The sequence below is a fragment of the Strigops habroptila genome, chromosome 11 (assembly GCF_004027225.2).
Source record: "Strigops habroptila isolate Jane chromosome 11, bStrHab1.2.pri, whole genome shotgun sequence".
In the NCBI taxonomy this organism is placed as follows: domain Eukaryota; kingdom Metazoa; phylum Chordata; class Aves; order Psittaciformes; family Psittacidae; genus Strigops; species Strigops habroptila.
In genome coordinates, this window is record NC_046360.1 from 31,179,134 (window position 1) to 31,232,142 (window position 53,009).

At 43.8% G+C, this 53,009-nt stretch overlaps 2 protein-coding genes across 2 annotated transcripts; one reads left to right on the forward strand and one right to left on the reverse strand.

Annotated features, from left to right (window-relative positions):
• Nucleotides 1–1,073: 1,073 nt before the first annotated feature.
• Nucleotides 1,074–39,175, reverse strand: LOC115614836. The gene is made up of 11 exons (XM_030502223.1): nt 39,163–39,175; nt 31,099–31,258; nt 29,347–29,438; nt 28,103–28,335; nt 20,776–21,012; nt 19,495–19,572; nt 18,047–18,263; nt 13,184–13,392; nt 12,592–12,664; nt 7,447–7,564; nt 1,074–1,269 (listed from the first exon to the last, which is right to left on the reverse strand). The coding sequence occupies exons 1-11, from the start codon at nt 39,173–39,175 to the stop codon at nt 1,074–1,076; spliced, it is 1,626 nt and encodes a 541-aa protein (XP_030358083.1).
• LOC115614837 (2-epi-5-epi-valiolone synthase-like) lies at nt 39,174–45,468 on the forward strand. Its single transcript, XM_030502224.1, has 5 exons — nt 39,174–39,328; nt 41,438–42,071; nt 43,594–43,827; nt 44,440–44,692; nt 45,368–45,468. Exons 1-5 carry the CDS (start codon nt 39,174–39,176, stop codon nt 45,466–45,468), a joined length of 1,377 nt encoding a protein of 458 aa, XP_030358084.1.
• The last annotated feature ends 7,541 nt before the right edge of the window (nt 45,469–53,009 follow it).

Genomic DNA, 53,009 nt, shown 5'->3' on the forward strand with positions numbered 1-53,009 from the left:
CTTGTAGCACTTAATCAAAGTAATGACATTCATCCACAATTATTTATGTTATGGTAACAAAGAGCTGCCAAATGCAAAACAAATGACATGAGAATTTGCAAGTGAATTCCTTCCCGTAAATTCTCCTTAGGTTACGCTTAAAGGCCCTCAGGATGGAAGTCTGTATAAATTCAGTGTGTTATCAAAACGGTGGTGTTATTGTGCCATGTTTTACTGCCTGTAAGCAATGAACCCACTGCTATTGCTGAAATGAGCTCTTCAGCCAACAGAACTGTATTGATATCATTCGAGCTGGCCCCGATTTATGCCTGAGAGCTGTCTTCAGAATTTTACAGGAGGAAGAAAAAAATGTGGAAGACAACATTTGCTTACGTCTACCTATCAAGGAAAACAAAGACCTGGTTGTATCAACACTTATACATGCATTTAACTTAAAGTATATGAGCAGTCCCCACTTACCTCAACGGGCTTTGGATTAGAGCCATTATAATCACCAACCATGACTCTCTATTAAGTGCAAGACTTTCCTTTCAGGGCCGTTTATGTGGATGTTTGTATAAAAACACTGTCAAAAACTAAGAACACCAGTAAATATAAAATGGCAACATTCAGGTTCAAATGCAATGAATTAATTTATTTTTTTTTAACACTACATCCAACTGTTTTTCACCACTCACAGATGTCACTGGAACAACTTGAATACAAAGAAATTGCTTAAGAACAATATACTGCACAGACCAGCTAATATTGATTGTTATAAAAATGCCCCCTGTTAAACTAAATAATGGCCAAATCTCACGGCAGTGAATGTGCCTTTATATCATTAAATACTAATTTAACAGAAATCTGAATGCATAGTGAAAAATGTGAAAATGTTGGAAATGAAAGATTGCTTTCTTTTCCTTTCCTTTTTATTCATTATGCAAGTCTCCAAACCAACACCTGAAAGAAGAAAACAATTATATCATATTAACTAGCCACTAGCTCAGACCAAAACTAGGACTTGGCTAAACTCTAATACGCACATTCCAAAGTGACCCATGAGCCTGCGAGGGGAGGCTGGAGGATGCCCCTCACCACAGGCTCTGGCCACCCTCAATGACCAGATTATGGCCCGTCATGTAGTCTGAGGCTTCGGAGGCCAAATAGACGACAGCAGCCTGCAGGTCAGTAGCCTGTGCCAGCCTCCCGGCGGGGATGTCCGATAGCCAGCCCCGCACCAGTGGCTGCAGGTCCTTGGAGTGGATGAGTGGCGTGTCGACGATGCCCCTGCAATGAGCACACCCCCGGATAGTTTAGATCAGGTTTGGCCCAGAAGGAAAGGCAGCATTTATAGGTGTTCAAGATGTTAATTCAGAAGGAAAACTGTGGAATGGCACAGAGGGGATGCACAAGTCAGACCTGCTCTGCCTCTGCTGGAAGCCACAATGTAAACTTCTTTCCAAATGTCTTTCGTGGCCAATGGGCAGGCTTGGAGGTTTTCTTTAAACACATACTATCTTCTTAGCTAACAGCAGTACTCCCTTGGTTTTAGGTTACTGATTCTAATCACCAGTTTATTCTTTTTTTTTTTTTTAACAGAAAACAAGCATGGCACTGGAACCAAATGCACCTTGAACCTGGTCTGTCATGTCTCTTGGGAACTGTCATCCTTCTACTGATGTCTCTTCTCATCGCTTTGCAGCATAATGTCACACAGAGTGTTTGTGTACAGCCCAGAAACTGAAAACAGCCTGACTTTCCATATGCCAAAAAAAGGGGGAAAAAAAAGCCAGCGCCCTTCAGGGGACCAGAGCCTTTCCACACAGAAAAAGAGACAAAGATAAGCATAGCACATCCAGCACAATTCCTCTTAAACCAACACCCCAACAAATCTCACTGCATTTACCTGTCTTGCCTCTTTTACAGTAATGAGTGACTACACCATTTATTAAAACTCTGCTAAGTTCATTTTCTTCAGGTGCCCTAAAAATGAGCGATGCTCCAGAAAGCACAATGCAGGGTGAGCATTTGGCTGGCTTTTATGACTTTAACTGCGACTGATTTGTCATACTCCTCCTTAACAACATATTTGTATTTTGCAAAATGTATAATTTTTTCAGCCCCTGAACAAATATATTTACATAACTGTGTCTAACGAGAAATTACATTTAACTTCTCAGAAATGACAATAACTAAAACCTGAACTGCCAATTCCACTTCATTAGTGTGGTAGAAATGCATTCCAAATGTTAATAAAAATTCCAACATGCTGATAAATTAGCGCTTCTAAGGAGCATGTGACACCTTGGTTAACATATTCAACCTCAATTATATTTCTCTTCAGCACCCTGTTATCTGGAACCTTTGCTGGCAATCAGAGGTGCTGTTTTTCAGCGGCCAATTTTCTAGATAATGTAGCTTATCAACACTGTGGGTAAACTTGCCAATGAAATCAGGCTGCACTGAACCACACACACGCTAATTGCATCTCTTTTTTATGCATATTTACAGACTGTCACTTCAAAGAAATCAGTGGCCCATTGAGGCAGCCAGTTAGCTGGAAGAATTGCCTCTTGCAAATGAAAATTAGCAAACAAGCTAGTGATAAATATGAAATGAACAAAGTATAAAAATACCCGTTTTGTTCTGAAACTTCATCGGCATCCCAATTTATACTTCCAAGGAAATAATTTCTTGAGACACACTGGATTCTGGGTATGAGATTTACCTTTTGTTTCAAATGAATGTTGAAAACTGCTATTTACTCAGTTACGAAGTGGAACTAATTCAGACTTTCCCCCAAACATTTCTGTTTTCACTAATCTAGCAGGATTTAAATATCGGCTTAATTTTTTATTGTAATCACCAATAAACACCAGAGAGGTTCAGAAACCGAGCGATGCAACTCTGGCAACGTAATAAAATCAAACACATTCCAGTATAGGACTGCAGACCGTTTACTTATTTCCCCCAAGCACAGTCCCCCACTCTCCCCCCTCATTCTCTCAAACTCCTCGAGAACTGGTTTTCTTCAGAGAGAAACGTGCTTTGAGCAGCAGACATGGAATATATTGGACTCCTTTCCCTTACGTGCCTCTCACAGTGCTCACAAAGCCATCAACATAATCATTCTGGCTTTACACTATCAGAGACCAGAATAAGATCCATATGATTTTGTTGGTTTTTTTTTTTAATTTACATATATGTTTTAACCCCAAGGGAATGCAGATTAGGGAACACGACACATAGTTCTCCAGCACAACAGATTTTGCCAAAAGGGGGACATTTTTCAAGCTGTTCAGAAAAAAAAATTATCTTTGGTCTGATCACTGCAACCTGTAAAACACAGCAGTGTGCCTCTCGCTGGACCTTTCCTCAGATTCACTTCAAGTAGCAAAAATTTAGATGTGTAACAAAACTTAATTACAAATTTTTGTTATATAAATGAGGAAGGAATATAGCGCAAAACTTAAAAGTTGCAAACACACATACTGATGGCACTATAAATATTAGGCATGTCATTGATACTACACATCTTCTGGGAAAGCTTTGGTGCCAAGTTGGGCAATTTAATGTTGTCGAACCCTTTTAGGCAGATTTTAGTTGGCTTCTAACCAGTTCCAGCAAAGACAACTGCCAATGCATTAATTCCCTACCTCATCTTGTATGCAGTGCTGAGCCTATCAGTACTTTCTGTTGCATGTCAATGTAATATCAAACTGCTGGTTTCTTAATGTTAGATATGAGCATCAATATTTCATTATTGATACACAGGACAATTTGAGACATTAGGGGAAAAAAAAAAAAAAAATCAACAAAACCCAACAGGAAAAAAACAATTGCCTAAAACATTTCCACTTCAAGAGACACATTAGGAAAAATATCACTTACCAGATACTTAACTGGAATTGTTACGTGTGCTCAATCCCCAAATGAGAGCAAAAAAAAAAAAGATTCCATCTGTGTGTAACTTGATTTCTTTCAGATGAGTTATTAATTTGAATGAGTTAAGTACACTCCACTTAATCAGGAAATGTTTAATCACGAGATCCACTTAATTGGGACATCTCCCAAGGAATTAAGATTTAAGTCCAAAGATACTCACCAGCAACGACTGCTGCTTAATGGGGATAGTAATGCTGCTTAATTGGGATGCCTTCAGGTGATGCTGGGGTCCTGCTTCTACTGCCAGCTCCACCTCTCCTTCCCCCATGATGGGGTACACACAAAACCTGTGGTGATCTTGCTGTACCTGCTTTCTTATTTCTTGTATCCACTGGGCTAAAAGCCTGGTACAGCACTGCACAGTTGCCTCTGTACTGTCCGAGGGGAGCAAGGTGGGCATGCAGGGGACAAAGCCTCTGCCTATCGCAGCCCAAACCCAAATCCCTGCAGCCCAGCAGTAGGGAACATGATTCAGCCCCCAGGACTGCTGAGTTTCACTGGGTCTCTAACAAACTGGCCTGGCTGCAGCAGTAGATTGAGCTGAAGATCAACTTCCAGCTGCCCATCCCAAAGGTCATTACATTATGGCATTTCATGCCTTGCAAATCAAGCAGGGAGATGCAATTAGCCCCCAAAAAGGACATTGATTCAGTGCAATGGCTGCAAAAATGAAGTGTTCCAATGCTGCATGTGCCACAAACTAGAGACCCCCAAAAGCCCACTGCTCCATTGCACCCAGTACACTTCACATGTGCAGGGATCAGCAAAGGGTCTAAAACACACCATAGGCAGCCAGGCATCAGCAACCTGTCAGTGCTCTATGCCCCTGTATCTATTTTTTATATATACATATAAAATAAATGCCCCTATTCACACCCAGGTCCGCCCTTCAGCCCAACCCCCAGATCTCTTTCAGAAAGACTTCAGCACCTTCTTAATTATGCACAGCCTCAGCTGTGCATCAATTGCACTAAATGGTGGCAGAAGGGCTAAACACAGTTTCCATGATACACAGAGATGCTTCGCTCTGCATGGAGCAACAGGCTAAGCCAGCCAAAGCACCCAGGAGCTCTTGGCCACCTCCTCTCCATGGGCATGAGGCTTGCCTGACCAACAAGAGAAACCTAAGTCTTCAATTTTATAAATGCAATAAATTATCCTAAGGAATCTGCCATAACATTTTATGCATTGATAACTTTTATGCATTGCTCTGCAGAAGTTTTATGCACTCATTAAGAAATTAACTTGATAAAAAGTGACCAGATAGGAAAAGGGAAAAAGGCCAGAAGGTATGCATGGTGAAATAATATTTAAGACCAGACCGGAGTGTTGGGAGCTACAGAGGTACACTGACAGTGCCTGAAAGCATTAATGTAACTGTGAGTACAAGGGGGGAAAGTACTTCAGGACATACTTACAATTTTACTTATTCAGAGATCATCTTGGTTACCATCATGTCTTATATCTACCTCTGTGCTCCTCAAAATCCCCTTCCCTTAAGATAACTACATGCCAGGTTGGGCATCTGTGCTCAGAAAGACTTGTGCATTTGGGACATTTTTCAACCCTGCCTAGTACTCTGATGGCACTGAGGCTACTGCCTGGTAGAAAGGAAGATGCCCCTATGCCTTGGTGAGTCATGTCAAGAGACATGACAATGAGACCGGTGGGGTATGTAGTTCTGGGGATGGGTCCAAATCTGCACTGAAAAGCAGGTTCGCATCTCATACAGGCAAAAGTAAACGTGAATGTTTATTCACTCTCAAGCGTATGTAGCTTTTGCTTGTGGTGAGGAGGGATCAGAGCTATATGAAGACTCCTTCCTCTGAACACTACTCAGAGCTCCCTGGGTGGCCCCGGCACAAGGGGCTCAGCCAACGCTTTGAAATGCTAGGGAGGAAATCTCTGACTGGCTCCCAGAGCATTTCGGTTCAGGTTCTACCTGTGTCAGGGGGAACTGCCCCATCCAGAACCAGGGACCTTAAAGACAGCAAAACACTTGTCCTCTATGCATCCTTTCTGCCTATTCCTGCACACAACTCCCCCCCTTCCTGTAGTAGGACTTTGAGCTCAGAGCTGCAGTAGGGATGATCAAAATGCAACCCTGTTTTGGCATGAAAAGTGGAAAAAGAGAAGCGTGGCTATTTTTTCTCCATGCTTTGACAACTGCCTCCGGAAACGTAACTTCTTCAGATGTGAATGTATTCTTCCAACTTATACAAAACAATGAGTTTTGATCATTCAGTGGATACTTTTTAAATTGATGTAAGCCCCTAGAAATGGGTAATTCCTCATCTAAGAGCCTTCTCATCTGTGATTGCTGTGAATGTGTCACTACTATCCCACCTCTGTTGGTACAGATTACCTGTGTGTATTCAGACACAATTCCTGTCAGGTCCTGCTGAGCTTCCCTAATTCCCTTCATCTTCCCTGGCTCCCAAAAGCTGGTGTAAATTCACTGGCACTAGTTGTGGGAACACTATTGCAGTCCTGCTAGCATTCGCATGGGGAAAATCCCATATGAAGATGCTGTTTAAAGAATCTGTGGATCACATAGAGTGACGGCTAGAGCCCCTGGTATAATTAGTAATAAATAATAATAAGGAAGACAGCTAGCACAAGCAAGTGGAGAGCAGACCGACAGTAAAAACAGGGGCATTTGCCATTGAGCTCTGTGATTATTTTTTTTACTCCACTTTGTGGATTTAAATATGTCATTCATTTTTCTTCATTTGATGTACATTTTATCTTCTTTGTTACACTTTAACTCCTAGGTTAAAATCCTGCCCTTCTTTTTTACTCTGTTTTACTTCAATGGTCTACAGTATCTGACCACTTCCAATTAACACTGTCCACTTGGGTTTCTGCTTAGCACTACCATGCACTGTTAATTGTTTTATAAAATGACTGTGTTGGGTATGTGTGTGAGAAACAGGGAGTGAAAAAGTGCATGTGGTGAGAAAACTTTTCTTTGTGAATAAATGCCATAAAATAAAACATACAGCTTTAAGCATCTAAAAATAAGGAAAATGTAATTTGTAATAAATATATATATATATTTACAAAATTACACCTGGCCTCCCGTGATTGTCAGAGCTGAACAGTAGCTCAATTACAGCAGTACAATGTGGCTTTTAAAGTGCCTGTATATTTGTCTCAAGTAAAAAGGGGAAAGAAGTATTGTCTATTAAGTGTCAAAAGCCTTTTCTTTAACCGCAGAAGGCTTGGACAGACTAAGGAAATATTTCATCTGGAAGAGAAATGCTAAAAACTACCCTTCACATTATTGGAAAACCTATTATCAAATGCTAAAACCTCTTCTTAAATCCCTGAGTATACACAGCAACAGAGCAGGCTTGGTTCTAAGTATTTAAACCTTTGTTAAGGAAAAGACAACATAAAAAGGGATGCAATCCACCTGCTAATTAGAAACTTTATTTGCTGAGATACTGTTCATTTGAGCTTTTTAGAACATTTCATTCTCTTTGTACTTTCAAAACGAGACTACATTTTACTTACGGGGAAATGCAGTTGACTTTTACTCCTCTGTCAATCCACTCGGTTCCTAATGTCTGTGTTAATTTTACGACCCCGGCTTTTGAGGTGTTGTATGCCACCTGCTTCTGTGGGTGTGGGACTAGAAGGGATTCAGAAATAGAAAATGATTTATTCTCCACAAATTCAGATAGCTGAAGCACTACATGGGCAAGTCCCTGCACTGAGATGAACCATTTTCCCTGATACCAGGCAGGGAGCAACAAGAATTTAGCCACCCACAACACAAAACTCTAAATCTGTATTTTGCCATCTAACACTTTTGCCTCAGCAGCTGGGCTAGTGGGGAAAAAAATATGAGAAAAAAAAAAAGAGAGAGAGAAAGAAAGAAAGAAATTTAATAGGTACCATGTTTGGGCAAAGCCAAAACCAATGTATTAAAAATACATCTGCGATATTTGACTATTCCCAAGCAAGATAAATAATTATATACACACACGCACATTCATATATTATACACATATATACGTTTATATACGAAATACTTGTACACTGTAACACCAATAAAATATAATGTAGCACAATGGTATGATGTAAGCGCATAATAGATTTTATATAATATATTATATGATATTATATAAAGCTTTTTGGAACAAATTATTCTCCATAATTTTTAACTTATCCATCGTCTGAAGCAAACACATCACATTATCTAATCAGTGTTTGTGTGGATGTGAGCACAGGTGCGCCCCAAAAATGCAGAACACCCACCACTTTCAAAATGTGAGGCTTTTGAAAGTGTTTCAGAGATGTCACATGTCAGTCAGAAAGGGAAAATGATCGGCTTGCTAATTACAATGTTCAAGCTTGTTAGTGCTGCGTGCTCAGGTGGCTCTGCCCCTCCACCAGCTCTCACACTTGCAGCGTTCCCGGGAAAGCTACTTAAGGACAAATCCCCAGGGGGTGTAAAGTGCTTTAAACCCACGGGAGTCGGGCTGGTTGGGCTGCTGGGATTTACACCCACAAAGCGTCTCTCTTTGGACTTTTCTGGCTGTCATTAGGACGTCATTAAACAAATCCAGTGCAAAGCACTGATCCATAATTAGTACTGTATCAGTACTGACTCTTTCATGGAGGGAGAGTGGGGAAAATCAGTGCTAAATATCAGTAATCACAAAGGCAAGCAATTGTAGCCTGCAGGGTTAGGTAACGCTGAACCCTCGAAGAAAGTGAATCGTTGCCTTTGTGTAAGGTAAAGCAGACAAACCCCACTGCATTTTGATAGAAGCAGGTAAGCAGCATTGGTAGATGGCATTAAATTGGTCTTAATTTATTAAGTTAAACTGGTGCATCAGTTCTAGATCACTACCATCTATGGTATACCAACACATCCACTATTGCTTTTATTGACTAAAACTATTGGGTTTGAGTATGTCAATTTAAAGGGTGAAAAGAAGATGATAACAAATTGATTAATCCAAATTCTGAAAGAGCCAAAAGCCCTGCTGCAAATTACTGAGCCTGTGAACAAAGAGCTTTGCCTGGAACATAAATGTTTGTGAATAAATTTACAGCACACGCATGATGGAAGCAACTCTTAGTGTTTCTTTTTACTGCGTGAGCTGAAGGTTTGCTCAGAATTTGGAGGACTTTTGCTTGCTACAGGAGAGCATTTTACACCATGGCCCCCCTCTGCCAGCATTTATTCTGCGCTCATCTTTTGTGCAATATGAAATAATTCCCATTTTGACCAGCAGAACCACTTTGCCCTCTGCGTGTGCCCGTTGCCCCCCAACGCAGCGCGCTGTGTGTGCTCTCAAAAAGATGTAGAACATAATTTCTTGATTAATTGCCATGCATCAGCTCCAAGTTACATACAACTTCGGTAGTTAACCTTGTAACCTCCCAAAAGCAGTTCTTTGCTAAACTTTCTAAACATGTCTGTCTGTGATAAATCATTCGCCGTTTGCTAAGAGGATAAGAGTTTTGGCACCTGCTCTGCACCTCCAGAGCACATTGGTGAGAACAGCAAGTTGCTGCAAGCTATCAAAATTGGCTTTCCAGTCTGGGGTGGGTGCTGAGACTGGGTTGTCAAGAGTCCTTCCGCGTAAATGCTTTTGTCTTCAGAAGACTATCTAAGGAAGGTAATGCAGAAGATGGAATTTCCCCATCCTGAGACACTTAGACCCTCTCAATTGGAAGAGCTCAAGAAGAAGCCAATGGGCGCTGCAAAGGTCTGGCACTGGGTGGGTTTTCTGAGGCCGAACACACCACACCACCTCCTCATCCCTTACCTGAGGTGGTCTCTTATAGACAGAAGAACAAATCTGCAAACCCTCAAACTCATACAAAACAATCTGAACTTATAAGGCTTCTGGGAAGTGAGGGGACACACTCCTGTTTCAGACAGAGAAGATGGGAGAAAAGCAGACAAAAATGCTGCCAACATCAGCTGAGTTACATTTTAAACACCTGTGACATGGTTTTGGCTGGGACAGAGTTAATTTTCTTCCTAGTAGCTGGTGCAGTGTCGTGTTTTGGATTTAGGATGAGAGTCATGTTGATAACACTGATGTTTTTAGCTCTTCCTGAGCAGTGCTTACACTAAGTCAAGGACTTTCCAGCTTCTTATGCTGCCCTGCCAGCCAGGAGGCTGCGGGTGAGCACAAGAAGCTGAGAGGGAACACGGATGGACAGCTGACTCAAGGGATATTCCATAACATATGATGTCATGATGAACAATAAAACTAAGGGGAATTGGCTGGGGAGGGCTGACTGATGCTTAAGGACAGGCTGGGCATCGGTCAGCGGGTGGTGGACAATCGCATTGTGCATCACTTGGTTTGTATATTCTTTTACCATTCTTATTATTATTTCCCTTTCCTTTTTTGTCCTAGTAAACAGCTTTTATCTCAACCCATAAGTTTTACCTGTTTTCCCATTCTCTCCCTCATCCCTCTGGGGGAAGTGAGCGAATGGCTGCGTGGTGTTTAGCTGCCTGCCAGGTTAAACCACAACAACCTGACACTGTGCTTTTGCAACGTTCTTCAGCGCATAAGGCTTCTAGCCTGACCTTGAAGCAGGCATGTAATGTTAATGAGAGGTGCAGAGAGATAGAGAAGACCAGACCACTTACCACTAAAGATATGCACTGTAAAGATTACAGATCTGAGTTACACCTGTGCAAACCGCAGAGCCGCAGCAGCCTTGTCTCTGCTGCTGAAGAATACGTCTGGAATAACTCCAGTGAAATACCAGAATCAAAATGCGCATATGCAAAATGTATGCGGCTCATCTTCAATTAATTAAAACTGATTCTGAGCAATGTATCTGGGAAAAAAAATCACAAACAAAACCCTCCCTACCCTGCTAAGTGTCTCCTCATTTCCCTGTATCTCTGAGGAAGGACTCAACCTACAACAACAACAAAAAAAATATCCCTTAACTATTTCTAGAAACATTTCATACTATGCCAGTTGGCCAACATACTTAAATAACCAACCAACCAACATATTTATTTAACATTCAGCAGATGGACATGATATGAACATCGTGGTTTTCAGTCGTAGTTTTATAACTACTAGATTTTTTCAATGCCAAGATTCAAACAGGTTCAGAAGGTAAAAACATCTCTTCATCTCTTAACTTCTGGCCTAGCATACATTAACTTTCAATGACATTTAAACACATCTTGCAATGACCCTTCCAGGCTGCTCTCAGGGCTGCTTTCCAGTGTTTGTTCCTGCCCCAGGACCAATACTGCCCTCAAGCATAACCCCATGTGGGTCTCAGTGGTCTTGGCATGCCAACCAAGGAGGTGCAGCTGGGGTTGGGATGGATGCTGTGGTGGAATGGCATCGCCTGCTGGCTCAGCAGAGCTGTACCAGGGCCCGATGGAGTAGTTGGGAAATGCCTCTCCTTGAGCCACAGAGAGAACTTCTGGACTGCAAGAGGAAGGGTGGGAGCTGTGTGCCAAACCAGCAGACCCCCAGCTGGTGCCAGTTGCCAGAGCTTCATAACTTTCTCTGGGGTGGAATACCTCCCAGAGGTATTTTTGTTTTGTGACAACGATGTGGATGGTCACAGCTCAAGCCCAGACTAGAGCCCTGCTGTGCAGAGCAGAGCATGAAAGGTCTGGGGCATTTGAAATTTAAAGCTCTAAATTCTTTTCAAAACTAGTTCTCTTTGGGAGATTTTGTAGCTACACAAAGCCGGGGCGGAGGGATGGTGCCTGTGTTTAAGTGTAAGTAAAACAGCTGGTAAAGACACTTGAAAAAAAGAAGAAAAGATTAACAACAACATTATAAATGCAGTTTTTAAGAAACATTTAAAGTTACTGTGCAATAAACTGAGCAGAATGTCACAGAATGTCAAACTGGGCACAGTAAAAATAAATGTTATTCTGAAGGAAAATAAAAAGACTGCATATTTATATAACATTCAGCAGATGGACATGGTATTAATACAGGGGTTTTCGGTTGTACTTTTATAGCTACTAGATTTTCTTGCCTAACTTGGCAACCCAAGGCACCATTTGATTTTTGGATTTGGACAATACTGCAACAGATGTCCAGACCAATAAAATAAATTCCTAAAGGGCTATGCTTAATTTGTGTAATTGATCAATTTTTGTTACATGGGCTTCAGTTCACCAGCATGTAACTGCCTTCCAGATTAGCTCAGCAGTAGGGATTTCATTCCATATGTTACAATGGTTTATTGGCGCTTTTGACGATGCTGCTGATTCAGCAGCGTTGGTGGAGACACCTGTTGGCAAGGATAATGACATAAAACTCCGGGTACCAGGGAGAAAACCAGTGCAAAAAGCTTTTGGGTGGCTTGTAAACACCATTGGGGCGCAGCTTCCTGCACTCAACCGCGTCTGCCTGAAATCACAGGGGAGTGCATCAGCATCTCTCCTGTGCCGTCAGTGCCTCAGAGTCAGGGAAGGTGACTCCACCTCTTCTATAAAAAGTAATAAGTGCTCTAAAACATAGAGGACAGGCAAATGTTGAAAAATGATATCAATAAAAATTTTGTAGTACATTTCCTCTAATACAAAATGTCAGTGATTTACTCCTTCCCAATACAGGTTTAATTGATTCAAATAGCATCAGTAGTAATTAAAATATGGATTCTGAAGCACAACTGTTAGCTCTCATCACTCACCTATTAAACTTGCCATAGATGCTGTGTTAATTATCTTCCCATATCCTTGATTCAGCATAATGCGGCCTGCAGCCTGTGACAGAAATTAAAGGAAAGACCAGTGACCCTTTCTGTGATTGTGCTAATAATGACATGATAATAAATTAGTCTTCACTTTTCAGAAGAGTTTATGTGCTAACACGTTTTTTCGAAGCACTTGATATAAAAACTTGGTATAAAAATGGCTGATGCAGGAAAAATCCCATTGCCATTTGAGACCCTCTTCACTGTGGGCAGTATTTTTTCAAAGTAATCACCAATGTTGGGGATGGCCCCCAAAGCTTTTTGGTTTCAGGACATGTCAAATAACCCTCCCAAAAATTTGGCCATACTTAAATGCTTGGCCTTGGGCAGCCACTAAGTACCAACTACTTTTGAAAATATTGACCAAAATCCGTAATCGATATAAAGCAAATCTCTCTAACTCCAGCAAACCTAGGACCGATTTTATTGTGATTATTAATAGTAAAGTGTTAATAACTGTTGGTAAAGTATGTGCTTAGGAACTGATTACCCATTTGCAAAACAAATCAGTACAGCATTTCACACTTACTTGGCAGCACAAAAACAATCCTCGTAAATTAACATTAAAAGTTTTGTCCCATTCTTCTAGGGAAGTATCTTCGCTTGCAGAGTTCATATTGATTCCTGCATTGTTGCACGCAATGTGAACTGTGCCCCAGCGAGCTACGATCGTATCCACAATCCTTTGCACATCCTCGGGTTTGCTTACATCTGCTGCGATGGCAATGCTTTTAATCCCTGTGTTAATATAGGAGTGAAGTCAGTACAGGAATTCACAGAGAAAGAAAAGTATTCTGGTTTATGATTATTTATTCATTCATATATGTATTATTTATATGCCACTTTAATTTATTGCTCCACAAATTATAGCAAAATGTGAGTTTGTTATTGTAATACTGCTATTATAAAGTTGCTCACTGGTGCGAGGTTTGCGTGTTGGAGGCCAACACAAAACCCAGGTGTGGGAGCGGAGTGCGCCACTCCATCAGGACGAAGCTTTGAACACTGCACCATCTTCTGTCCAAACCCTCAACTGCAGCTTCCCCATCCCTGAGCAGCTCCAGAGAGCATCATTCGGGAGTGCATAGTAAACCCCTCAGCAGCAAGAGAAAGCCAAGAACTCTTTCATTTTCTCAAATTTAGATGTTTTTTTATGCCAGTTTCCCCCAGGATGTTGCAGAAATCAAACCAATTTGTTCAAAAAGTGCTCTTTGGTTGAACTACAGCATCCAGACACAGCTGGGAACATCAGGGAAAACCAAACCAGTTTTAGGCGGGAACTAACTGGGCATACCTGCAGGTTCACAGGTACAGTGGTCATGGTGTCTGGCCTTATTTATTGCAAATCACACTACCAGAATAACACAAACATTCAGAAATTAAGACATTTACTGGATTTGAAACATGCAAAAGCTGTGGGGTTTTTCCTAGAAAACTCCAGGAGTTGACTTTTACAACAGTGCTGATCTGTAAATAGTTTAATTTAACTTACTATCAAAATCAGCTTTAAATACCATGATTATTAAACAAAATAAGCACCTTTTGCCAATGGGATTATACCCATCCCAAAAGTTAAATAAGGCTGTGGTGAAGCGGGCCTTCACTCACAAGGAGGGAGGCAGCCACCGGGGATGGACCATAGATCAGCAGTCTGCAAGCAGAAAGTGCAGAGGGAGGAAGTTACAGCTGTTAAAGTAAGATTTTTCTACTTCTATTTAAACAGAGAATTTATTACCCACCGGTCACTCTTTCAGATCATTCTAATAAAATATTTAAAAGAAGCCTTAAACCTATCCTAGGAAAAAAGGAGAAGACTCTCCCATAATAAGCTTTGAGATGGAGGCTTCCATGAAAGCAAGGCAAAGTAATAATTGCCCAGTGATGTTTGAAGAGAACAACAAGAAAGAGTCTTTTGTATGGAAAAGCTCCTCTGTATCTTCAGTGCCTCCAGGAGCTTGCCAGAGAGCTCGCCCTGAGATGATGCTCGTCTGGAATGGTACCCATGCCAGGCCATGGGAGCTAACATCCCCTCTGGCCTTCAGCTATGGTCCAAGGCAGAGAAAAGGGCAGACCCATAATACAGTCACCTATAAAAATGGATGTACATTCTGTCACAAAACAAGACCTGTTATTTTATAGCAGGTTTTATGCTAAATATCCTGAAAGAATAAGAATAGCCAGACAGCTCCCATTGCTCCTCCTAGTTGTTATCAAGACATGCAATGTACAGGGAACTGCTGCAATCTTTCTTATTCAATTTACAGACAAAACGGGTGCAAGTGTGTTACTAATGGTAACAGAATGAGGCTCTTCACCTGCCCTCCAACTCTCCCCCCATTTATGGATTCATCTTATATGATAGTTCATAAAAACAAGACAGAAGGTGCCACGTGTGAGTGTCTAGTGAAGAAGCAGTGAAGGCACGCTCAATTCAAACCAGAGTCCCATACTTGAACTTAATCAATTCAGCTGATATCCCTGCACTCTGAGAGAGGGGGAAAAAACCACTTTCTGTCTCTCCACAGTCCCCCCAAAACCATTTGTTAAAAATAATAAATAAACTATGGAAAAATGGCTTAAAATCCCTAGTCCTGACCAGAGGTAAGAAACCCAATACATGGTCGCACTGTTACATGCATGATGGTGTCAGTGCATCTCCGCAGTACTCAGTTTAGCTTTGTGATGAGAGGGGCAGGAGAGGAGCCCAGTGGCTCCATGCTGGAGAGACATCAATGTGCTGAATCTGCCCGAGGTGTCCTTCTGCAGGGGACATGCACACAGCCCCTGTCGCAGGCTTCATCTCTGGTCTCTCAGTATAAGTGGAAGTAATACATTGCATATAGACAAGAAGATCAAAAGTGACATTGTGTGGAAGGCATTTGCATAGTTTACAGTGAAAATGCACATTTTAAAAATCCCTTCAGACTAATTCTTCCCTTAAGGTAGAGGCAGTGATTCCCCCTGAAGAGAGGGACGTATGTAGTGGAAGGTAACCCTTAGGATTTTTTGGTTACGTTTCATCATTTTTGGTTCTTCTGTCAGGATCCATTAGCAACTGTTCAAAAAGGTATTCACGCAGGATCTAAAAACAAAGACCCCAGTAGCCAAGGGACATACACCCGAGCTGTCTAACAAAGCTGAAACTGAGATCACAGAGGTTCTGATCATCATGAAATGATGGCACCATCCCAAAAGGCAGTAAAGGGCTCCTTGGTATAAGCAGCAAAGCAGGTTTAAGCAAGCTGAGCAAAATGTTTTGGAAAAGTATCAGTATGGGAATGACTTGGGGCACTGTGTTTCCAACTTTGAGCTAGAGATCCACAACCAAGGTGGGGGGAAGGGGGAATCACAGCTCCTTTATGTGTATTATAACAGGAAAAATACGTATTAATACTACGATTGCTTCAATTTACTCATGTGAATATTTTGAGAGTAAGGCTAGCTGAACCTTTCTGTCAAAATTTATTTCCAACAGAGTGTGTTACTTCTTTGAAGCCAAAATGTTTCATGGAAACATATTGATTTCAACAAAAGTTTTCAAGGGAAAGCTTCTGAGGTCCAGGCTAGACACTCTAGTTACCTCTGGAAAGAAAGAGATTGAAAACCTGGCCTTTTCAGATCCTTTCCAAAAATGGGCATTTGGATATAATTCCTTTTCACAAAAGCATTACAAAGTTTGGGTTTTGTTCCAACAGGGAATGACAATAAATTTGAAACCTCAAAACCCGTCATGAGATGGAATAGCTGTGCCCTGACCAGCTGCACTGGTCAAGTTGATAGAGAGTATTTGACCTCAAAGGATAAAGATGTATAAAGACTGAGAAGTGAGATTTTCTTTACTTTAGACTGCAATAATATTTGCTGTGCTTCATGACCTCTCTGACTGCACTTTTGTTTCACTCCCCCACCTCCTCTGGGCTTGCAGCCCACTGGTGAAGGAGCAGAGATGTAGGGCAGCCATTGAAGGATGGATGATCAAACTTCTACTGAAAATGCCCTGGAGATAAGTTAAGTTAGTTTTCAAATAGGCTGTTGGCATCCACAGTCTCATGGCTCTATCAAGTAGCCCATTTCTATCTGAATAGCCCTACTTGATATGCAGGATCTCACTGTGAAAAAATGTCCAAAAGGCAAGTTAACTTGTAGGGCACAGCTTTGTGCCAAGACCATATGGCTTCACTGCATAAGAAAATGAAAAGCTTCAGGGAAGGAGGGACTGGATGACTTAAGAATTTGTAATAGGAGCTGGGCATTTTCTATTCTAGGTTGTTATTTGGGATCAGACCAGCAATGAAAGCTTGAACCAGTAAAACCAAAGCTTTAACACTGATACTCAGTGTAAAGTGTCTCTGCTTACTAAATCTGGGATCATATAGGCTGAGACTTTTTGTTTAAGATATTCTCTGGGGAAGATAACGATGGTATCACAACCAGAACTGAACCATTCCTGAACTGAACCATCTGCAGGGGACGATTTTGCTGGAGGTTATGGTTAACAATGGCCCAATCCCTTTCTGAGGTCAGAATGGAAACAAATACTGGTGACTTTATCCAAATGGGAATGTGAAAATTTCCTGGATAAATCTCTGCCTTTAGAGGCAATGAAGTATTGAACTTCGAAGAAGGCTCGCTTGTAATCTCACAAAAGGAATTATAAAATGAGAAACACTTCCTTTCTTTACTTATTAAAATTGTATTTCCAGTTTTCTTTTTCCCCTTTACAATTGCATTTAGCACAACTTTAGGGGGAAATTCAGTTTTATGTTACATTTTCTGTTTTTACTGCTAAAATAGAAGTGCCTCGTAGAGATTTTACCTCTTCGGGGGGATTTTAGTTATTATGTCTATTAGTATTTTGTTCCTATGTCTGACCTTGTATGCATGTTTGAAAGAACTATAGCTGAGGGTTTCAAAAATGACTTTGTTTCAGTTTGAGGGCACAATGAGAGCTTTAGGCTGATAATGCCTCTAACTTGTTTTGGTGTTTTGGCTCATGGTATGGAAGAGATGCCAGGGAGGGGGTATGTGCGAATGAGTTGGTAGGCAATAGCTGTCACCAGTCCTTAGGGAAGCCTGAGGTACCTTGGCTGCTGCATGGTTTACTCTGAGGATCACCATCTCTATTCGATGCAAGTTATACAGATGTCTTTGGGAAGAGGCGGCCCTTCTTTGTCCCTGTCAGTCATGTCTCACTGCTGTGTTTCCTTTGGGCACTCTTGGCAAGGAGTTTTGGCTTTGCCTCTCTGAATTCACACTGATAACTAACTCACAGATGATGTGGTATCGATGACTGTTTGCTGCAACAATGCAATCCAGAGACTATGACATCCACCCTGTGCAGGAGAAGCTTAGTGACCATACAGTAGGACCTGCAGGTCAGTCCCTTGCTTACCTTTGAGGCTGAGCTCACACACCACTTCTTCTGCCTTTGCAAGGACGAGATCCACAACAGCCACTTTAGCACCGGCTTCCCCCAGTGCATGGGCAAAGGCTCTTCCAATTCCCTGCCCTCCGCCTGTGACATAGGCCACTTTGTCATCCAAACGCAGCCGGTCAAGGATGCGGTGCCTGTTATAACCCCAGAAGACATCATCCCTCACCACTTCTTTCTATAAGAAAAACATATATACATTGCACAATAAGGTGTGAAGCTCGATAAGTGAGAACTATGAAGGACTCTGCCTGTGAGAATAAGGTGCGAGCACGAAGAGGGATCCATGGCTTGTTGTCCCACTATTTCATACAAAAGGTATGACTAATTCAAGCCAAAAAGCACCTTTATACCTCCAGATACTAGCCTCAGAAGGAGCACTAATGCGCAAGACAAAGCAGCAGAAAGGCTGTGCTTTGGGGAGGTGCAACGACTGCTCCCATCACATGAGGGTAAGATATGGTATTTCCTGATTCAGGTTCCCATGGGAGATAGGTCAGGTACAATGTCTCAGAAAATAACTGATTAAGCCTTCCAGTTATTTCACCCCCAGGGCCCAATCCTGCCCCGAAGCTCAGTTGGCTCCAGGAAGGCACGGAAGCTAAGAACAAGTTTCCAAAGGCAAGATTTGTCTCAAATGGAGTGCAATCAAAATATCTTCACAAGGCTGGTGCGCAAATAAAGATATCAGCCAATAACTTAAACCAAGCTGTCATCTGATCAGCTGCCATGGATCATTTCCCCCTGACTAGAATCAAAATGGAAAATACAAGATGTTTAAAATATTGAGTTTGAAATGCCAGGAATTACCAGTGGGTGTAGCTTTGGGAGCACTCAGAAACTACAAAACAATCAGGATGTTTGGGTCTGGATTTACTGAGTTAGGCCATTATGATTCCAGATGGGAATTTCATTATAGCTGAATGATGCCCGCTATATAAAATGGAGAAAGATAAAAGCACCATCTTTTCTATGAGGCAAACAAAATCCAAGGCCATGAAAATATTCAGTTCAGAGACCATAGGACGGCATCATGTGCTGCCTTTAGGCAGAAACGGAGCTACTACAGAAATAGTGCAATAGGTTCATTACAGCTGGCCCCCACCTCCATCTGCCCACACTCCCCTGTACGGGAAGGACTGGAGAGCACTGGGCATGGGTACCCAGTGAGCAGCTTGCCAGCACAGCTGAGCCAAAAGTCTTTGCAAGGAATCAGCATTTAATAGCCTTAGCGTAACCCCGGACTAGTGAGGCTAATATTTGCCAAGGCCTAAGCTGGTAAGTCCATGCTGCACAGCACCATGGCACAACAGTACAGGAGTTTGGGCTCTTGACACCGAACCCCTGGAAATCATTTTGTCATTGACCTCAGCTTCCCTCAGAAGTGCTCACAGAAAAGAAATACACACCTTGGATTTGATCACTGCATCTGGAGGTGCAGGGATCCTTCGAATGATGCTCAGTCCACTCTGCACAGGTAAAATTATCTGCAGATGGAATACATACATACACAATTGTCAACTGCTTTGTACTTGGCTTTCTATCACCCAAATTCCACTGATATGAAGGACAGTCTCTCCTTCCTTAGGCCACAGTAGCTTTTCTCCTACTTCTATGCTTTAGCTGGAATTCCTTCCAACACAAATATGTCAGGCATTTGTACTCACTCACGTTCCTCTTCCAAACTCACGGCTTCCACAAATGCCAGCAATAAAAAAAAATGTAATTTTGTCTCTGTTTTCTAAATCAGTGTCAGCTACAGAGATTTCTGGGTTTCCACTGCCTGGTTAATGCTGTCATGAGGATATTCTAGTCTTAATCTTGGAGGCCAGCAAACCATAATTAGCAACACTTTGGTGTTCTTCAACATTTGCTAGAACATCTGTCCTGCACCCATAGATGATCATCAGTGGGTTTGCTACCTACCTTCTCTGGTACCATTATCACACTTCAGTGAAAGCTGCACTGTGTTGGAGATTCAATACCAATATCAAACATTAGATGTGAAACCCCACACTGTTTACCTGCATTGAATAGCCAACAGTAAGATTCAGGGCATGGAAAGTTGTCGTTAATCTTTCCCAGGGAGGTGGAAGACCTTGCTTATCCCACCATGGGACCAGCCTTACAGTGCAGAAGAGCAGACAGGGATCCAGCCATCCTCCATGGCTCCCAGCAGCCCCTCTGCCACACTGGTGCAGCCATGGCATGCAAGCAAGCTTTGCAGGCTGGTGGCTACTGCCCCGGGGCAGTAAAGCCCTTGAGGAGATGTGTCTAATTTTGCCTCTCAAACCACAACATATTGTTTATGCATCCTGTTACTTTTTTTTTTTATCCTGCTGGAGAAGGACTTGGTTGGCTCCTGTTGTGCTCATGGTGCCCTACAGCCTCCAGAATGTTTAAAGTAGAGCAGCAGTTCCTTGGTTGTACTGTAGAGCTGATTATTCACTCTTAAGTGCTCCACTTTTATCTTGCCTTTCATACATTGTATGATGCAGACAGAAAGTAGGGGCCATTTCTGAATATAGAAATTCATACATAGAGCTCAAGTGAGGTGAATGATAATAAAATTTGAGTTCATTTTAGGTCCTCTGGATAATGGCACCAACAAAAGAAACATTTTAAAGAGTACTTTGCAAAATCCATAGATACAGTACCGCAGGCACCTTAACCAATTGCATTGCACTAACCTGCTCAACACGAGGATCTGAATTAATCACTGTGTTTAATTTTCTGACGGCTAGTACATTTTCATCAGACACATTCTCCAGGTAGACTTGTCCTTTCACGAGTGTATTCTCTACACAGATCACTGCATCCATTCTCAGCAAGTGGTTATCCATGACAAAGCTGTAGTAGCTAACAGCATTCCTTTGATCAGCATCAATAAAGACTATATCAAAGTCCTCATCCTCAGCATGTAATGCCTGGAAAAAGGTTATGTTGGAGAAAACACTCGTTATTTACTTGAAAATGTAAAGTCTTTCCATTACAATGTCCTTTATATAAAGCCCAAACCAGAGGGAACTCTGTTATTTTAAGGTAATATTGCTAGAATTACTTCTGGAGATCTTGGGAGTTTTCCATGATTTGCAAATAATTCTTCAGCAATGCAGATGCCCCAAACTCTGAACCTCTCAAAGAAAATCAGGATTCAAAAGAGGATGATTCATCCCAGCTTGTGGCTTTGAAAGTCACAGCAGAAACATCTGCACACCTAGAGTCAAAGCGAATTGATCTATCAGGGTAATGGAGAGGACTGGCATCAAACCCTGCAGCTGAGATGCTGCAATAAGTTATCTCTTCTCAGAAGAGTAGCTATCAACAAATTGAAAAGTGGCAATTATATCAGTCTGGGAAAAAGAGGCATAAGGCTGATCCTGGGAATTGCAAACTAGTGAGTCCCACTTCAGTAGCAGGAAAATGGTTGAAATCCCAATTAATAATAGAATTATAAAGCACATAAAAGAACAGGTCATGATAGAGATAAAGCAGCACAGCTCCTATGAAGGAAAATGATGTTTCTTTAATCTAAAAAAATGCTTTGGATGGCTCAGCAACAGAGAGGATAAAAGAGAACTGGCTGCTATCATCTAATTGGATTTTCAGAAATGTGGCACACCTTCCCTCCAAGCAGGCTGCTGATGATAATGTATAAAAGTGTTGATGGATGACCAGATGGGAGCCTTTACAGCCTTCTCCTGTGGCAGTTAATGCACTCGCTGCCCAAGAGGCTGCTATGGAATATTTCAGATTCCATCTGGGACTATTTAACTGCATATGTGTGCGTTGCAATGAAACAACGGCTCATCCACCTATCTCGGCAAGCAGAAATGCTTTCAAGTCTTGGCATTTCGAGTGAAAAGAGAAACAATTATGTTTTCCAGAACTCACTGTTTCTACCACAACTTTTAACAGTACTTCTTGCGTCCAGATTTCCCTTTTGTGTTTGGAGACATTGTGCGCAATGAGTGATGAGTGATCCCCCGAGACGTTAGAAAGAAAGCATCAATAACAAATGGCAACAGAATGTGAAAAACTAATTTGTTTTCAGGAGTGAGTTTGATGGCTCCCAAACAGAGATTTCAGGAGCCTTTCTGAAGCAGGGAGTGTGTCAATCAGACTAGGAAATAGTGGGAAGAGGATCACTGAAGCTCTGAATTACTCCATTGTGCAAACTGGTTTCATTGTGAGCTTGCTAGTGGTTAAGAAACTAACCCTGCCAGAGAGCCTAGGTAAGTCACACTTTAGTGCAAATGCTTGGTAACACAGAAGTTCTGCCAAAAGCATTCATAAGTCGACATTTAGGACACCTTTGGACACTATACTGTAACGAAAGAAGACCAGGCCAAATATATGCTCGTTTATAGTGAATGTAGCAGAAACTGGGACATCTGGTTTCCTGGGATTCGTCTTTTCATTTCATGACCAACAAGAAAGTTTTGCCCTCATTCCCTCTTGATCTGTACTGGGGGAAAGCAGCAAGAACATTTTTGCTACTGCAGAAGAGCATCTTATATCAGAGCGCAACTCAGCCAGTCTGTCCAATGTAGAAACTTCAGGAAGGGTCAGAAGATGAAAGCTGGGAGGAGGAGTTCATCAGGAAGAGAGATTAGAGGCCTCATTCCCCAGAGAGAAGAGACAAAGCAAAAGTCAAGTAATTATCATGACTTATCACTACTTTCTGACTTGTAACCTTCTCAGGCAGAGAAGGTGGGGGGCAGACATTTAGAAGCAGATGTGGCCATCTCTGAACATATGTTACTACTGCTCCATGCTATGGCTCCCTAATGAAAAAGAATCTCACTTTTATGCACTGACTTCACTAGGTCCATATGGAGTTGTGCAGCTCTTTGGATATTAGCTGGACTTCTCATTTCAGCTCTCCTTCTGTACTGTGTACATGCTGATAGCTTATCTCCTTATCTACCTTCTGATACAGATAAACCACCTTTTAACTTCACAGCTTTCATCCTAGGAGGGTGTCTGTGTTGTATATGTATCCAGCACACGCCTGTCTTGTCCTTGCACTGCCTGGCTGTGCAAGCCCACGGACTAGAAGGCATTTCTATTTTGCCATTTCAAGTCCTGAACAGTCAGCCATGAAGGCACCTTTCATTTCTTCTACATACCTAGTACTAGGCACCTCTGTGGAAGTGCCTTAATCGCCGCGTTGGAATTTGTACTGGGACCTTGCCATTACTTGAGCTTCTTGTTTCCACAGCTTCAAGATTGCTGTTGGGTTTTCCATATTTAGCTGGAAACAGCTCCAGGCCTATAAAGTGAATTCATTAATTTCCTTGAACCAGCTTTGCCTCTAAAGCAGCCTCTACACAAGAGGATAACAGCCGCAGGAACGGGTGGGCACCGTGGCCAGGGTACCACACTGGAGAGGGTTTCCTCACTGCCAGCACCCACTGCTGAAGCAAGTCAGCCAAGAGTGAAACAAGCTGCTTTACTGGTAGCTCTGACTGCAGAGCTAAGTACTGGAAATATCAGTGCAGTGATGGAGAGGAGAACAAACTGCTGTCCCTCTCAAAATGGATGAGGGGGTTTAAGAGGAGGGACTGACAACCCTTGTCCCCCCAAAGCAGACTGGTCCAGGTCCTGCCTGAGACCTCACAGCACGTTGGAGATGCCTTTGTCCTCTGCTAGGAGAGAGGCAGAGCCCAAACATCTCCAACTGTGAGGAAAGCTGAGATCCAGAAGGAAATAATCTGCCTGCAAAATATCCTGCTGAAACTAATTTCCTGAATGTTTACAGTGCAGTCCCTGCTCCTTGCTACAGAGGCATCATAGATGGTAACAGATGGCAACAAGAAGTGTCTTAATTCAGAGCAAACTTGGCTAAAATTAATGCTTTTACTTACAGCAAGTCATTAACTTTATTTTGGATTAAAAAAAACCTCAAAATGTCATCACTGCATTCCATTGAAGAGATAAACCAAAAGTGAGCATGAGGAAGGGTGCAGCAACACTGTTGATGGATAAGTAAAAGATCAGGGAGAGGACATCCCAAATAAAAACATGAATGAATCTTCTGCCAAAGCTCGGAGAAAATCTGATTGGAGTCCTGGTCAGAGACAACACTCTCTCTTAAGGCACATACAAACTCAATCAGAAAAAAATTCACTGTCCGGTTCCTTTGATATGGATCATACAGTCAGCATATTTGTAATAAAGAGGTACTCAAAACTTATTACCTTCCCTATGCCTTGTTCTTGACCTAAATGTAATAGCAATCCATCCTTAGGGTACACAGAATACATGAAAAAGTACAGCTTCCTTTTAAAACACCATTAGAATATTTTACTGTATGTGGACATACACTCTTGTTACTCCTAAATGCTATTCTATTGAGTACAGTTTATATTCACCGGCAAAGCTTAATCTCTAGGGAAGCTAGAGAGGGAATGCAATTTCTAGTAATAACAGCTCACAACAGTGAATACTATCCACTTATCCCCACAATTTCCAGCTATTTTGGACTCCTTTCTGAATTAACCTTTCATATCAAAAGGAGCAATTCTAGAGCACACTAGAGACTCCGACACAATTTCATGCATAATTTATTCACTCAGTTCAACATTAAATGCAGAGTCCTTGACTTTGTCAAGGTGGATTCTGTTGGCAGACTTCACAAGCAGCAAAACAGGAGAAATGAGATCTGCAGCTCAACCTCTTCACCTATTCTGTCTGGTAAAAGGAGGGGAAAAAAGAAAAAGAAAGCCCCGACATGCTTACACAATGCCCTGCAATCAGCAGAATCTGCTGCAAACACCGTGTTATTTTTCATGTTGCGTTTTCAATTTTAAAATGGAAGGATCAAAATCATGGATGGGAATAATTTCCTGGTAGTTTGCATTCCCTCTGGACTCAATCCTGCATTCATCGTTCAACCAAAGGCCCACTGGGAATTAAAGGAAAGCTCTTTGTGCAGGATCAGGCCTCTTGCTCATAGCTGATGCATGGCAAGGCACATTATTCAGGCAGAGCACGGCAGAGTTTAGATTTAAGGGGCTTGTTGGGAAATGTTTTTAAGTGCTGGCCGAGCACACATTGAAGAGGTAACCAATTCCCACTGAAAGCACCTGTATCAGGCACTGATGCAGGGAAACACTTCCCCTCAGTCCACATTTCAAAATATGTAAAAATCACAGAGGTCATTGGGCACAAAGGCTTGTGCCATGGTGTATGTGAGCTACATGCTTTGGTGGGGACCTAACCTAGCTTGACAGTGTCTGTCCTTCACACGTGAGAAAGGTGGGTTTTTTCCCTTCATGCCTTCAGGTACCAAAATGAATCCCACTGTGTAACAGAGCTCTACAGCTCCTGTCTCGTATTTAGCATCCTTTGACAGCTCAAAATCCCAGATGTTTTGCAGCTGGCTCTAATCTGGGACAAGAGACAGAGAAACTGGCCAATGCCACCAACGCTGTGTGATAAAGCAAAAGAGAAGCAAAAAACTTCAGGAAGCCTGGTCAAGGTGCTGCTATGGACTGATGTGCTGTGTTTGCACAGCTCTCCACTCGCTCACAGCCCTGATGGGCCATGGTTGTAGGTGGAAGAGCCAGAGCCACATGGGTACCACAACCGGCCCTACTGTCTGAGGCGTGCTGGCACAGATGTGTCCATCCTTGTGGTAACCTCTGCAACCTCTAGCAGCTTTCCTTGGAAAGGTCATCAGTGAGAGGTGTGGACACAGCACTGGGTGGTATCCTTTACTCGAGGCTAGGATGTAACTCTTGGGTGGACTAGTTTTACACCAGAAGTGAGAGTACATCATATACCTTCTGACAGTCTGGACTTTCTGAATCATAGCTTCATGCAGCAGAAAAGGACTTCCCTGCCAGGTAGGGTTATTTATATATCTTATGACATTTTTGTGCTTTGAAGTAGCCAGTGCAGCGAGGCAAATCCACTGCTCCCAGGAGCTTGCACTGCTGCAAAAATCTGATCAGCAGCAGATAAGTAGAAATACTGCCCTATTGCACTCAGCTTGGAAGGAAAATTCAGCCAGAGTCACCACAGCAAGAAAGCTGCAGTAGACACCTGGAAAGAGCAAGGGTGGGTGACCATCTCTGCCCTTTAATTTCTCTAAAGGACTAGGATGAAACCTAGGGCTGCAGACACCATAGACAGCAAAGACACATAGACACCACAGACACCATAGACACAAAGACAATCGTTGCCACAGCTTGTTCCAGCTTTCCTGAATCTCACCATGCTTTTCAACAACTGTTAGCCAGCTCTGCTCTAGACCAGCCTTCCTGCAGATGATGGGGGACAGAAACACTGTTGATCTTCACCTCCCCATGAAGCTGAGCTTGGCTGTGCCATCTGTGGCCCGTATCCCACCCATGACTGTCTCATCCTTTCAGCAGGCCCATGTGGCAGTGGAGGAAGCCTGCATGGTCTCCAGCCTAAACTGGTCTTCTCTGGGAGGGAAAACACAGCATGCTGTTCACAGCCTGAGCCTCTTCCATGCATCCAGGGGTGTGTTTCACACACAGTTGCCCCACTCCAGCTGGGCAAACTTCAATAAGCCCAAAATGCAAAGGCACCGGACAGGCCACCAAATGCATTGCTTCATCATTTACAGCCACTGTGGGTTAGGACCACTGTGGATTAAGACCTGTAGGACAATCATGATACCAATAGCAAAATATCTGCCAGGCTGAGCAACAGAAGTTCAGAGCCCAGTGAAAAAATCCTGCATAGAGGGGCATCCCCAGAGGTGGGATCTTTCCTGCCAAACACGAGCAGCTCAGGTCGCACTAGCTCCAAGAGCTATTTGAAGTCCTGAGTACCTGCAGAACTGGAGTCACGATGCGCCTTCACGTTGCAATTGGAGGATATAAAATCAATTGCAACATTCTGTTTTAAGGATTTAATTTTCATGTCTTTGCTCCCTTCTTTAATCTCTACGCAGCATGTACTCTGCCTGCCTCTAAATATTTTAATTCAGTCACAGTAAGTCAGTTGCACAGAATGGGCACTAGAGAGCAACAGCAATTCAATTAATTTCACACTCACTGCGGGGAGCTGGGATTTTAAATGCTGCACATTGCATGTGATCTGTAACGTTTCGTTTATTCATATACTTGGCAAAGCTCTCTGTTGTTTTCTTATCAAACTTGGAGGTCATGAGAGCCAGAGGTCAGAAAGCTCCTGGCCATTTCATTCTAGAAATAAATATGGTACTTGTTAATGCAAATAAAATTACAATCAAGCTCATACTGACACATCCAGATTGAAAATGGAATCAGATCAAATTGGTTTGCATTAATAATAGAAAGGCTATGTATTTAATGAACCTGGCATGGGCATCACGGACCTGGACCTGCAATAACATCATGGAGATCCATAAACTGGAATTGAACATGAGACTCCTCTAGCTGCAGGAAATCAAAAGCTTTTCTCTTTCCTGGAACAAAGTCACCAGTCAGAATGAAACAAATAGAGCTAGCACATTTTCTTGTCTGAAACTTATCATGTTGCTCTGGAAGTGAGAAACTTGTGGTCTAATTGCCCACAGTGTTTTCAGTGGGGGAAAATAAGGAGAGGTTGTGGTTGAATTTTAAACTTCTTTGGGACTATCCCAATTCTTGTGAACATTGGGAAAAACCTGTCCTCAAGAGCTGGCTCAGCAGGGCACAGATACACTCTTTCAGCTTGTTATACTTGAAATTAGAGGCCCTGAAACAAAGCCCATGTGCATAAAGTAGACCTCTGCAGTTGACGCCTACTGACCCACATTTAAAGTTTTTGATTCCTCTGATCAAAAAGCTGAGGCATTTTAGTTAAAAAGGAAAAAAAACTACCTTGTGTGACAGAGCTGTCCCATCACACATTGTCGTGAATAAGATATATCTCTAGTGCAAGACCATGTTTGCTTATTTGCAAGTAAACTAAGGTCATCATCTAGCATTTTGTGTGCAGGAGATAGGACCTGCCTGAAACTCTTTAATCTGCTCTGCACAAGAGCTCCCAAACTCCCCTTTCAACTGACTTTACCTCCAACGTGTCTGCTATTGGTCCCACTTGCATGCTTATCTTTTTGCCATCTGAGGAATAATCGAATGCTTCTTGGCTGTTCACTCCGAGATACGGCGCTTCTGCACATGCAAAGATTTTGCCATCATCTGGCAATTCTTCTGCGATAGCAAGGATACTGTAACCTTTAAGCTTGCCAATTAATAAAATCTTCCTGGCTCTGATCATATGAACAAACATCTTAAAAATATGGCCTGTTGAAAGACAAGAATGAACATTTAAAAATAAAAACACGGGAATGGCTGTACTTTGTTCACAATGAGAATTAGATGCACCTTATAAGTGATCATTTAAAAATACATATATATAGTTTTGAAACACTTCCAAATAAGGGTTTAACAAGAGAATTTGACAAAATTTCACCTAAAATACAGCTAAAAAGACAAGAGAATAAAGGGACTGGTTTTAAAAAGTAGAACCTTTATCATCAATGCTGCTATTGTTCAAGTGCTTGTTAAATAGTGCTTGAAATATTGCATATTTTAATATTCCCCCCATATGAAAATGGCTTTAAGATGTCTCCATATTCTTTTTGGAACCCTGTTAAAAAAAAAGAAATCACTACATTACCTTGCATTTGCTCTTAGAGTCATTATCCCTAGACAGCACCATCATTTAAGAAATTTATCATCAGTGGTGTCCTTCGAAAAATGTATTAGTGTAATACATTATAAGAGTACTTCACTGTGATGATATATTACTCAAAAGATGGGAACATCTGGGAAGAATGAATCTGGGAATAGATTTAGTGTAATAGGCTTTATATGGGGATACAAGCCTGGGTATTGCTACTTGAAAAGGTATGGTGCCTTATGACAGGCCACCTCCACCACAAAAGCACATAAACCCCTATCAGACACCACTAAAATGACACAATTTTTCCCTTCCTTCCCCTTCTGGTGAGGACAGTGACCAATATGCTGCTCACTAAGGGACAGGGGCCGGCACTGTGAATTAAAGCACTCACAAGCGTGCGCGTGGGCACAAGGGTATGGGAGGCTGGGGACAGGGCAAATTCATGCAAAAGGAAGATCAAAGCCTACATCAAGTTCTCATCTTTCTTCTTAGATAATTTTCCATGTTTTCTGAGCACCTGTATGCCATTCATCCTTTCCCCACTCAATACAGAGTAGAGAAGGATGAAATTCAGTGATGACCTTTACACCAATCCAGTGCAATTTTACCCTATCAATTGACCAACTTGCCATTCAAAGAGCCAGAGGCACATTCTTCCCGCAGCTTAACTCTGGTTTCAGTTCCTCCAGCGTTCCCTGGGCTGTGGTCAGGTGAAGTTTTTCTGGGAAAAGAAAGGAATTTCAACATTATGACAAAACCCCAAATCTGAGTATCCTGCATAAAAACCAGAAACCAAGAAGGAACACCTCGAGAAGGTCCATCTGTGCATAAGCATGAGAAATTAAGCCAGAAGCATCACAAATACCCCTAAATTACAGTCCTGGTAGGACCTGGCTTGGCAAGAGGCCCATCTCAGTGCTGACAGCCACTCCAGCCATAGGGATTGGGAAGAAGGAGGGGTTCTGGGACTGCAGGAGAACATTTCTGTTCAATCCCAAATCTTTCCCATTTTCAGTTGGTCCAACTGCTGGTTTGGAGTAAATGGCTCCAGCTACCCTGGCCACTGTTTGTTCAGCTCTAGGGTGACATTTTTCTTTGTTGGGTTTTTTTTTTTTTTCCAGCTAAAAAGGTTCTCATTGCAGATTAGGAGAAAAGATGCAAAATCCAAAATTTTTTGCAAGACAGGAAAAGAAAAGATTTTTCTCACGAACTGCTGAGAAAAGCAGGGTATCTCCAGGTGCTATTTCACAGAAGCCAGGCTTGTGACAATGTCTCTGGATGAAGTGAGATGCTACCTATTACAAAGAGGAGGGAACAGGCAACTGGAAGAAGTCCATAGCCTCCAGACAGATTAGATTACCCTATATGAAGAAAGTAACCACCAGAAATAACTGGTGATACTTCTGCAGGCCAGAATTTAGAGCCATTTCAGCTTTTTTTTTTTTTTTAGCATAGCTTCCCCCAACTCCCTCAGCAAAATGAGAAAGAATTCATAACCCATGTCAGCCACACTCAGATAATCCAAGACTTAAGAGTAGAACATTTCATATAACCTCTTTTCTGCCCCTCACAAATGCTTTAACAACTTTAATAAGATAATGTATAGCTATTATCGTACAGCAAGCGTAAGTCAAACAACTATCAGCTATTATTTCAGCAACAGAACGAACGCTCAGTGTTCCCGTAATCCACAGCCTGGAACAGTTTACACATTGTCAATTCTAGACAGAACTGGCTTTTTCTACATATCAAAATGTACACTGATAAATGGGAATTGTTCAGCAGACCCCACATGGCTGGGTAATATACTGTAGCTCAAGAAAAGAATAATGAGGGTATCAGCTGGACTTCTGAATTAATGATACCTTAAATTAGTTTAATTAATTAGTTTAGTTACTAGAGTCATTTAGTTAGCAGATTAATTAATGTTTGTTGAGTGCTTGCAGATAAAAGCTGCATATAAAGGCTGTTATTACAGGGTGGATTCAGAGGTGTGGGTTTTCTTCACCCTTTATTTATCCCAGCACCAGTTTGATCCAGGGGCGTGTTCTTTGAGCTTGTCAGAGGGCACTGTGTGGAGGTTGGATTGCTGGTATTTTACAGGACATGGTCCAACACAGACATTTCCACAGTCAATAGTCAGTTTGTACAATATCATCCAAAACTGAGAGTCAGGACTTTTTGTTCTCATCTCCTCTCCCGGAGGCCATAGGAGCATACAGACACACATGTGTCTGTGCACACTTTGCTATTTGGGTGCCATTAACCCTCATTCTCCTTCCTTCCACTGAGCCCCACTTCATATTTTGAACAGAAGATCTAAGAACATATTCATACAATCACAGGAAAAAGTGCACAAGATTACAAAGGAGCATCTGTACCTCTTTGAAGTTGCCATTGCATCCAGGTAGGGGTCTAATCCAAGAGCAACATTGAGAGCTTTTTGTAAGTAATTCTTGAGCTGCTCAGGAACACGAGAGTCATTGAGGGCTATTTCTTTGGCTTTGAGAAGGTTCTCAGCAATGAGTCCAGTTGGGGTTTCTGAAATGGAAGATAAAAAGAACAACAATGATTTTGTAGCTGCTCGAATCGGCAAAAGAGGAATTCAGACTGCAAAAAAGGCTTCTTTTTTCATACGAAATACAGGGTTTTGAGGGACTACAAAAACAACCATGGAAACCTTTAAAAAATATATTATACTTCTACTATGAAATAAAAACATATTATACTTCTAATTCATTTTTGTTTCAGGCACTCTCCTTTCTTTCCCTCCCAGCTGATTATTTTCTGAAAGGATAAGAATGTTTCATAAACATGACTTTTTACTTTTGAAGTGCTGAGACAAACACTGACCAAACAACTCCATATGAAGCCCACTCCTCTAGGTAACTTTTTCCATGAGGAAAACAGAGAGTTTCTCAAACTTCTCTTGCAAAACCAGACAGATCCTCTCAGGCCAGGACATGCAGGCGCAGGGTCTGGCTTTGTAAAAAGAAGGATCTCCACTATCCACATGCCAACGGGGTGCGCAAGTGCCCCCGAAACTCGTGCACCACACTATTTGTGCCACAGAGGCTGCTGTGCATGGTCTGCAGAGCAACCCATGATGCTCATGCCTAAAATACAACTACACCCATCCTAATGTAGCCGAACTGGAAAACACTCAAATGAGAAATTACTGTGCCAAATCCATGATGGCATAAAATCAAAGACACTCTTCAACTAATGACTTTAAGCAGGTGATGCAGCAAATCACCCTGGCAGGAATGCAATCTCCTAACCCTTCTGCCTTCAACCTGCCACAACAGCTCACAGAGGTGACGCACCATCCTGAACTCTCTGTTTCCCAGGTCTCAAAAAATAATTACATTTGAACCCATCAGCACCAAATGGCAAATCTCCCAACACCTTCTCATAAGCCAGACCCTGCCACAAGCTGTTTATTCAGATAAAGAGAAGGAGTTATGCACAACACAACATGTTAATATTTCAAAGGCTGTGGAAACATCTCCTGGGTCAAGATCACCCTGCCCTGCGGGCAAAGCCAATGCTGCCCACGGCAATGAACTTGCCCTGAGACCCCAGAAAACCCACATGGCAGCAATGCAATGATGGATCTCAGTAAGCTACGGCCCCACAGAACAAAACATGGTTCAGAGCCATGGTTCAGGTCCCACTCTTCAAGTGTGAGAGCACATGATAGGTTATGAAAGCACTGGCGAGAACAAGTTTCAGAGGCACAGGGCAAGTAGGCTGTGAATGTAACTGAGGTGGAGTAGATTGCCCCTGGCAGGATTTTATTCCCCACAATAGAAAAAGAAGACATGCTTCCTCTGGAGGACTGGCCTGGACCAGCTCAGCAGCCGTGGGGGCAAAGCCCTGTCCATGTGGAACTGTTGTTGCTGCAGGCACCATGGCCTCATCCCAGAGTGGGTTTCTGGTGGGGTCCTGGACACTGCAGAAGGCATCCAGTTGCCCCTGGGCCTGCAGGCAGAGCTTTGGTGTAAAATCACTGGGGACATCAGAGTATCACCTCATATAGGCAACTCCCCCATAGCCAACCACTGAGAAAGACTGTAGGAAGGCAAATGGAATGGGAGATACATAAGTGCCTCTGACTTCTCTGTTCTGCATTTCTTTCCTATCTACTTAACACACCACCTTGGATATATTCCCCAAACACTGGGTTTTATGGTGTTTTAATCCAGCCTTGATGGTGGACTGAAGTCAAGTGGTAGCACGACAGGATTTTTTGTCTCCTCTGCCGGAGCATTTTAAGGGATAAATCTGAGATGGATACATTGAGCAACTACATATCCTCAACATAGGACGTGAGAAGACTCCAGTCTCCTCCCTGCAGACATAACCATTTTGGCCGTCTCATTCTACAACCCCCCAGCATGCCAAGATGAATGGAGATACTGCAGATGACCCCATCACCAGAAAAGCACCAGGGCTTCCAGGTGATGGGGAACCACTCCTTCCCCTGGTACCAAGGGGCACCATATGAATAAACTCCTGTCTTTGGGAATGGGGAAAGGTCTAAACCTCCCCAAAGGTCTGTTTCTCAGAAAAGCATTTCTCAGCTTTCTGGAGCTACTAAGATGACAACTCTGTTGGGTTTTGAGACAACTTCACTGGTTTTCATTACCCAGATTACAAAAAATATACGAAAGCAGACAAGAAACATTAAACATGTGCATTTTACATGGGAATTACAGCCTAGACCAGACTTAGAGGTTATCTAAACAGCATCATGCTTGTGGCACCAGCCCAACCTGATGTAGGAGGAAGGCAGATTGAGGCTGGCTAGCGCAGCCCCTGGTTTACATTTCATGCCAATCTCTCACCGTCAGGGGCAGCTTATACCTCTTTCAGTAGTTTTATAATTAATTGCAGGAATAATGTTTATAAATAATGCAGGAATAACCACCCCCTTCCCAGATCATGTCAGTTTGTTGACCTCAGCCCAGCTACTTGTGGTGTGAAGACACATTGTGTGTTTGCATGAGCGAGCATCTCCAGCTCCTGCTGTACAGCTGCAGGATGCTGGAGGTCGAGATCTGCTCGTCCTCCCTGCCAAGTACTTGAGGCTTTTTGTTAATTTAAGGGGAAAAACATGTTTATAATCCATGTCGGATTTTAGTAATCATCATGTTACACTTTTGAATGAGTAACAGACAAGGATCCTCTGGCATGCAAAGGGGGAGGAAAGCAAGATTTACCTCCAGCTGTTTTGTAACCTGTGTTATAACACCAGCATCAAGAAGTGCTACCGGGGGGGAGAGCACGCAGCGCCTGCCAAGAGCAACTCCATCTCTAACATTACACAACCTCTTCAGGAAACGCTGCGCTTCTTGCAGCCTGATGATGCTTTGGGCCAACAGCAGAGGTCAGAATTGCCTTCATTTATGCAAGCACCCGACAAGTCAGGGCAGAGCTGAGGGCTGGCTGCGGGCCGGCCAGGCTGTGCTCAGGGCTCTGAGCGCTAAGGTGAGAGGAAATTTATGTAACTACTATCTTTTTTATGTTCCTGCAGGAAATGGGCTTCATTTTAGTGCACAGTTTTGCACAACCCCAGCAAAACTTCTGGGCTATTTTAGGCAATAAACTAGATTGCCTCGTTGCCTCCCTATGGCTCTAACTATGCGCGGATATCTCTTTCCTTTTCCCATCTAGTTGTGCATTACCTTTTCCATGCATACAAGGGGGAAAAACAATAAAAAAAAATAAAAAAAAAGAAAGAAAAAACCTCAGTAAAACTAAACGAGAGCTCACCCAGGGGAGGAAAATGCTGCTAGGTGCAAAGCAGAGGAGTTCAAGCCCCCGTATGAAAGAGTAGGAGAGGGCTGCTCTAAGCCTCCAGCAGCTTCTCAAAATGAACCACAGTTGCGAGCAGGACGTTTCCCAGCATCTTCCCAGGTAGATGCTGAGAGCAGTCAGCCTGTTTTATGACTAAGCTGAATAACAGACTGCAGCTTCTACTTATTCTGAAATCAGGCACTTCTGGTTCATACTGAAATCGGGAGACAGGATTGCCGGTGGGAGAAAAGTTGTACTGAGGGACATCAGTGTCCCCTGAGCAGTGCAGCACCATGGAGGGACATGCTGCTCCAGAAGTGAAATTAAACTCTGCAGCTTGGGCTTAGATGGAACTTTTTGGGAGCTCAGCTAGGAAGGGGGAGGACACTGTACTCTTTGTAGGGGGCTGCCTAGGAGAAGGCATGGAGGCAAGTACACAGGAAGGCAGTCTGGATCTGGCAAAACCAAAGCAAATATACCATATCGAAACATGCAAAATCAGATCTTTGGTTTCTATTTTTGGGGCTTTTGGTTCCCATTTCATGTTCCAGCCTCTAGATCACCTTGCAGTGAGAGGGAAAGCATCCCTTCCCAGCCAGGGCAGAGCACTGGTCCTGATCCATCCAAACACCATGCTGCCAGACAGCTCTGTGCTCAGGCACCGAGCACTTGGGCAGGAGCTGCTCAGTGCTAAACCAATCTGGTAAAATTGTCCCAAACAGTTCCAGCCATCTCACTCACCAAGGCACCTCAGACATTGACAACAGCCTATCACAACACTCACCACTTTGTTTTAGCCTGCAAATACACCTCAGCTGTTGCATTTTACCAGGCAATCCTGTTTATGGAAACCACAAAACAATGCTCATGCTATTATTTCCTTACCCACCAGAACCCTGCACACAGAATTGCAGCCTCTTAGTAGACCTTCTGCTGCTCCTTGACCAAAACACATTAAACCCAGCTGTGATGTATGCCCACTGTATGGATGGAGCGGTAGCAGGACATGGTTGTAACACATCTGGGGCTGCTCGGTGGCTCCAAACCCACCACCCATGTGCCGTGGCAGGGTCATGCACTGGGGCACAGGCTTGTCATAGCCCAAGTGGGGCCAAAAGCGGTCTGGCAGCATAGCCCAAGCCCAACTGCCTGGCCATTAAACATTGCAGGGCGTCCTGAGCAGAGCCAAAGTGGCTGAGTTGGGGAAGCTGCTGCTCATGGCGGGAGCCAGGGTGCTAAACTCTGCCTGAACTTCAGGGGAAGGCAAGCAAAGCATATGCCGGCTGGTGCACTTTCTATGGGCTCTTTTCTGACTGGAAAAGAAATAGAAAAGCTGGATGCTCCCCAGCACTCCTCTGTTTGCACAGGGGAGGCTCTGGAGTCACTGGCAGACAGCATGCAAAGGAAACCTTTGTTTTCATGCACACTAAAGGACACTGCATGAGGCAGGGGTAAGTGGTACACACTGACAGTGGGATCCAAAGCCCAAGGCAGCCAAGTGGAGTCTTTGACAGCTCCAGTGTGCTTTAGATCAGGCTGCGAGAGAACAAAGTCTCTCTGTTCAGAGCAGCCTGCATTCCCATACTCAGCTGTTGATTTTAGAAAAGGGACAAGAAAGGCAGCAAACATCTTGTGTGTGTGCCACACCAGGCACACAGGGCTACCATCGAAAGCACCAAAGCAAGGTTAAAGCTGCAGAAAAAATAGTTATAAAACAAGCATCCCAATCCATCAGAAATTAGTCACAGTGAGTAAAATTCATCACAGGTACTGAGTGTCCACCTTCTCACCCATTGCTTTCTCCTCAGAGCATCCTCCTCCCTCCACTTCAGGTTCCTGCAGACCCATCTCCCCTCCTCAGCCTCAAACTCCTCTCCCCAGTAAACTCTCCCTCTGCTCCTTTCTGCCAAGCCGCAGAGCCATCTCCACAGGTACTGGGGGACCCAGAACTGCGGCATCACAGTGTCCCCTCCTGTCACACCATCTGTCCTGGAGCTCCCCACCCCACACAGGGAGTTTACCTGCAGGATTATGCATGTTGCTTCTTGTTCCCCGGCCGCAGAGGGTGCTGCTGTGGGTTTGCTGTCCCTGCAGAGCAGCACGTCCGTGCTCTGTGTCTGTTGAGGGGACGGGCTTCACCCACAATCACCTGGGCAGAGGATGCGCAGGAAGGATGGCCCCAGGCTGGGGCTGCACCCACTCCAGCTGCACCCACCTGCCCCCACCCAGAGCACAGAAGCAGGTGAGATTCAACCCCACCTCACATGAAAAGAGAAAAGTAAAGACTCTCAGTACCTTCTCTTTACATAAAAGCAATGCTCACATCCTGACCCCAGGAAGCTGCTGGTTCCCAAGGAGGTAATCAGCAGTTTCATAACCTGGTTACATAGCACAGACATGTGTCCCAGCTAAAGCATCAGGTATGAGGCCAAAAAAGTCCCAGGACTTCGAACCCCAGATTACCTACAAGTCGTCCATAGCTATGAGATCATCATTGCCCTGCACAGCCCCTGCTCTGGGTTCAGCTCGGAGGCCAGGTCTCTGCATGGGCAGGGGGAGGTTGTGTCACACGTGTACCAGTTGACCTGCACCCCCAGAAAGGGTCTCCGGAATGCACTGGCTGGAGGAGGCATCAGGAGGAACCAGTGGGAACATTCAAGGTATCCAAAAGCCTAAGCTGGCCTGCAGCAGAGTTGGAGCAGAAAAGGCTGGTGAGGAATTAAAGCAAAGTAATTAAAGAGCATGTGATGGACCTGAGGTCAGCCAGCTGTCTGCTCTTCATCCAGATGAAACGCAAACTGAAGCTAATGAAGAAACACGGACTACCCCATAACCAGAGCAGCATCTTTCACCTCTGGGGTGTATCACCCTGTGCTTCTTCAGTCAAGGACCAACTCAACGTACCTGCAAAGCATGCCGAGATTCCAGGGCTGGGCAGAGGAGGTGAACAAGTTGTGGGGAGCAGGTCTTTGCTTCAAGGCTCTTGGCATCCCTTCTGCAGGACCAATGGTACAAGGACATGGCAGGCCTTGGCCACGGCAAGAAGCTGGACATTGGAAAGTCACTTTGTCAGCTTCTAGAATGAAACTGAAGACATTTGAATGCCCCCAGAATAGAACATGAAAGTATAAACAGAAAATAAGTAAACACACAGTACAAGAGAGTGAAAGAAAAGCAAATAAAATAAGTCCCAAAGCTCAGTGGATTGCTATTAATCAAAACAAACAAGGCAAAGAGGACAGACCTCCTTGCATGCATAAGATTATTCCATCTTACGAGCTAGTAAACAAACTGCATTAGACCTGTAGTGCCAGCAGAAAGCAATCCAAATTGTGTTTGGATTAGGAGTTAAAATTTCAGACTAGAATTTGATAAACTGGCTAAGAGCTTTAGTATGCCATCTAATCCACCCTCCACTAGCTTTGGAGGTGACTTTGGGCAAGTTGTTTCTCTTCCAGTGACTCTATTTTCCTCTTCTGTAAAATGGAGATAACAATCTGCCCTTTTTGCAACCAAGGGACGAAGCTAGCAGTGAGAGCTAGATGTTACGAATTATTATCCTTCCTGAAGCAGGGCTACATTGCTTTGAAGTTTACAGTTTTAGCTCTTTCCCAAAATAATTCTGAGATACATGTAGGTTCCTAAGTGAATTTGGCTGTAGTTACATCTTCCATGCAATGAAATGGTCTTGTCCGATGGGCTCTTGAAGAATCTTTTTTTCCAGTCTCTCCTTTTATGCCTAGTTTTGGTTTTCTTGATCTTTGTTTCTGGACAGCTTTTAGAAACATGGCCAAGAAGATGGTGAAGACAGGTTTGTATGTTCAGGCACTGCTGCTGAAAACAAAGGAAGATCTCCCCTGTGCTCAGCACACAGAGCTGGATGCCAGGTGTGGCAAGCTGAGCCTAGGGCCCTCTGAAAGCCTCAGCTGGAAGATGAACTGTGCATCCCTTGGTCACCCCACCACACCATTGCTCCCTAGAGAAGGGGAATTCATTCCTCTGGCTGAGTCCACCCCACAGGATCAAGGTGCCTTTGGGGCAGGGAGATGAGGTCTCAAAACTCAGCTCATCCCCCAAAGAGCCCTTCTGGAGATAAACTCTCTCTGATTAATTTTTTTTAATCATAAAACCTAAAAACAACATCAAAAAAAGAAAAAAGTAGTTCCTCAATGCAAGAGAATGCCAGGAATGTGAGCTTAAAAGAGGTTTAACCAGCTGGTATCGACCCTGGCCCTATGCTCCTGCTCCTCTTTCACCCCATAAGAGAGGGTTAGAGCCACAGCCAGATCAGAGGCTCCACACAGCAAAGTGGAGAACGTTGTGGCGAATCACACAAATTGCCTTTCATAACTTTAAATTTGCTGTAGGGCATCATGTTGGAAGCTAATGTATGCGCTCTATTGTACTTCTTACGCATTATAAAACCAGCCGATTATACAACCCCATCCTGGTACCTGCACGTGTCTTCAAAAGCTCCTGCCATCCCTAACATGCATCCCGCGTTAGATAAGCTTAGTTTTGCAATTAGTTTCCCCTGCAGAGACAAGACCTCCCCTTCCAACACCTGGTCACCTGCAACCTTTAAAAGGCACCTCAAAGCCACCCACCAAGTTACAGGAGATCTCTTGACAGGGAGATCTTACCTTCTGGAAGCATGCTGGTGTCCAATGGCATGCCAGCCATTGTGCTGCAGGAGCCTCGGCAGACAGACTTCCAACTGGTGCGAGTCAAGAGCACGTGGTGCCGTATCAAGAAAGGAGAAGCCCTTTCTGGCTGCAAGGACAAGATAACTCTCTCCGAAGCAAAAATGTAAGTATAGGAGCCCACGTTGCTTATGGGCAACTGCTCTGCCTAGCCAAAGTGTGTGGTCTCTCCCTGGTGGGATGCATCTCAGACTGAAGAACCGTAAACCCATTACATGTAAAACCATGTGAGAGTGGGCTTCAAAATGCAACATGGCAGCACAGGTATTTGCTGTTATTCTTGGCATGACTTCACCAAGTTACGGAGGGACTTATATCAACAGCCTCAACTTTTGTAGATGAGAAGTTTACTTTAAACATCTGGAAAGCTGAGGCAGGGATTTCTGAATGCTGCACTTGGGCTCTTCCCCCCTCCGTATGTACATGAAATCTTTGTGTGTAAATGCTCATGCAGAGGCATAGAGAGAGATGCATTTATAGAGATGGCTGCAGACAAATTAAATGCCTAGATGGGAAAAATAAACACAGTAGGTAACTGACAGGAGCAAACCCCATAACACATCTCTCAAAGTCACCTAATGCTGCTTCAGACAGAGGAGAGAGACAAATTTCCCCCAGAGATACATACAGCTCTTTGCTGATATTATTTCTTTCCACTTAATTATCCTTTAATTACAGGACATTCCTTGTCATGAACACATGGAGCCCCGTTTGTGATGCAAGTCTTGCTTAATTCAGCTACGTTTTTCATGTCAGAAGTTTTCTAGCATTTTTCCTACTCAGCTTTTCATGTCACAAGTCTAACCCTTTGCTCAGTCAGGTTGTAGGGATCTTCACCAGCACTGGCAATGGGCTGTGGCTGCACACAAGCATTGCTCAGACAGAGCTGCAGCAGACAGAATAAGATCTCAGAAGACCCAAAGGCAATCTGCTTGACCTCAGCCAATAGCAGGATGTGCCTAGGGCCACAGCACACCCAAAAAATCCTCAGCTGACATATGCTCCAACAAGGGTATGTTCAGCCCCAGGCTCATTACTTTTCTTATACAGCAGAGAGGTTGCAACGGGTGCTAGCTGTGCCATGTGGCACCCAAAGCTCATTCCACCAACTAACATTTAAAACCATCCTGTCTCTTAGAAGGGTCACATGCCAGAGATGGGTGCATATGCAGTTAAAGTACTGCCATAAGGTGTATATTTGGTGCATTAAAATGTACATGATGATGCTTTTTCTAATACTGCATTTTAAAAGCCCAGAAGAAGTTTTCTGGAAGGTATAAATCCTCACTGTTTTTCTTTAACACTTTGAAGTTTGACTTAGAGGCAATTTGGTAAAGAAAGCAGAGAAGCATCTATTTAGACCTGTAAGAGAAATTTCAGTCATGTGGAAAGAAATCAGGCATGTAGGGAAATCTGATTATCCAACGAGCCATCTGCTCATTCAAAACATGAAACAAAGGTTCACAGAAACTTTCAGGTTTTACCCAACTGCAGCTCTAAATGAGATCTTACATAAAATAGATTCTGCAGTTTCCTTCTCTTTTTTTTGTTTCCCTTTCTTGATTCCAAACAAACTAAAACAGCTATTTGTTTTCCCGCTTGCTCCCCCTGCCCCACAGAAGTAATAAGTGAGTCATAGGGCTGTGTCATTCACTGTTTTAAGATACTACGTGCTGGCTTTGTAGGCTTTTGTCTATCCTCTAAAACTCCAGTATGGAAATCTTTCCCAACCCTCAAATCACTATTTTCCCTATTTAGGAGAAATTTCTATCATACCTCTGTCAAGGTAAAGAAATCCACTGTTTCAACTGGAGCATTGCAGAAGCACTATTTGGTATGGAGGTGTGTGGCTGTGTGTAGATAGACAGGAATAAATCAACTCTTATCACCCAGATATACTGGGCAGAGGATGTTTCCTCCACTAATTTTGGCAATCTTTTCCCTACTCTCTTTTTGGAAGCCAAAATGATTGGTCTGGGGTTTTCTGCTGGGGTTTTCAACTCCCAGCATGAATAACATGCTCCAGCCCTATCTTACCATTGAGCCCTGACACCTAGGAGAGCCATCCCACTCTCACAGCCCCACATTTTTGCACTGCACGGGCAGGAGACTCCACATTCCCCACCTCCCGGCTACATCCTTAAACTAGTTCAGACATGCAAAGTACAAAAGAGGAACATAGTGAATTTAAGCCATGTTTTCTGACCCTTGCCAGAGGTGAATGCATCTCCGAAGGTGGGATTTCCTGGACAATTGAAGCTCCCATCTATTTTTGCTACAAAGTGGTAGAAACATACAATATTCTGGATCCTGCTAACACTACTCTGCTCTGGGGTCACATTACTGACCGCCAGCAACTAGAGCTAGCCACTAGTGGCAATAAGAAGCTGAGGCGCTTTATTGTCATAGATGAAGTCGTTGACAAACTTTATGGCTCCAAAGTCAGAGAATACTTTGAAGAGAACGATGTTCAGCACAAAATCCTTGCCCTGCCTACCACTGAGGAAACAAAATCCATGGACCTGGTCTTGAACATCTTGCAAGAAGTCCAGAACTTCAGCATTGACAGGCGAACCGAGCCCATCATCGCCATTGGAGGAGGCGTCTGCCTGGACATCGTAGGACTAGCCGCATCGCTCTATAGAAGACGTACTCCATACATTCGGGTCCCAACCACTCTCCTCTCATATGTTGATGCCAGTGTGGGGGCAAAGACCGGGGTGAATTTTCTGCAGTGTAAGAACAAGCTCGGGGGCTACACACCCCCTGTAGCCAGTTTCTTGGATAGATCCTTCATCCAGAGCATTCCTCGGCGACACATCTCCAACGGCCTTGGTGAAATTTTAAAGGTATGAACTTTTGCAACTGCAGTTTTCCAAAGCTGAAATTATAGAATGATAGAATAGTTTGGGTTGGAAGGGATCATTAAAGGTCATCTAGTCCAACCCGCCTGCAATAGCCAGGGACATCTTCAACCAGATCAGGTTGCTCATAGCCCCGTCCAAGCTGATGTTGGATATTTCCAGGGACGGGTCATCTACCACTTCTCTGGGCAACTGTTCCAGTGTTTCACTATGCTCATCACAAAAAAAGTCTTCCTTATGTCTAGTCTGAATCTGCCCTCTTTTAGTTTAAACCATTATCCGTTGTCCTATCACAACAGGACCTGCTAAAAAATCTGTTCCCATCTTTCTTATAAATTCATTTTAAGTATCAAAAAGCCGCAACACTGGTAAAATGTCCATCGGCATCCATGGCATTGTATAAACCACTTTAGGGAAGCGAAAATGGGCCATCAAGGCTGCATGGGGACTTGTAAACTCTCATTGAGCATACATATATTTTTACAGCTACTAAACTTCCCTTACATACAGTGCCTGGTACTAACCCTACAGAGTAAACCCCCTATGTCAAGGCCAGACACAGACACAGCACAACCAGGGAAAGAAGCATCTTCCCATTGAGGCTGACCTGTAGCACTCAAATGAACTGCTGGCAGAGAATCTGAGGCTCATTATTCTGGGGATTAATAATAATCTGCCAGATCATTTGCAACTACCTCGCTGAGTATGTCGAGTGTGGTCAATCCATCTACCATGAGACAAATTCTGCTTGTAAAATTACCTGGAAAGTGCACAGTAAATGGTTTTATGCCTGAAGAGCTTTAAAAACTTTTGATAAAGCAGAGTTCAGGCTATTAAAGTGTATTAGAGATGAGTTCATCACTAGCGTTTTTCAGTGCTTGCACAGTGGGAACTCCCCAGGATATCTGGAGGTTTCTGGCAGTCACTGGGAAAGCCATAGGTCACCATTCTCCACTATAAGACAGGGCTAATGCCCGAGTCAGAGGATGGAAAAATTACATACTCGTAACAACAAAAGTGCTTCTGAACCCTCAGATTCTCTATATTGCAATGCTTTCTCACCTTCCCTTGCCCAAAGAGCAATCCCAAGTGTTCCAGTCATCTCTGCCGTTATACCAGAGCCCCACTGGTCATTTCCACACCACCTATTGTGCACATCTTCACTTACTATAGCTGACAAGATGTGTAACATCACCAGGTCACATTCCCTGGAGACCTGTTGAATATTAACCAAACATACACTTGCTAACCAGGAACTGTGTCTATAGAAATACTTTTTCAGGTTGCAGAGGCAGAAATGGCCCATGTACCAAGTGTTCAGGTACTGGAGGGTTGGAAGTAGATGATTTTTAAGGTCCCTTCCAACCCAAACCGTTCTGTGATTTCTTTGCTAGTCTATAACATGATATTATAGTTCAGTCTATTGAAACACTTGGATTTTCAACAGTACATACAAGGATCACATAATTATCTTTTAACTATCTATCTCTTCTGGTTTTTGTCCTAGATGGCACTCATGAAACACGAAGGGCTGTTTGACCTGCTCAAGAGCCATGGAAAATACCTGCTGGACACCAAGTTCCAGTCCTGCAGTGGCTGTGCCAACCACAGGGATGCTGCACTGCAGACTACTAGGATTGCCATTGAAACCATGTTGGAAGAGCTGGCTCCCAACCTCTGGGAGGATGACCTGGACAGACTGGTTGATTTTGGTCACCTTATAAGCCCAGAGCTGGAAATGGTGAGTGATGGACTTCATAATGCAACATCTATTGAACAAAAAATTATAAAGAAGGGAAAAAAAAGTTTTCAATCAGCAGCATGAAAACTTGTGCAAAAGGAGCTGAGCTAAACTCCAGATTTGTACATGCTACCTCAGACCACCCAATGCACCCAGTCTGGTCCTGTTGGATAAAGAGACCCCTGCCCCTGCCTCATTTCCCCCACACTTCCACCTATGTTTCCTATTCAGACTACAGGCCACTTATTGCTTCTCACCAGGCACTTACCAAAGCCCAAAGACAACCAGAAATTGCCACTGAGGAGTGAGAACTAGACCTTAGGCAAGATTCAGAGCTCTTCCCTCCATCCCATGGTGCTCTTCATCAGCGATTTGAATGGGAGGAAGATTAGACCCTGCATCCTATGGGAGATTTTACATGTAATTAATCACATGTAAAACATCATCCTCTGCAGCTCATAAATAACAAGACTCTAACATTCAGCAAACCTATACTTATACTGCTGCGAGTTGAATGTCAATTTTCAGAGTACTTTTAGAAAAGCAAAACCCTACTTATTTACTGTTTGCCAACCCAAACCTTTCCTCCCACATGCCTTTGCTCCATTCCAGAGGGTTTTGCCAGCGCTGATGCACGGAGAAGCTGTGAACATCGACATGGCATTCATGACGTACGTTGCCCACACACGGGGGCTCATCACCACTGAGGAGAAGGAGCAGATCATCCGATGCATGAGGGGCCTGGAGCTGCCTGTGTGGCACAGGGGCTGCAGCTGGCCCCTCATCCAGACAGCCCTCATGGAGCGCCTGAAACACAGTGGAGGACAGCCCCGGATGCCTCTCCCCACTGGCCTCGGTGTAGCAGGTATTGCAATGAGAGACACCAGGGAGACCCAGGAGTAGGTGCCTGGGGGGCAGTGAGCGTCCCAGCACAGTGGCTTGCTGGAAAACATGCCCTTAGTTCTGCAGTTGTACATTTCTGCTTTTACTCCTTAACATCTCAATTCACCCACTGAAAGACAGGATCATTCTCTTGTGTGTAAACACTCAGTTAAGGACTGAGTGTAATTAATTGCAGTATGATTGACCAAGTCACTTTGCAAAGGTGTTTGCAAATTGACAGTCTAAACGCAGTGCTCTGGCAGACAAACCAACAATATCATAAGGGAAAACCAATTCCTTTGTAATACTTGAAAACAGTTGTTAAATAATCCTTGGCAAAAGGAATTAAATGTATTACTGTGCCTAGAAATAATACTTGAAAACTAACTGGTATCCATTCAATAGCTGGGATTAAAGGCTCATAAGATTCAAAAACCAAAACACCCAACCCCTGACATAGAAGCAATGCATGGGACCAGGCTGTGATCTCTTGCATCAGTATCCATCCATTCTATTTCCATGAAGCTCAGTCTCTACACCCTTACCAGAACACAGACTTTCACAAACTGGAGGAGCTAGTCTCTCCCATAGCAAGTTAGCACACGCAAGCAGGAAAAGCTTCCCTAATGTGTAGTTAACTACAAGTCTTATTTTACAGAGATATTCAATGACACTAGTGAAGAGACCCTGGAAAGAGCATACAAGCTGTGGGTCAGGGACTGCAAGACGGAGACGGAAGAAAAAACAGCTGCTCTCTGAGATCTGTGAGCCTGAGCTGGTGGTTCTGCCCCACAAGTGGAGTTGTTCACATCATAAGTTAGTGGGCAGGATTACACCCCAGAGCTGCACGGAACAAGAAGAATATTGGTATTATCTGATCTGATTTACCTCTTTCAATTGCTCTACTTCAAATGGAATTCATTAGTGCTCAAGAAGTGGTGGCTCAGAAGTGAAACCACCAAGTGCCCATAGTGTAGTTCATAGCAAACTGTCTCCTTTGAGGTAGTGAGCAGTATTTATTCATTCACCTGATTACCCCATCCTGGGGTCTACTATGGCCTTGCCCAGTGCTGTCCCATCACTGCTTGTTGTTGGACCCCTGAAGCCAGGAGGTGTATGTGGCTCATAGAGCATGTAAAAGAAGTGGGGCATCTCCATGGCACCATGAAAAACCTCCATGCTATAGAAAATATTTAGAGTGAGTTATCTCCTTCACTGGTTTTGGTATTCTGAGTTGTTCTTGTTTTCTCAGCTCAAACTAGCTAAAAAAGTAACACAGCTGCCAGCCATTGCTCCTGGTGTAAGGGAATGACACACTTGGATTACGGGCACTGTCACACAGCCACAGATCAGCAGATACCACCTCTGTTGAAGGACAAAGGGATCTGTGTCTTGACAGCATGGCAGTCCCATGTCTTGGGACTCTTAAGATACTGAGGACATGCTAGCAAGACTCATCTTGCTGCCAAAATGTATAGCGGTGGTTTTACTGCACAACCCCTGCAACTGATGTGACAAATAGAGTACGATTTGCATTAGTGTTGCCTGTGAACAAAGCTGAGCTCCAGGCTATTCCATGGAACCTCCTGGGCATCCCTATGGAGCGTCTGCCATGGGTATCCTCATACCTGGCTGGGGCTCCTTCCCTATCGCGGTGCTTTCCAAGTAGATAAGGTGAACTGCAGAAAACCAAGAGAAAACAGGGGACTCCAAGTGAATTCATCATCTTCAAGCAACCTCAGCGCCACATCTCAGGGTCCTGACAGACTCACTGCAGATTGTACATCAGATGCTAGCTGAAAAATGTAAAGGCAATGTCATTCCTCTCCCTGGAGGTTGAATCAAAGGAATTAATCAACAAACAACGTTTGAATTATTTACAACATTATTTTTTTCCCCTTATGTCATACCTGTTTGTGCTGCTGTGCTGGCTTCTGCTTTGCTGAAGTAATAAAAGCTACTAAAACTGGAAATCTTTTAAAATAAGGATTCCATTGCTGTACTCAGTGTGTGCCTATGGACATTTGCACAAGCTCGAGACACAGACACTGGAGAGGTGAGGAATAGAATTGACATAATAAATCCCTTTTCCTCTTCAGCCTGGAGAAGACGTGCCTAAAAATACACAAAAATACTTCCGCATCCCTTCTTCAGAGCTATGCATTGCTCTAGCTTCAGGATGGGCTTTCACAGAGAGGGTACCACCTTACCAAGCAGAGTTTGCATACTGCCCTTGCAGCAAACAGTGTAAGAGCACATCCTCAGAGCCACATGCTCCCATAGAAATAATCCCTTAACGCCCTGAGTTAAGCAAGCCAGTGGCTGAGGATATAAATGAAATTCTGTCCTCTTTTCACACCATTAAACATAGGTTCATTCAGATGGTTCCAGACAGCTGCCAGCAGGAGGGGAAAGCGTCGCTGCCGCTCACAAGGAAGCCGTCTGCGCTGTCAGCCTTTCACTAGAACAGAAAGGGGCAGTGCAACAGGAGGCCAGATGAGGACCTGAACTTTTTAGGATCATGAGGGAGCCTCAATGACAGCAGTGCTGAGGGGCAATGTGCTCCAGGAGTGGAGGTGCATGTAACCTCTGCTTCATCTGGTGCTGGCCACCTCTCAAAGATAACCTGGGACCAGAGACCTGTAGCTCTGGTGCTTCTCTCCTGGAGTTTACAGTGATCACCTGGGTACACTTGTGAGTGGTTTACGTCCTCTCCAGGAGGTGGATGGGCCATTTGCCATATAAGATAATCTAGAAATGAATGAAGCGCAGGAAGTGTTCAAGGCCAGGTTGGACGGGGCTTGGAGCAACTTGGTCTAGTCGAAGGTGTCCTTGCCAGTGGCAGGGCGTTGAAACTAGATGAGCTTTAAGGTCCCTCCCAAACCATTCTATGATTCTATGATTATGAGCTGCCCAACAGTCACTGTCCTTCAGTGCAGCAGTCCTACTCCCACCGATCTACATGGAAGGGACACCAAACATCAACTTGAGTTGCCCATTTTAAATGTCCAGAGAGAGACTGTGGGAATCCCAAAGGCATTTAGCACCCCAGTCCCATGGAAAGCCAAGCAGCAGCTTGGCAGGGTCCAGCCAAACTGAGCCCAGAAGAGTCCCAAATCACACATACACATTAAAAGCCCAACATCTAGGACTGATATGCTCTTGGTGACAGTGACGTGGCTGCAGGTCACCTGCCATTCCCACATGCTGGCTTTGCCTCCATCTTCAGGAGCCAGTGTGTGTATGTGTAACAACACATCAAAGGAGCTGGAGCACAATTAAGACTGAAAAGTGAACACATGATTATTATTTTTTACCCTCCCTTCTGCTGCGGGTGACAGAACACAATCAACCCCTGACGTGCTTGGTTGCTTAGTAGCAGCCAGCCACGTTTTAATTATATACTAAAATATGCTAAAGAACATAAAACGGCTGTGTGACTAATACGTGGATATCAAGAAAGGCATGTGACAGCAGCTAAATTGCTTCAGTGTCTGATAAAGAGTGTCCCTGCCAGGCTTGTCATCGGAAGATCAAGGGAAGGAGGTGGAAAGTATTATTAATAAAACAATGACTTTTTAAAATACACCTCATTGTTTGCAGAGCTTTTTTTTTTTTTTAATGTCTAGCATGAATTTACTTTGTTTCCATTTATTCAGCTTTAATTCCTGCTTTTTCAAATACAACTATTATCATTAGACCTAAAATCTCTGCTTATTTTCTTATTACCTCCAATCTCACATTACTCCAAAGAGAAAAGCAGAAAGCCATACAGGACACTGCTGGGTTCTCCTCAGCACAAGTTCTTCATAGATTTCTTTGCTCAAAATTGCTTTAGTGGTCAGAGAATAAGAAATTATTTTGTTATTTACATGTTCCGAAATAATTTCTTTTGCAACAACCTGCTCTAGGAACTGCTTTTCAGCAGGGAAAAAGAAGAAAAAAAAGAGGAAGATTACGAACTCTGATATTTTTAATAAGATCCCTTTCAATGCAAACCATTCTGTGATTAATAAAGGAGTATCTAAGCAGTTATTATTCACGTCTGGTCAATAGCATTCAGTGTAAAATGAGAAGCAGGCCAGAAGTCTTGAGGACACTAAAAGATTTGACTGAATGCGTTTGAAGTGGCTAAACAAACAGTGCTGAATGTAACAGCAAATGCCCTATTCCTTGTGTGGTGCAACATGTGCTCAACCGTCCCGCGCACGTCTGGCTGGAGCCAGCACCACCAGTACAAATTACACACTGTGTTCAGAGAAACAACTTGTGAATGACAGTGTTAAATCATGGCTTGCCTCAGAGCAAGGTGAGTTCACTGCTTGTGCTGGGATGGAGCTAATGTGGTGCCGCAGGGAATGCCACCGGCCAGTGATGCCGACATCATCACCATGGCAGGCATGACCAGCAAAGGCAGTCTGCCCACATGAAAGCCTCGCAGCAGGAAGGATGCAGCCCCACAAGTGTGCTGTTCACCACTTTTTTAATTGGTGCCTAACTCTGGCTGCTATCAAAGGCAGAAAGGAGGAAAGGCAGCAGGAGCGGGAGCTCTGGAAAGGCACTGCTGAACTGTGGGAGAGCAAGGAAAGTGTTTCAGAGATACCAGAGCCCCTGGCTCTGTGTCCCATCTAGAAACCCCGCTCAGAGCCCAGAGAACATCCCAGGTGCCTGGTACACCCTCACCAGCACCGGCCCTGCTCCCGGAGGATGAGCTCCATGCTCAGATGATGGATTTCACTCTAGAGCCTGGCACTTGCCCTCCTTCCCAAAGGATTGCAGCTGCCCAACCTACCAGTGGCTGTAGCGAGGTGACTGCTGACAGGCTGTGCCCAGCTCCCAAAGCCTCTGACCGAGGGTCCTGCCTGCTGCAGACACATTGGGCATTGAGGATTTCTCCTACAGCTCCTTTGAGACAGCATTCACAATGTGCAACTGTGTACATCAACCCCATGATGATTTCTATAAATACATTAAAAGAGAGATCAATATTTAGAGGTTTTGCATGCCCTGGCTTGTCCTACTCACTTAGCAGCCTTCTCTATGCCTCGCACAACTCTTGGACAGCATTAATGTAGAGACCTGTCACAGGAACCATCATTTCCCTCTATGATCATAGAGCACAAAGGTGCTTCAACCGCAGCAACCCCAGCCCGAGGAAGTGCAGGGATGGGGTAGAAGAGTGACAGCACAAGGGGCCGGGAGCTGCCTTCTCCTCCTTCAGGCATGCGTCTGTCCTTGTTCAGCATTGGCAGAGTTGAATCCTTCTCATTCCTTTGCAACCTAGGTGAGAAAGCTACAACAAGGAAGAATGTGCTGCCTCAGGCCTCGGTGGAGATCAACATGAGCTGCTGTTAAGAGAGTCATTTGCACAAACTTGGTTAAAAATTAAGCAGTTTCAGGGAAGGGCACACTTTGGCTCACAGGCAAAGACAACGGTGATGGTCAGTGCACATGCACTTAACCCGTGAGCCAGCATCCTATAAGTCTTATTGATTTTAGTAAGTCAGGATGGGGTTGTATAATCGTCTGGCTTTATAACGCGTAAGAAGTACAATCGAGTGCATAGATTAACTTCCAACATGATACCCTACAGCAAATTTAAAGTTATGAAAGGCAATCTGTGTGATTCTCCACAACCTCAGGAACCTCCTTTGCTGTGTGGAGCCTCTGATCTGGCTGCGGCTTTAACCCTGCGGCTGTGCAATCCCCATCTCCTTCCTGGCATTGGGAGCTGACGGGCTCCCGAGTGCGCCTCCTTGGAAGGAAAGCACGATGCAGTGAGATGGTGACGCTGTCCTTGGCGTGACAGGGTCCTGCTGTGCCGCCTCACCATTCAGCTGAGCCCTACGGCATCCCACAGCCACAACCCTTCCCAGCAATCCAGACCTCTCCATGTTCTGGCAGCCTTAACACCCACTTTCTTACCCTGCACAGCACTTCCCAGGCTTGTCCAAACAAACTAAAAGGCTTCTGAGCAAACCTGCTGCCACCTCTGCTGACACAAACTGAGCAACTGCTTACAGCCACTACCCCCATATGATGGGTTTTCTTCCTGCTCCTCCTGGGTTTTCCAACCCAGCCAAAACCTGGGGCTGCTCCCAACAGCAAGAAATTCACTCTGAAAAGGCAGCGTAGCACAACTGACCACCAACAGAAAAGCCAATATACATCTAAAAACTCAAATTAGAAATTATATCCTAGGCTGATGATTAATACATTTCCTATTGCAGTACTATGATGCCACATTCTAATACTGTGCTGAATGTCTACAGAAATAGCATTACAAAACCTGGTGGAAACACTCGAGCCTTAACTCAAATGTCTTCTACTAGTAAAGTCAGGTAGTTTCACACAGCATTTTGTCTGTTTGGTTTTTAAATTGAATGATGCAGGACAGTCATTTTTAATTGCAATTTTTTGAATTAAATAGTTTCTACTCCTAACAGGTATCAGATTTTTGAGACACAAATAGGCCAAATTCTAAACTTCTATGGTTGGTATTCAGGGTTTAAAACCCATGAAATAATATACATTAACCACCACCGCTGCTGCAGCAATGTCCACAGAGATGGTGAGGACTCCACGCACAGTAAGCGACAGCCTGTGGAGGCACAAGACCAGGAGGGATGAAAGCAACAGAGAGACAGATAATGAAGACAGGAAGACACAAGAGGTGGTTCCTCACCAGCACAAGCCAGAAGCTGCTCTTCACATGTTGGGTGAGTAGAGGATGAAGAGGAGCAACCCAGGGGTGAGCATAAGGAGGACTGGGGTCTCTCCATGTAGAAGTCAGCAGTGGGGTGCCTTTGCATGAGTGACAGCAGGGCAAAGAGGTGCAGGTACCCCGAGGCCTGACATAGGGCTCTGTCAAGGGGCAATGCAGCTGGAGTGGTTTTGGCAGACACCTCTTTGAGAAGGGCAGGAGACAGAGTAGTCTCTTGTGGTTTAAGCCCAAACTAAGACAGGCAAAAGGGAGGGGAGAGCCCACAGGAGTGCAGAGAGGCAATGACCTTTCACTGTGTTCCTCATGCTGGACCATAAGCTTTAGGTCTACCCACTTTGGTGTGTATTTGCAAAGCCCAAGTGGGACCTGATTCATAGCTCTGTCCGCACCGTGCTACCACCATACAAACACAATTGGACAGCTGTGGTGTAACTGGGGGTCTTGACTGAGAGCAGGTCAGGAACATGGACACATCCACTGCCAGGTCACAAACACAGGAGTGCTGCTGGGACTTCAAATGCATGGAAAAACAAGATTCACTTACACTGAAAACGAGTGGCTTACACAGACGTATGTGAAAAACCAAATGCTTTAATCCATCTATCAAGAACAACAGTTCAAATTATTTCATTGGATACATTAATATTGATCCATAATTTACAGTGCTATGGACCATACACAAATTATTGCTGCAGTCAACAGCAGATGAATATCAACATTACAGTACCAAGCATCATAGCAAGAGGCAGTAATTAATGTCACTTTTTCAAGAAATATAGGTATTTATACTATTATCAACATCAGCTTCCCCCCCAGTGCATTTTATGTCAAACAACATAAATGTAAGTGCATTATTTTGTGCTTTGTGCTTTCCTTACGTGCCTTCTTTTTGCTTTTACAGGTTGTAAGAGTTAAATATTGCTTTATAGGCCAAAAGCAGTAAGGAAGAACTTTATGGTACTCTGCATGTTCCTGCTTGTTGCATGGCTTTGGCAAAGTGAGCACTGGTAGATATCCTGTCCACCCGCTCAGGGAAGCCACTGCCGGCCCAGTGTCACACCAGACACCGTCATCAGACTGGGCAACAACTTCTGACCATCTCACTCCACCTAGCTCATGCCAAACCCTGCCTTTAATTGCTGTCTCTGTCCCCTGCCACTGATCCCCTGTAAAACATCATGGCCACACGTCCCACAATGCTCAAACAGGCAGACATCTCCACTTAGCACCTGCCTGGAGGTCCATGTCTCCTAGAGATGTCCCTCCCCACTGCGGTGTCAATGTGCTGCTATTCAAAGGGTGGGCAAACTCAGAGGAGGGCTGTAACCTAAGGAAACACGGGGTGAAGAGCAAGCAGGTCACAGCTGAGTTATATGTTACCCCAGAGCAACCCAAAGTACAGGGAACACACCACACAGCTGTTGGGGCCACAGTGACATATCAAGAAATCCATCTCTTGATGTAACTGTTCTCCTCGAATCTTAACTCATCTCCACACACCATGTAGCCAAAATATCAGAAGTCACAGCTGTCAGCAAGTACCAGTGGTTTCACATAAGCTTTAAAAATGGTTATA

Excerpts from the sequence above, each read along its gene's own strand:
- LOC115614837 (XM_030502224.1), top strand. The coding sequence starts at position 39,174 with ATGCTGGTGTCCAATGGCATGCCAGCCATTGTGCTGCAGGAGCCTCGG. Across the intron at positions 39,329-41,437 it reads ACTCTCTCCGAAGCAAAAAT|AGGTGAATGCATCTCCGAAG; the intron begins GTAAGTATAGGA and ends GACCCTTGCCAG. Across the intron at positions 43,828-44,439 it reads TAAGCCCAGAGCTGGAAATG|AGGGTTTTGCCAGCGCTGAT; the intron begins GTGAGTGATGGA and ends GCTCCATTCCAG.
- LOC115614836 (XM_030502223.1), bottom strand. Across the intron at positions 29,439-31,098 it reads GCAATGGCAACTTCAAAGAG|AAAAACTTCACCTGACCACA; the intron begins GTACAGATGCTC and ends TTCTTTTCCCAG. Across the intron at positions 13,393-18,046 it reads GTGTGAGCTCAGCCTCAAAG|GGATTAAAAGCATTGCCATC; the intron begins GTAAGCAAGGGA and ends ATATTAACACAG.